Genomic DNA, 64,319 nt, shown 5'->3' with positions numbered 1-64,319 from the left:
TTGCAGTTTTACATCACGATTCACGATGTTAAAATAATATGTGATCGCCACATTATTATTGGCCATAACGATTTGCATACCCAAACGTCTATTTTGAATCATTGCCGCTTGCAGACTAAGATGAGGACGTTTTTTTGTATAAGTTTTTGTTTTTCAACTATACAATTTTTTTCCTCGATCGGTCTTAAAAATATCACCATCACGATCATTTTGTATTAGTAATTTAGTGATTAATAATTCATATTATATTGTAAGCGATTTTCTGATGTCATAAACTTTTTAAATTTATGGTATTGAATATACCTACTATACACCTACACGTCATAATTATAACGTACAAAATAAGCGAGTTAAGAAATACACGTTTTAATATAATGTCTTAGTTATTTTACACATTATTACTGCGATAGACTCACTTTCAGTTTTTAATCAGATTACATTACGCTGTATAATATGCATCACCTACGTATTTACAACCTAAACTATACAATATATTAAACCTATTCAATTAATATAATATATTGTATTATTTTTATTATTTTGTTTAAAAATTATAATGAAAAACGGTCTATACATAGTACAATAATATACACGTATTTGAACAACGTACAATAAATTACCTAAGTCGCAAAAGTCACAGTGTATGTACCTATACTGCTGCGATTGTGCGTTATAAGTGTTATAACGTTCTCGTGTGCAAGTATTATTTCTAGTTTCTATACAGTTATAATAATAACAATACGTGCGTGGATACGTAATCGTGTTATGAGTATAATTTCCAAGTCGACAAAATGTGAGCCACTGCATTACGGTACTGGTGCACCTACATCACTCTCTCACTCTCTATCTTGCTCGCTCTTTCTCCCCTCTTAAGAAGGGGGAGCCCTTCTCTCTATTTATATATAGATAATATCATATAAATTATATATTTTAGGATCAATTGCACTTTTACGACAGTATATAATATGTGCACTCTGTTTCTTCTGTGTAATATCGTTTTATGCTCGAAGCAACTGTTGACTGTTTATAACCCGTGCTGTGTAAATATAACTAAAAATGTATTTAAATAGGTACCAGTTAAAAGATAATTAACACATAAATTATCTAGATAACAGTATAACACTGTATTGACATTGAAAATAAAAATAATGATAATTTTACGTTTTTTCAATAATTTAACAATATTAAAAAAAAAAAAAATTATATTTATCAAATCAGATTAATTTATATCAAATAATAATATAATTTTTCATTAATAATTGTACATAGGTACTAGCTAGGTAGATACATTATAAACATTTCAAAATGCTTGTCATAATGGTATATTTGTTATAGACTCTTCTTTCGATTTTCGAAATATGTACCTACATGACACACGGAATATAATACTATTGTCCAGATACGTGGTGATCGTGATTTTTAGGGGTGGTTTTCTTCCGATTTCTTTATTGGGTGAGTAAGTTAATTGTTTAAGAAGTTAATTGTGTGAAACCAAATGGGTATACTTACTACTTTATCATTTCATACTAAATATATTTATTTATTCGAGAATACACCTAATTAAATAATTATTAATTTAGAGTAAAATGTTTCAAAATTGTGTAACAAATAGGTATATATTGAATGCATATACCTACGGTTAACATAGGTTTTTTTTTGCTAATTTCTCCCAAATATAAATTTAGTCTTCCAAAACATTGAACATTATATAGTTATTATGGACACGGAAACTTGCAGTTATATATTTATAATTATTTATTATGTATATTAGTTAATAGACAAACCAAAATTAATTTATATTATATAATATATACGTGTGGGAATACTACATTCAAGCAAGTTAATTCAAATTATTGTTTTAATGTAAGTTATATTTTATTCGGTTGAATATGATAAAGTTTATGAAAAAAGAGAGCCGGGGTTCAGCCCATCCAAATAAGTTTATTGTTAAGCTCAGCTTAGGTGTGGCCGACCATCGATATATGACGCCGCGGTATTGCACAACTATACGTACACAACAATCTTTTGTTTTTATTGTGTTCCTAATTTCGATTATTGTTTTGCGTTTGGTGACGATTCTCTATTTTGATAAATGATTTCACTATAGAGCCAGCGACTACGTTTTCACCAACCACGTCAGTACGTCACACAGTTACATGCGGCGCTTATCAGCATATTACATACGTAGCTTTACATCAGTATATATATATAGGTACTTACTTTGTTTTCTATTGATGTGTGTAGTTATTTATTCATTGACGTAATACGCCCTCATCCGTTTGTCCGGGCAATCGGGTATCGGTATTTTTTCGTATAAACTACGATGTACGCGTATCCTACAGTAGATTTGCGTGCCTAATCCATTGGGTCCCTTGATAAAACGCAATCGGAAAAAAATCATAGTATTGCGTGTAAATGTTTAATAACTACACGTATTAATATATATTATATTAAATATAATATTAGTGAAATTTACGTGGAAATTCATTATTTCAAATAAACATACGGTGATATATTATAATAACGAGCGTATTACCTTATTTATTATTTTTATTAACACGTTCGTTGTTATATTTTTGTAAATCACACCTTTTAATGTTTTATATGTGTACACTGTACATATATTTTATATATATTATAACAATAAGACATAAAGCACATACAATATTGTTTCAATAAAACCATCGGCAGATGTTATACTCTATTGGTTATTATCTATTATGTATTTATGCCTACTTTGGAAAATTGTCCACATATAAGCTATATTGCTGTAATATATATTTCGGATACGCAAAAACGATAACGTTATCCGTTTTATTTTTTCGCACGACATTTTACGACACAGAACATATACGCGACGTATTTTTTCATTATTTATATAATGCATTGTATTGTAGCGCATTTCCGTATCGCAGTCGACGCGTTTACAACACACACACACGCACATACATATGTATATATTATGTAATATAAAATATGATAAAAAAAATAAAGAAAAATCGCGAAGCTTCTCTTTTTTTATTTTTTTTGTCGCATTCGCATTTTTCGATGCATAAAATATCGTATTGTATTATATATTATTATTATTATTGTGTATAGTGGGATCTATTATATATAAAGTATTAGATGTGCGTTTCTCGGGGCCTGCACGCGGATCCGTTCGTATTGCCGAAAGTGTATTCGTTATAATTTCAGCGCCGAACCCGTTTTCCGTCGTGCCAATCCGCCGACCATTTCCGCTCGTATTTTTATTATATATAAACACGGCGCACATATAAATATATAACATAAATAACATATTTATTTCAATAATGTATGTTATTCGAACGTATTACGCGTAAACACACACACACACACATAATACGGTATATAGTATAACGCATATAGATACGACGAACATTGCACAACAATAGGAATCCAAGTCGCGTCGAGGATTAGGCGAATAATAATAATAATAATAATAATAATAACATCACGACGGTCTTACGATTTCAATATCGTGATACACATAATGTATAAATATACATATATATTATATTTTATGACGTGTGTTGGTTATATACACACACGTGCTACCTATTCGGTCGAGCCAATATCGATGCACGTAATATTGCATTATATTTTGGATAACAACGTAGGTACCTAATACGTTATGTCAGATACTCATATGATTTACATCAAATACATCGAGTGTAGACGAAACTAGGATTAGAATATTATGGTTTCGGTAGATTGGGCGGAGTGGTGGCGGCGTCGTTGAAGTCCCATCGAAAAATTAATACAAGCAATATAATAACAAACCGTAAATTTTATACAAAAAATACTCCACCCCAAAACTGCAAGAAATAAGGGATAAGGGGACTATTATAAATCATTATCTAAATACCTACACGTAACCCAGCACTTCTTCCCACACCACCATGGTTGAGCTAATGCGATGATATATATTATATCGTGCCCATTAAAATACTCACCGACATTGTGCACGCTGCAGCCGATGAAAATAGTCGAATGCGTGTTCCGTTTTAAAAAAACAAAAATTATTATGTTTGTATTTCTTCAACACTCATTATTATTACAGTAAAACATAGAACAAAAAGAAAAAAAAAATTTATAAATTCACCTAACTACACGAATAATGTAATAATAATTATTTAGTAGTATTTTTTTTTTTTTAATATATTAAATATAAAATACACGTTACACAAAACGGTTATACAGGGCGTATGTGGAAATATTATTATTCTATACACGATGTTATTGATTAAAATAATAATAATAAAAAAAACATGTACACATAATATAGGTATATCACTATAAATTGAACGACCCTAAAATTGTTATTGGTTTTAAAATAATTTTAGAAATACATTTATTACACAAGAACGAAAATGAAATCATGTAGGTACACAATATTTCCTTAAAAATAATAATACATTGTCACAACGGTCCTGACTTATACAAATTTACCTATTCATTATAGTCCGCATATATACACATCGGATTAATCGACAACGTTTCTATTCCAACATATTAATATTGCTATTAATTATACCGTCGTGGTTTTTAACGATCCGAAGATTCAAGTAAATTCTATGAGTTTCGCGTAAATGATAATTTTTTTTTCGATTGTTGTAGATATGAATATTACATAATGTAGTATATATTATTATAAATTATTGTTTTTCGATGTTGCGTGTGAATGATTTCTCAAAAGAAATTATGTTTTTATACTATTTTAATTTATATATTTATACTAGAAGTATCTAACTCATGGATTATCCCGACGGTCTTATGAAATAATTATAATTCTGAGATCTAGCTTTAAAATTGTGTCAAGATTTGTATAAATTTAACGTCACTTCGTACGCACAGGTACTCGATTTAGCGAACATCAAAATAAATAAATATTTTCCAGTAGCGTTGAAAAACAATTGATGCTCCGAGAGAGAGAGAGTCAACGTTTTAGCAACCGAAGCCGCGTGCACACGAATATTACAAACACGCCTCAGCCCACCAATACCGTATACGTGCGCGAGTTGGTATGTATTTTACAAAAAGAAAACATGTAATTTATCATAATATATTGGACTAGACGAATGGTTCCATTATTGCCGTAATAATATTCGTTAAATATAATAATATATAGTCGAAAACTATATTCAAATACATAATGTGGGTATATCGTATACACGCTGTACAGAATTCGCATAATGTACCGTTCGTACACGAAACAAATAATAATAATATGCCCGACGGATACATATATATATATTTATACATAATAATAATATGATAGACTTACATAATATATATAAGTTCATTTAGTTACACGATAAGTCGAGGCGCGGGATAAATTAATATATAATATTATACACATTGCAACTCGGGGAGATTTGGGAGCTGCGGAGCTTTTGCATCGGGAAGTCGAGCGAACAGATGTATATAATGTAAGCCGTTTTCCCGCGATACGCGTTTTGTGAATGTACGACGTGGGCGGCGACCCACTCTGTACGAATATGGCGATGGGTCGGCTAAAAGTCGAACGACAATTAATGTGATGGGCGCGACAAACAAAATTGGGATACCTAATACGGTATATACGGTCACGAGTTTTCGAAACGATGGGACTTGGCTCCGCAAGAGTATATTAAATAGTGTTGCATAAAAAGAAAAAAAATTGTAAAATTTGATGTTTTACGTCCAAATGTCGAAGAGGATGTTTCGATTTTCCGATAGCCCAACACGTATAAGTATACCTAATATAATATTATAATATACGCATTAATCGTTTCTATTTGACGGAGCGAAAGGGACAAGAGGCGTTTAGAGGGCGCGGGAAGGGAGGGTAAGAGGTGACGACGGCGTTATACACAACTCACACGATATAATATATGTACAAGACACGTAAATTATTTACACTTAAATACTGTACAGGGCGAAGGGATTTTCGGTTTTTTTGGGGGGAGGTGTTGATCACGCGGGAAAACGGTCGTGACACACCCTTTATACCTATATATTTTACGCTAATATAATACACAATACAAAATACATACAAAACGACGAAGATGACGACGACGAAGACGTACGCGGACTTAAAGCATGGCCACGGTGGCCGCGTGCATTTGCGTCAATTCGGCGTGTGGCTTGACGGTCCGACCACCGCCGTCCATCTGCAGCTGCTGCTGTTGCTGCGGTTGTTGTTGGTGCTGCTGCTGCTGCTGCTGGTGATGGTGGTGGTGGTGCGGTTGCTGTTGCTGCTGCTGCTGTTGCTGCTGCTGGTGATGATGATGGTGGTGGTGGTGGTGAAGTTGATCTCCGGTTAGGTTGTCAACGCCCGTGTCCACCTCTTCGTCGACGTCGTCATCGTCGTCGTCGTCGTCGTCGTCGTCGTCATCGTCACCGTCACCATCGACTTCGTCACCGCTGTCGGCACCGCCAGCGGCAGAAGTTCCGCCGTCGCCGTCGTCCATTTCCTCTTTGAAGTCCAACAGGTCTTCAACCGTGTACCGGACGCTCCCTCCGGTCCGCTCTTCACGTCAGACCGGCGTCCGGGTGCCTTCGCTGCCGGAATTTCCGCCGCCACCGCCGCCGCCGCCCGCGCCCTGTCCGCCGCCGTACTGTTGCTGGCACGACGACGACGACGACGACCGGTTGCCGCCGTTGGCCTGCGCCTGCTGCAGCGAACCCGGCGAACCCGCGGGCTGATAACCGCCGAAACCGGAAGCGTGTTGCTTGGCCTTGAGCCGGAGACTGGCGATGCTGCTGGACATGACGTTGCACGGCTCGGCCGGCCGGTGGTGGTACACCGAGTATGGCGTGGTGGGCGGGCAGTACGGTGGTCCGTTCTGCGGCGCGGGCGTCGGCAACATGGACCCGGCCGCCGAAGTGGCCGCGTTGAAACAGTTGACCGGCGCCTGGTGGTGGTGATGGTTCACGGTGCCCAGTGGGTTCACCGACCACGGGAACGTCTTCGATCCCAGCGGGCTCGGCACCTGCGCGGTAAATCCACATATTATTGCATATTGGTAGGTAATATCATATATTATTTTTAGTAGGTATACTCGTGTATAGATACCCACAAATGTTATGACAGTTATTATAACATATACTTATAATGTGTGTACGTAAACACAACCATCAAACGATGAAGGTATTCGTCTAGAAATTCCATAAAAATAGACCTGAACACAAGCTCAAAGGGACACGCTCAATGAGCTATAACGAAAATAAAACAGAGGAAGACTTGCCATCGTGGCGGAAAAATCTAAATAAATTACCTACCACTTTCAAACAAATTAAGAAGTATAAAACCTTCTATTATGATATGAAAATGTCCTCTTAGTTTAAAAAACAAGAAGCGAAATAATAATAATCACTCGAATCAGAATTGGGAAACACGAATCCAGCCCTCTCTTTCCCCATCACCAACGAACCGTCCCCTAAAACATGCCGACACGTGCAAGGAAAACGTTACAGCCAATTACATTGCGACCAAATCCCCATTATACACAGACACACGAAAAATAAATCTTTATTTTCTCAGGCTCGCTCCAATACGCACTTCACAAAGAAAACATAGAGATGATATAATTTATTTTTCGGTAATATAAATTTAAGTCAAAAACTGTGTACAATATCATTTTTTTTTTATTCGTTATCCAATAATCTAAAAGTAGGCACTAACGGATAATTAAAAATAATTATTGAGGTCTGCAGAGCGATTTACATTTAGGAACACGAGTGTAATGCGCGTTTAGACCAGTTTTTATTTACGATTATTTGGTATTTGACATGACTGTAGGAAAACTAGGAAACGTGTATCGATGATACGTAATAGGTTTCGATATCGGCATATATTACATGTAAGTATTCGAAACCATAAGACAAGACGATTTTAAAAATAAATTATACTTTTTCTTTTTTTACATTACCAATAGGTTAGGTTAGGTTAGCCAATAATCTAAAATGTATTGTGGATTACTTTTTATTATTTATTTTGATTTTAATAAAATTGCTTTAACGAAAATGAAATATTTTTCATCTAATCATACCAAATGTATATTTAATCATGCGATATTCATGGGAAGTATTATCCGTAAGTATTATGTTAAAACGAGAAGGAAAAATACATTTTAAAACTTGGCTAAAGTTATGCGCCGAAATAGGAATTTGATGATATTATATGCAACTTGCAGAAAATAAATACTTACAATTCGGTAGGTACTTACGAAATAAAAATGTTATACATAAAATATAAGAGGTAAACACAGAAGCGATTGTCACGCATACTGATGTCCATTTATTTTATACTCAGATTACCTACTGTATGATAATTTAATTAAATTTATATTCTGTATAATGTTTTATATATTTATATAAAATCTCACCTTAGTCGCCCAATTGTTGTATGACGTGTAAGCTGTACTGTACAGCGAGTCGGTGTCAGTAAATGGTTGCATGAGGCCGTTAAATTGCGTTCCAAACCCGTTTTTAAAGTCCACGGCTGCAGCCGCGGCAGCGTTCATCGCGTTCCTTTCGCGTTTCCGCCATTTTGCTCTCCGGTTTTTGAACCATACCTGTGTACAATAACAAACAATTTTTTTAATGAGTTATATAGTAGCAATTATGTAATTTAATTATTTTTTTTTAATAAGCAATATAATAATATGGGAGTCAGTAAATTTTAAGACAGTGCTTTTTTCAAGTTATTTTAATTTTCAAAAATGTTGACGACTTCCCAATATAAATATCTAATTGTACATCAAAAAGAGTATATGTGTATAAGTATTTTACTTTTTTTACACACGACTGTCGACCAGCATAAAATATAATGTACTTATAGAAATTGCAATAGTTGAACTTTGAATATAGAAAAGGGAATATTATATACATCAACGATATTTAAGTGATATATATTCATTTACGTAATTTTATTCCAAGTATAATAAAATTCTAGTCGAAAACACCTAACCAAAACTTTAATTTAGTATATTTTGACAAATCGAAACCCGGTTCAGTCCCCGCAGTGTGGCTGCTATAAAAAATTTGTAGGCGGGCCTTATTATGTTTATAATATAATATATAGTCATTAACTGACGCGCGTTTATTATTTTTATCTGTCTACCATACGGTTTCCATCTCAGACGGGGTTAAGGGATAAAATGAATTACAATAAAAACACTACGCGCTCGACTAATAATGTCTTTGATTTATTCTACCGTGTTTATAACACTTGTATATACACATTTTATGTCGGAATCGTTATTCCCATGTACACGATACGCGCGATAATCATGCACTCGAGCGCTGTAGTTTATCGTACAACGATATAATAATAATATACGATGCGTTTGATAGATATTATGCAATACCCTCGCGGCTTCGCGCACAATAAAACTCAGTAGCTAAAAGATTTCACTAAGAAAATGTGCTTATTTTATAGCCAGTTCTACAGGTGCAAATGAAAATATATGAACATCATCACGGTCGTCGTCACGTATAATATAATATTATAATAAATTAGGTACAAACGCGTCGTTGGGCGGAATATATGCCTAGGAATAGAAAGTATATCATGTCATTATAATTATATATAAAATATATAAATTTATTAAATTAAGCATTCTTTTTTTAAGCGTTTATTTCTATTTTTAGTTTTTACCTTTAATTACAGTTTCCATTTAATTCTCCTTTATATATTGTAGTTTTACGCATCATCGTCGCACTATACCATATAATATACCTATGACTTACAATTTTTAACTTTCTAATCTTAAATCAGATTCAAATAATCTCATCCTCGAGAAAGTGCGGAAAATTTTTTTTTTTTTAATTTACAAAAATCTGAATTATTTATATTTATTAGTTTTTCCGAAAATCAAAAAATATTTGAAACATTATTTTTTCTATAAGGAAGAAATAGTTTAAAGTATATAGTGAGGACAGTAATTGCAGATTATTTGTAATGTACAAAATAACCATCGACGGTGAAATTATTTTCTTGCAGGACATTGCGCAAACGAATTGAATGTGACTTCGACCTGACCCAAATCAATTTGATTTGAAACCCTCGGTTTCATCGAACTCGCCCTAATTCGAATCATTATATTATACTATATAGTATTTCTTATTTCTGTTTAGTTATGAAAATAAAAATTATAAAAATTTTTTATTCAAAACACATAATATGTATAATTATATACTGATGAACCGATTCCGAACTAAGCACTAATTAGGTAATCGCCGGTCCTAATATATATATAATATAGGATATAAAAATTATTTTTCGTGTTCTGGTGATACATATTGAGTGCTACCCAGACGCAGCAGCCGGCAACCTCTATATTATAATATGTAATGTGGTACGTAGCGGCGCGGTCTGCGTGCCCCATAAGGCATAAGGGGTCTAGGACATTTCGGCACGGGTGTTTCGGCGCGAAGATATACCCGCGCTGGAAATTTCAGCGCGGCGTATTTTTTTTTTAAATTAACTATTACTATTATGAAAAATAATCGTAATAAAATCGTCAAGAATGCAATCCTACCAAATATATAGCTGTTATCGTGTAAAGTAAAAACCGACTATATATCTATTAAGGTAAGATAATAATTATAAAATCATTAGGTATCATAATATATATTTTTTAACCATATAATCATGTATTATTAAACATATAAAACTTTATTGTTATATCATTTATTATGTATTTTTAAAATTTATTGTAATATTCAAATAATTATATAATATTATTTATTTTGTATTTTTTAAATTTTTATGGGTTAATATAACCTACACCTTTATCTTACCTATATAATCGGTTTTTTCGTTACACGATAACAGCTATATTCGTTAGGATTGCATTATTGACGATTTTATTACGATTATTTTTCCTAATAGTAATAGTTAATTTAAAAAAAAAAACGCCGCGCCGAAATTTCCAGCGCCGATATATCTTCGCGCCGTAACGGCCGTGCCGAAATGTCCGATTCCCCGGCATAAGTATTCGCCGGGTAACATCATCGCGGTGTTATTGTACGTATGTACGCGATATATACGCGCGCGATACCGCCGCGGTTTTGGAAATCTTTTAACGTGTGCTCGGCGCGGGAAAACGGGGCGCGGCGGATCCGTCGTTATACTTCCGCCTCCTGCACCGCGCGCCGCCGCGGCGACGGCGACGGCACGTCATTAATCTTGGGCCTGATGGGCCGGCCGTAACGCGCTCACGGATACCGCAGCCAACGCCGCGGAAGGATAGGACCGCAGAGCGGCGATGTTGCAGCCACAGCATCCGACGACGGTAAATAACGAGCCTCCGACGGGCGCCCGGCGTTGTCAGCATCAATCAGAAAGCTCGTTAATCTTTATTACCTCTCCGCCGCGCACTTCCGACCGCGCGTACAGCGTGTTTGTGTGTGTGTGTGTGTGTGTGTACATATATATATTTATATTTATATATAATAATGTATAGATGACGACGGCGCGATGATGGGTGGTCGCAGTGTGGTCGCGCGGGTCGGGTGCATTCCGCGCCCGCCACAGTGGTGAATACTGCCGTAGTGCGGTCCGACGCATATAGTATATATATATAATATTATGTAATATCCTTTTATATAATATTGTGCGGTTGATATATTATATTATTAGGAATAATATTTTTTTATTTTTTGTGTATATTGCGGAGTGATCGTTGTGAACGCGACAAGTTCGCGTGGTTATTTTACGTCAAAACATTTAGTGACAAATATATATATAATATGTATGTATGATCGCAATAACATAACGAAAAAAATATTATTTACCATTTATTTTTAATTATTTAAAATAGTTGTAGAGCAATAACATTCCATGTACGTTTCACGTGTCCCAGTTACGTATATTATGTAAACAAATATATGAAATAAACATATGTTATATAGATCAGTGGCGTAATCGCGAGAGGATTTCGGGTGACATATCCGCCTACTGCCTACCATGACCCCCCATAACTTTATTTTTATTTTTAATAGTCTAGCACATCACATTTTTACGTACCTATATAATAGTTACCTACCACTAAAATTAAAATATATTTTAAAGGAGCAATACGAGAAAACTGGAATTTCCTATAAATACTAGCCACACGCCCACACTATATACCTAAATATATTATATTGTATTGCGCGGTAAACAACCAAACAATATACGGCAGAACAACGGTTACCTATATACTTTCCACCTTTTGTTTTTCGTGATTATTTAGAAATTTATCATGCATTTTTACTTCGACCTCTTAAAATACCTGCAGTCCAAATTTTTTTTACCAAAAATCATCTTTAAAGCTTAATATTAAAGCATATTTACCTATAGCTTATTGCCACTAAATGTTATGTCACACGAAAAAAACGAACAGTTGTAAAATCAGTAAGGTGTAAATTCTTCGCTCCACTCAGAATCTCAAATATAGATACATGATATTATTGAATAAAGCTAAAGATGCGCTGTCCTCTGCGCCGAGTAACCATACCATTATAAAATAATATACATAATATAATAATATATTATACACAGTCCACAGTCGATCGGACTTTTCGGTTCGTTTATAGAATTTACGATCGCGTATGGCAATATAATATGACGATGCATTATTATTGTTATTATGTATATTTGCCTCCCGTCGATATGGGCAATTTTTCATTACATCGGATTACACGAGTCAATAACACATCGCGAGGAATAGTAATATCAAACGGTATTTATCGTAATGTACGAACGGCGCGGCGGGTATAATGCGTTAATTTAAACGGATTTAGCGTATTAATGCGCGCGCGGAATATAAATAATAATATACACACAATAAATATATAAATAACAATGTAACGCGCGTGTGTACACATAAATGCCGGCACGTGTACATATATAATAATAATAGTATATGGAGGGTGAGGGACGCGGAATATATAGTATTATATGGGAAATAAAATATCGGAAAAACGATTGTAATAACGTTCGGCGGATCGGTGGTTGGTATAAAATATATGCACATATTATAATATAATATATATACATACATACGGTACACGTTTTAAAATCTCGTCAGGTCATAAATTGATTCTTTTGCTGTCTCGGGGTGGTGGTGAGAGGGACCACGGCCGGAGCACATCCCTCGTGATATACAGAGTGATTCACTCGGTAAGCTTAAACCCTTTTTATATTATTGAATATATAATTTAGTCATTTAAAACCTGATTTTCGGAATTTTTAAATATACGATATTTTAAAATGTTTGATATTTTGTGTTAGATACTTAAGGAGTAAGAAAATACGAACTTATGTTTTTCAAATGAGAACTCCCGTTATCTATTGAAAATTATTTCGTGAACAATTTTTCTGTGGTTGTATCAAAATCAAAATCAAATGACTAGTTTTATATTATTTACATTTGTTTAGAAATTAGGGATAATAATATATTCAATGTAATAAAATAATTTTAGTAATTATGTAATACTAATCTATCAAAATTTATAATTTTCATAAATGGATTAACAGACCAATATATAATAAATATTAGATCCAACATCACATCATTAGGTTCTAGATATATATTATATAGATATTTGTAAAACCAATTTTAAAACTATATCTTTAGTATAAATATTTTTAAAATCGAAAAACCGTTTGTACAAATTTTAAATAAGGTTCATCAAAATTATCAAAAAATATATCCACTAAATAATTTATAGAAAAAATGGGAAGTTCTCGTTTAGAAAATAAAAGTTTGTATTATCGCAGAACCTTTAGGTAGGATTCCCTTAAGAAGTCCAAACATGTGTCTAATTTGATCTTTATATATATTAAACATAATTTAATAAATTAGCGAGCTTACTATGGGCTAATCACTGTGTATATTAAATTATTTGCCAACGGGAATACTGCACGATGGAATATAATATGTATATTCGCGTGCATATGCACACTCGTGGGTATAGTGTATTCATTATACGTTTGTTTGTTTGTGCGTGTGTGTGTAAGCCAGTGCCGCCGAGTGCTGATCGATTAACAACGGCCGAGTAATCCGCGGTGGAGCGCGCGCGCGTCCACCGAGGTGCGCGGCTCGTTTTTCGCCGACGCACTAAACCGGGGCGACGGACCGTATAATATAATAATATAATATCATTATATCCACAGTGTCATTTTAAGTTGTTATTATTATTGTCTTAAAAATGGCAATTTCAGGACTCAAGACGTAGATTTATTTAAACGGTTTAAAAAACAAAAAAATATGAAAACTGCCTTGGAAAAAATCGATTTATATTTTATAATACACTCAAATTGCATATATATTATATATGTACAACTTATTCAAACAACACAATACCCATATAATATACCTAAACGTATAATAATCTACAATAATAACAGTAATTGAATAAGTTGCTTTTTTTGATTTATAACACCTATTTTAAGATTTTAAGCAGGAGTATATAAGTATATATAATATAGTATTCCGTCTACGTCTATCTGGCATGTCAACTCTGATCAGTCATTCATTCAGTTCGAAATCCACTCTTTACTGCGTTACAGAATAATATAACAGGCATGATATAGGTGCCTACTTAAGTTTAATACAGATAGATCTTTTACCGACTTTATTTAATACGACTATTTAATGATAGCCACTACGGATTTATTTTGCAAGAATTAAATTTAAAAAAATATACTAGTAGACATACATCATTATTTCTATCAGTCAAATAGTAAAACAGTTGTATAGACATAGAAGTAAGTTTGAGTGTCATTTGTAATATTAAAGGTGGTATAAAATCATAAATTAATTTTTTTGTATAATAATATTATATTTATATAATATGCTTAAAAATGTATTATATATTTTAAAATACGTCTAAAGGTGATTGAAATGCTAAAAAAACATTTTCTCGCTATAGATTCGTATCGATAATTTATTTTGGGTTTATTTTAGTAACTTGAGGATATACTTTTTTTAAATTCTGGATTAAAAAAAGAAATTGAAAATTCATAAATAATATTGAGTTTCGTTTGATATTTTAAATTTAGAAAATAACACTCTACTTCTCCGAGAATCTTATAAATACAGCATTATTATAATATTAAACCTTAATTTTAGTTTATATATTTTATTATCGGCAACTAACTGAATTTAAATTGACAATTTGAAAATGTATTACTACTATATTATTATTTATGATAAATAAAAAGTCGAAGAAGCTTCAAAATGAAAAGATAACTTCTACTTATTCAAATAAATTATATGAAAAATTAGAAAAAAAAACATCAGTGTGTATATAGTTATAGTACCTACTCTATTCACAGCAAACAAACTATAATAGACAGAGGACGTGGAGGTACTCGTAAATATACAATATATAAAATATAAATATAATAACATGTCTGCATACTGAAATTATATTATTCAAAACAATTACAATTACTTATCCCAAGATTAGCAAAAGTTATTCACGATGACTTTAAAAATAAAAACGTTTGTTTGTTTTTACTTGGTTTTCTTTCTACTGTAAAGGGAATAGTAATAATGTTTTGATAACTGAAGAGACGATCGGGGTTCGGTCTTTGGAAATCGCAGGGTGGCGAAATCGATTTAATAATATAACGTGGATTTCTGGGCGCAATAAAACAACGGTTACTGCAGTATAGAATATAATATATACAGGGGGTTTGTCCCCGTGTTTTATTGTGTTTCGGGAACTTAAGCATATGATCCTACCAGGATGGCGGGGGGTCAATATGTAGAGAAGGGGGTGGCAGTGCTTCCGTGAATACCAATAAAATCGGCACCCCCGTGGAGGAAAGAGAGAGAGAGAGAGATTCAAAGAGATAGGGGAGAGAGAACTGAATCCGACTTAATTGAACTTGTCCGCGACCATAAGCGAAGTCATTCGTCAAAACCAAAACTTGCAGTCGAACCCCTAGGCCACGCGACCTTCGCAGCTATTCTAATCCGCGAGCTCCCTGTCCGTGTGGTAATCCCGTGTGTGCTTTGATTACTGCACATACCGCCGCGGATTCCCCTCTGTCCACTGTGTCCCTTTCGTCGCATCTCAAGTGTCTTTCCGGCGTGGGCCCTATTATATAGGTTTTCGTTTTGGTCTATTTTCCCCGGAGGATAAAATTACGTTATACAAATATATTTTATCGAAAACTGTGTACACGATGATTTCAATTGATAACGTCAACAATAAGGCTAATTTATTAATATTATATATACGTATATTATTGGGCGTAACTCTCATTTACGCCAAGCTGTATTATATTACGCGATGATGGATTATGATCAAAGGCAACTAAACGTATATACACAATGTTCTACATATGAGTATAATAATATATCAATTGTGATTATTTAACATATGTTTAGATTTGTAAGTATAGTATTATATACTAAGCGTGTATAGTATAGGTACCTATATAAATACTATTGTTCTATATTTATAAATAGGTACCTATGTTTTGTATAATTTTAAATATTAATCTACGCGTGTAATGAATGCATGATATATTATTAATATTTAATATCACGTCATAGGATAATATACTTATTTTCAAAAAGGTTTAAAATATATTATAATTTTATAAACTTTAAAAATGGATTTTTGTCAAGAAATGTTTTATAAAATATTTATCACATTTTGAGCGCAAATATCAAGTGGAAGGTATTTTACGATTTTATTTGTACCATGTATTTATTATATTAATTTAAAATTTGCATATTTTTCGATATTGAAATAGTATTACTTTTTACGTTAGTCATGATTTACCACCAGTCTTCAATGCAATTTTAAAAGTATTTTCGTAACAATACTTAAGTAATGTTAGTAAATACAAAATTAGTTTTACATCTTATACAATTTCTGAAACGATACCGTTGATTGATTAAATATTCTATTAAAAAAATTTATCGACAAAATAAAATATAAATTAAAAATGTCAGAATATCTTTATCGTATTTAGCTTTTGGACGTTCTTCTAAGAACTTATTTATAGTGTTGTTTGTGAATACTCGAAGAATTCGTGAATCTAAGAGGTTTGCTTTTATTTATATATTTTTAATTTCCATCTGAAATGGACGGTTTTGCTTTTCAAAATGGCGTTTTCGGTTATAAATCACGTCAAGTGAAGGTGGCCTGTTCTTTCTATCACATAAATCTTCTCTTTTCCCACAAACGTTTTTATTCATTTTTTATTTAACTAAACCACTCGGAAATTCTCTTCCCTCGCTCGTATTTTGTGTTTTTGTTATTTTTTTCTTCTCACTCTTGGACTAAATTACAATGAATCATAATTTAAAATATAGAATCACGCGCATTTTTAACAATATTGCCTAATATACATACATTTTTTATGATTAAATTTACAAACAATTTTATAACTTTATCAAGTACCAGTATAAACAAGATAAGTACATGAAACTGGTGTGTGTTTGTAGATAGAAAACGACGAGTGGTATACCCGAGTTAGTATTTACCAAGTTGTAAAACACGACACTAGAACACGTTTTTTTTCTCTTCATTATTTGTCATCATATCTGCCCTCTTATTTAACAGATAACAACAAACGATTACGTGTCGTCGGCGTGTTGACTTTTTTGTTGAAAACGACCGACTGATTAGAGTATTTATTGAGTAGTATTTTTGGTTCTCTCTTTTTTTTTTTGTAAAGAACGCGGTCAAAAAACGACCAATATTTGTGTTTGTTACACATACGAAAGAGTTACAAATGCATGCGACTAAATAGTTTGGTTATTCTTTTCCATTTTTTAGTATACTAAACCTTTGGTGTTATAAATAAAAAAAAATATTTAAGAACTAAACGAACAAATATACATTATACACGGAATTTGTGTTTTTAATAAATATTTAATTTAAATATTTTTAGTTGTTGTATTATCATTTAATATTGCAACTTCAAGATTCAGGTTAATACTTAAAAAAATGAGAAATTTATAAGACATGATTTCCATATAGGTACATTGTTTATATTATCTACTATATGTATAATTTAAAATATAAGATAAGTATAGGTTTATTACAGTGTATACTATATATATGTGTAATAAACGTTTTATTATGTTTTAACTGTTTAGAAGCAATAAATGATGCTGCATTATTAAATTGTTTATTTTTTATGTAAAAACATTTTAACAACTACCAAACTATTAATGTATTTATTATTATTAAAATCTTAGAAATTAATCTTTTTCTTTTAATTCATAATTACTACTACAACATTAAAAATACTACAGAAGAACAACTTCAAAGTCATAATACCTAAATATTGATGTTTTACAAAGCTTATAATAAACCCAATCAACGCACCCACACTCTTCAGACGATAGCTGACTTATAGTTTTACATGTATTCATATTAATTGGATCATCGTATAGGTGCATGTCTAGAGTACCTACTTTCGAATATAATCTTAGACCTTGGATGAAATGCGATCAACTAGGTAATTGAAACACCTAAATAGCTCGCTAAAGCTACGGATACCTATTTTATAAATCTCTTCTGCTAATTCCTTTATAAAGAAAGCGAAGATGTGTTTATTATTTATATTCAGGTTTCAGGCATTTACGAGATCATAAATCATATTAGATATGTATAGATGTATAAAATATTATATTATATCGTAAACATATAATAATAGACACCCCGTGCACGAGTCTATATATAATTATATAATGTCTATTAGAAATAATTACAATAAGCTCCCCAAAAACGTGGAACACTGGTCTCGAAAAACTACCGATCGTACAGATGATGTACGCAATGTGCGAGAAAGCTTACGTCAATGCGGTTCGGGGAAATAAAATTTAATTACCCAAACTCAGCGGCGGCGGCACTCGTTAAACGTGTTAAAAAGCCATATTTATGCGTCCCGCTCGATGGGCTTATACATAAATACGGGTCATATAAAAACAATAATCTCTGTTGAAGTCCAACCCGGTGACCGTATATCAACCGGGAACACAAAATGGCGGACAAAAATCCGGATTGTCAACCCCCCGGTCGTCCACCACTAACGTCAGAGGGATAACGCGCGCGAGCTTTACCTATAATATATATATATACGTATACTTTTTGGTGTGTGCATGTGTGTACAACAACGGCAGGTATTTTAATTCCTAATTTTTCATATATATCGATAAATTCTGAATTGCTATATTGTACGTCTGGCTCGGTTGGTCGCTTTTATCGGCAACGAGGGGAGGATGAAACGGGGGGACTGCCAGGGTTGTAAAACCTAAAAACACACGCACAAAGTCACAGACATTTTCATCATCCTCTCTCGTCAAGCTGGGATTTTCATTGTAAATACGTGTATATTATAACATTTATAATTGGACGGCCATATACGCCGTATAATACATAATGTATATAATACCTCGCCGGTGTCCATTTCCACGGTGTGCAAATAATGACTATCGACGGTATATTTTGCCGACTAATTACATCCGGTAATCTAGGATAAACCTATAGTGGCGAACACAAATTCAAACCTAAGTCCCGTGTAAAATGCCAATAATATCATCGTTATCACAGTGACCGCGAGTGCATTTAAAGATTAATTTCAGTCAGTATGTGTGTTTTATATAATATCAGTAAATCCTGATCACGGTTCAATAAACCATATATCGCATATATCAACGGTTCGGGCATTATAATTATTAGTGCTTGAAACGATCAATTATTATAATTATCTAAATGTACAAATCAACATTATATATATGTGATACATTGTTATGACAATAGTCATTCAATTTCTAAAGTGATTGACTACATAAGAAGAGAAAAACAATGTGAAATTACACTAACACATGTAACGAATTTAACTGGCAGTACCATCAACAACTGTTTGTATAACATAATATTTATAAGTTATTTACAAAAAAATAATGTGTAAATCAAATTTATATATATAATTAAAATTAAAATAATATGTTATTTTGTTTAGCTATTGCAGATATTCAATTATCAGTATTCGTCATTTAAACTATTTATTTTTAAGTAAATATCGAGTAACAATTATTGTAAATATTATAATTACATTAAAAACATATTTTTCAACTGAATATACAAGAAATATTGATACATACAATTTGTAAAACTGTTATTATAAAAACATTTTTGATATTAGTACTGTATGAGTTGGAAAATCGTTTTATTTTTTATCAATATAAATAATATTGTTTAAAAGATTGAATAATTGGAATTAATTTTTAAATAAATAAATAGTAAATCGTATACATAATATACTATTACTATTCGAAATAAATGAAATAAAATACTAAAATGACTCGTGATTTAGGGTAAAACACAAAACCGCCCTATATTGGCCCTTGTATATAAAACCAACGTTTCTCTGCGTTCTGGACATGAATACTAAAACAGGGTTCAGAACGCAGACTGAAAAACTGACAACGTTCGGACACGCCAGATTTAAACGCATAGTGTACATCAGTATTAATATAAACCAAAAAGGATTATCCCTGTAGCGATCCCCTCGCTTTCCGCCAGTAAATGGGTGACTTTGTCCGCGGGTTTTATTTTTTTTTTTTTTTTTGTCAATCGGTTACTCATTTTATTCTCCACATACCCTCGTTCCCCGCCACCAGAAAAGGGACAATCCCCGGGATTGTTAGGGATCCGAAAACGTTGACGCACTGAGCCCTGTGCAAATCCAATAACCAGTCGGATGATGATAAAAATAATCATTTATACGTTGATGTTAAAGAGAAAGTGAAAAAAACCCTCAGTGACCTTATGATGTCTAATTTATTTCTAATGATGAAAAAAAAAATGTGTTGCAAGGCATATATAATAATATAATAAACACAATGATAAGGTACTCACCCTGACTCTGGCCTCGGTGAGGTTAGTCCACATGGCTATCTCTTCCCTGGTGCTCATGTCCGGGTACCGGTTCCTGGTGAAGGTGGCCTCTAGTTCCTGGAGCTGTTGCGAAGTGAAATGCGTCCTCTGTCTCCTCTGTCTTTTCGTGTTTTTGTTATTTTTAATGTTTGCGTCTTTGCCGTCGTCGGTGACCACGCCAACTCCCGTGTCTATACCCTCGGTTTTTATACCGGTAGCACCGATCGTGTCCACCCGCCCTGTAAGCAAATTTTTATTTTAATATATTTCATATATTTTTTAAATCTCTGTCGAAACGGTTTGTATTTAGGTACGTATATATATATTATATTATTTTATTTATTTGCATCCGAAACAATATAATCTATACTTAGTGTACAAAATCATGTTTGAAATCCGTTTTAGTTTATTGGTTCGATAGCCAACTGTAATTTATTAAAACACCATGTACACAACTCACCTTTTCTGTCACGATTTCTACTCCTGGATGAACCAAAGTTAAGCTGTGACGTATGATCCGTAGAAAGGCCATGATGATTGTTATCACGGAAGTCTCCCGTTTCTGCCCACACTGGAATCATATTTTACATTATACTCTAATAACAGTTATTTAATATGTGACACAAGTTAAATAGACGTAGTTTTTCAAACGCAGTCAGCTACATCGATTACACAATCAGTAGTTTATATATATATACAATATACATGTTCCCTGCAGTATATAATAACGGTTGAAGTATTTGTTTGCGTTTCTTTGCACTCAATTTATTGATAATACAAGAAACACTACCAACACGCACATACGATAATATTTCTCGTATATTTATTTGTTGGCCCACTTCAACGTACTCTAATCTAATAGACATCAAACATCATTCATAAAAAATAAAAAAAAGATGTCAAAGGATGACATGTTTATCAATAGTAATATTTTACAAGCAGCAGGTATGCGTTTTAACAACACAATTAAATTAAACATGGCAGCTTACTGAATATACAGTTTAGTAATGTTGAACTGTGATATTTCGTAATAATATATAGGTGAGAAATATAAAAATAATAATATATACCTACTGCATGTACGTAGGTATAGTTGATTTTTATTTTATCAAATAACAAACGCCTTAAATTGTATTTACATTTTTTAAACACAGAAGTTTTACTCGTTTTTGCACGCGTCATAGTTTATAATACTTAAACAAAAAAAATAGTCAATGTAGCACATGTATACTAAGCCTAATAAAACAGATCTTATAGAAAACGAATTAACATAATTACACTGTAACACATGTATACTGTACTACACGATGTATCATCTCAAACAAAATCAATAAAAATCAGAACTGCGTATAGTAATTTCATAGATATTATAATTAAATAAAAATATCGGTGATCGATCACTAACGACAATATCATGATATCATTATCAGTATCGATGTATTCCAATACAATTATGATGACAAAATATTTTTCGTTATTGTACCTATATTTAAGTCTGAACTCGCGGAGTAAAGTATATACCAAGTATTTAGTATATATATATATATTGTGCACTCGTTTTTAACAATATTTTTATCGAGTAAAATTATCAAACGAAATGCATATTCGGTAGACGGTAGTTGGTACATTAATTATGTGCATATAACATATTATTATGTATAGTGAATAACACATTGAGCACGCACACACACACACACTCGTTCATCGCGCGTATTACTGATGTATAGACTTTATTAGACTCTTGAGTTATGTGCTCGTCTCCGGGTGAACCGGCTTAGAGTCACGTACCAAAATCCACTAGGTTCGCCAAATAACGACCGCGGCTATTTTCGTATCCGTGTAAATTACATCTTCGAATCGTTTCCTCTCTCTCACTCTCTCTCTCGCTCTTCCGACTCTCAATTCTCTCTCACACACGCTCATACATACACGCTACACGCATATATATATATATATTATATATTTATATGTGATATGCTCAACGCGCGCCACCAAAGTGCACGATATGATTTGTGACAAACTACGATCGGACATGGGTTGATGGAGGGGAAGAAACTCACACATACGTAGTACGTTGCGTTTCTCCGGTCGTTGTCGGAGTGATTTATCGGCTTACAAGTTGTAAACAGCTGTTTTAACACGTATAATCGACCGACTATTAGCGGTGTTCGTCTCGTTTTTCTCGCGCCCAACCCCCGCGACGATAAAATATATCGACGACAAGTAAGTACTATTACCGCTATATATATATATACTAGTATATGTGTGTGTGTGTGTGTGTGTGTATAGCTATACTACTTCTATACTACTATCGAAGACGCGCACGCGTATATTTTATACATACACATATATATATGTTTCTTAGGGACACAAATCCCGACGACTGGCGGCTGATGGGTCACGAGATCGGCTTACAGGAAGTTACGGAATACACCGGTTTGTGGGTCGAGGGTGCAGAGCGCGGGGAAGGGGAAAAAAACGTGACCAAATCACTCCATCCGAAACGTATACGACTTAAATACGCTTGTGTATATATATAAATATATATAGACAACGATCTGTGTTCACAGACACGTGGTTGATATTCGGTGGCAATTTGTTTTTCTTTTTTTTTCCGCTTGCTTATCTCATAAATCATGTTGAAGACATCAATGTGCGAGGTCTTATCGGTGAGAACTATACACTATACACCTAATATACCTACCTATATCCACCCCCTCCCAAAACGGTCCAAACGCTTAAACACGCGGAAACAGAATGTTTCGAAAAGGTTTTTTTTTTTTTGTAATAGACGGTCATATAATACCTTAAACGGTCTGTCTGGACACTTGCAGAGTGGGCATGAGAATTTCGATAGGTTTTAAAAAGTTTATCTGCTGACAAGAATGTTCGATTATATATATCATCACTGCGGTCAATAGGTACTTAATACACTGCATATGCCAAAGTATAATCTGTCTTAACAATTACAGAATGCGTGTAAGAACGAAATATTCTCACCAAAACTAAAACATGTGTTTCGTGAATAGTATATTATCATAATGTGTATCGTACATGTAACACATGTAACAGTGGCTATAACTTACAATTTATGTGACAATACTTTAAAGGTTTAAATATAAATCGTTAAATGTATTAAAGAATTCTACAAGTTGTACTATATTTGTGCATAATATATTAATATAATTTTTCCTTATTTAAAAATAAATTATTATGTTTATTACGCCAAAGTTTTTTCCTAATCTAGATAATATAGATATATACTATTATCAATGATAAATCTATATCTGTAGGTAGTGCATTAGTTATTATATTTAGTAGTCAAAATATTGTGTACATTGTATTAAAAACAAATTAAGTTATTTATTTATTTATGATGATTCAATATGTATTAAATATTTATACAGAATCAAATATCAATTGAATAATGGAATCAAAAATCACTGCAAACGAACTATGTACGCGATACCCATCACGATCGCACGTATTAATATATTTTGCTAATTTGTTTATTTCCAATTCGTTTTGTCTAATCCATTGCATTATGTGTGGCGATATATCAATTGTATTCGTTTATGCTAAATCATAGTTTGTATCGACACACGTGTCATATGCATTAATAATAATAGTATAATAACTAAACAGTTCAGTCGTTTAGAGGGAATTACATAGTACTCTGTAAATTGAAATGGAATGAAAAATAACTGACATTAAAATAAATAAAAATGAGCGTTCGTTAGCATGCCCGGATTTCAAGGCAAAGTACATTATTTTTTTGGGAGCTCTAGGACAATGCTTTCAAAATACATAAATTATTTTATTTTATTAATATTTCATGTAACAGATACTTCAAAAGTAAAACTTTTATTTTGCATTTTTTGATGTTATTCTATTTTTAGTATTTCAGGTCATTTTTTAAAAATTTTTATTTCACATAATATTATATATTGTATAAGTTTTTAGTATAAATTGAACATAGTATTTTCATAATATTTGCTTTAATAGTTATTTAAATATTTTTCATCCTTACCAAATGTTAATCGTTATATATATATGACTATATGAATGCAATAACATGTTTATCTATCTCCAGCGATTATCAGGTGGGGCGTCTTATTTAAATAAATAACAAATAATGTTTTGGTTTTGTATTATTGTTAGTTTAGTAAACATAAAGAAGTATTCAAGATTTCAAAAAACACATTATTGCTTTAAAAAGGCAGTCTTTGGTTATTTTTTAATTGTCGAAAGCCCATTTAAATCCGGACTCTATTTATTATTATGAAACATACATCAACTATGGTCTAGTAAAACTTTTTTATTTGAAAAAGATAACGAAGATAGATGTCATCAGATATGTGCGTGATTTGTACTTATATGTATTTAAGATAAATTTAAGAAACATATCGCTGTAACGAAACTTTATGCACATGTAACGATCATAAATTCTAAAATACCTACAAATACCACTGGACCCTATTATTATACTTACATAGTACTATTATACATAGATATAGAAAAATACAATTTATCGTGGGGGAGGGTTTTCGAGTGCAATTGAAGGCGTTCCGCCTTTTTTGAGTGTATTTGGGCTACTTCACGCATCTTCCAAAAGAACGAATTAGGTTTTATATATAATTTTGAAATCGATCTACCGGCGAGGGACGAGCGAATTAGTATCGTAATAATAATACGTTTGTCCTGAAAACCGAGTGGGCCGATCGTTTCGAGCGGAACACGACATTAAACCGTATATATACGGACGTGATATTATATAAATATACGGCGGCTGCTCCACGGCAAATCGACGAGTTACGTTATAATTATTATTATAAGGCGCACGCGCGCGAGGTTTCGGACCGTGAAAACCGATGCTTTGGAAAATCGCATCGGACGTGTTTTCACGAGTGACCGGACGTCCGTCGGTCGAATTCGTTTCACGCACAGGCCACCGGATATTGACGGGCAACAAAGCAGTCGTATATATAATAATATACGATGTATTACCGCAAAAGGGACCCGCCGAAAGGGACGCCTACTCCAGCAATAATAATAATAATTACATCGAGTTGGACCGGCGGCGGCGGCGGAAATCTCGTTTAAATGTAAATATATATATTAGAGGGACGTGGCTCGATAACCGATCGGTTTTCCGGCAGACTGTTGCAACTATAATACGGGTCGTGCGCTGGCGGAATTGATATACCACCACCAACGGACAATAATAATAATAATACAAGTTGTAGTAGCAGTAGAGCGTATGACGTATTATATATATAATACCGTATTTTCGCGTGAGTGTGTGTGTATAATGCATATATATATATAATACTATAATGCGCGTGTGCACGCGCACCAGCTGCCGTGAGGGGGTGCAGCGGTGACGTTGCGGTCAATCTACTCTTAATACGTATTATGTACATATTATTATATTGTTCAATTAAATTTTGTAACCGAGACGTCTGCGGACGACGATTCCGTCGGACACACCGATAGAGTTCTCACGCCCCCACTAGGTCACATCCGGTTTGTGGTCGATCGTCATAATCGCATTCGTCGAATGATGTAAATTAGGTTAAATCGAAGATATTATGTTTGTTTGTATTTATTATAATAAAGCAATTATAGCTATTAACAATTAAGATATAAATATGTATATTTACATATGAATATAATATAATTTAAGTAATGCATAGGCCATAGACTATAAGAAAACTAAACAGTGTATGATATTTAATTATCTTAATTCGGACGAAAAAATGAATAATAGAAATTATTAGTTCTAAAAATAGCGTATCTGAGACAAAAATGTATGCTGAACACGTTCAAGATGTAATTTTGGCCTTTAGTTCTTAACCGAGTAAGGGTGCTAACCCAATATTGAAGAATGGATCGAACAATATACAAAGATCGAAGACAGCTATCTGAAGTGAAGAGCTTGGTATACCGTTTACATAAGGTAAAAAGTCGCACGGGTATAGGACTTATGAATACGTGTTATTATTCACTTGGAAAAAGTCTAATTACGATTATGAAATGTTATCTTCATCTATATAGTAATATTATTTTTTTAAAACTGCCCTTTTAAATTTAAAAAAATATATATCTTTTGTACTTATGTAAAAAATAATGACTTCCCAAAAGTAGCAACCGGCCTAGCCAACCTATCATGTGTTACTTTTCAACTAAAAAAAAATAGTATTCAATTAATTGCTTTTTAGTAAAATTTACCTACAACAAAAGACAATTTTCGTATATTTTTGTAGCTTTTTAAACTCAAAAACTACAAGTCCGATTTCAATGAAAGTTCAGAGACTGTTCGTGTGATGTCAGGAAAGTTAGGAGAGTAGTTTGAACCGCGTCCGACAATATAACAAATGCTTTACCATATGCGATCCGCTGCAATTCACAAGGCGAACCGATCACGATTTGTCATGAACTGCAAGGTACGCTAAATTCAAGATACACCGATATAATGTAGTATTAATAATGTTTTTTTCATTATTTTCTAAGTAGGTAAAGTCGGGTTTTACAACTAGTATTATATATATTTATAAGTGCATACTATAGAACCTATATGGCTATATATTTATATTTATTTCAAATTGGTCAATATGTGTGCACTATTCTATAAATTATATAGGTAGTATATCATATAATTTATTATTACAGTCGCAGACGTGGGGCGTTATGCTGCTATAGCAATCGCTTAAAATGGCGTCATTGCACTTCTATGTACATTAAATGGTGTCATGTTTAACGATTTTCAGCATATTATTATGAAATTATGTATCTATTCTGATTTCAGCAATAGTGATAATTTATTAAAGTGCACATACATATATATATATATATATATGTATGAATAAGATTATATTCACAAACATTCATATCATAAGTGGTTTTAATTACTGCGAGTAACGAATTGATATTTTTTTATATCACCTACATTGTTTTTTATTTGATTTTAAATATTAAAAAAAAAAACTAAAAAAGCAGCTTTTAATGATCATGCAAATGATACATCCATTTTTATGTCATTCAATAATAGATTGTAGTATTACACATAATACCTAAATTATTTCATTAGGATGTAAAAATGAATTAATTTCCACCCTAATGACTAATTTATTATTTATATTAACACATTACTTATACTTGGATGTTTCATAATATGTATTTAATTGGACCTGTATTTGAATAGTATAGTATACATACACGCATCTACATTAATACATAAATATTTATACTACAAAAATATAACATTGATACAAACGATTGTTTCCGGAAGTTAGACTTGTTTAATTATTAAATAATTTATATCAATCCTTGGCGCATAGATATATGTTATTCTTCAGAAAAAATTGATTTATGTTGAAATTATAATCTTAATTTATTCATTTAATTCACGTGCTTATAAATTGATTGAAAACTTATTTTATTACATAATATTATACGATAACTATTTATTTTCTTCAATATATTTGTATGCACGACTATATATTGAAAGTTTGATAGTGTTGCGAAATTCTGCAAATGCAGACGACTTATTCGTCTCTGTCAGTGTAGACTGTGGAGTAATCAATTACGATTTTCACGTTTTGTTAAGGGATAATATGTCAACTTTATCTTTTCCATATAGGGTTATCGTGTTATATTGCCTAAAAGCTTAAGTCAATCGCTGATACACGCTGTATAGTGTATCTACATAAACAATCCACTTTCTGTACAAGTATATAGGCAAAAAAGTCATTTGTTTCCTTTATTTTAACCAATTTACAGACATTTTATTATGATTTATAATCGTAAAAGTAACTTTCAAATATTATAAAAGTTCTGCGAAGAACTGTATACTGTATCAGCATAAAGAAAAATATTTAAACATTTTCCTACGCATCACAGACATTTCTCGTTAAACACTATTCTTATGCTTATTTATTATTAGAGATACTGGCAGTTGTTCGACATTCGACTAACTTCAACGCCCAAATTACTACCATATATCTTGTCAAGGCAGCAGATCGTTTTGATTATATATACACACGCCCCCGCTGTATGTGTATACAAATTACGCGCTGTAGACCGTATAAGAATAATAATCGTGATTTTTACACGGACAGTCTGTTCGATTATACATAGAAACTGCAACCAGTAGAGGTCGAGGGTGCAATGTAAATACACAAATATCCGAAACACTCGCCGTACATAAATTATCGGATGCTACACAAAAGGGTTGTGTGCGTATATCTTGAGGGAATAATTATAAGGTTGACCGCACAGCTATTACGATGCGCGCCGTGTATATATGTGTGTACGGAAAAGGGGTAATTTGTTTTTCAAAATTACTCTTGTGCGCGCCAACCATAAGCGACCCCGCTAGCCACAGGCCTCTAGGGACTCCGAAAATCCGCAAGTGTATGTGCTTGGGGGTTGCTGGGAGTGAGGTTTCGCCCCCCCATAAATAAAACTCTCTCTAAGGGATTTCGGCGAAAAGAAATTATTTTACAAATGGTGACCTTCGCCCACCACCCTACGACAATTTACAGTTGCCTTGTTTTCGTTATTAATTTATGTTTATTAGAGGGTAAAACGTTATCCGAAAACATTAAGGTTCCAAGTACGGTCTCGATCTTTTTTTTTTATGATTTTTATTACAAAACATTTCGGTCGAATAGCTCTATTGCAAGCTGCAGAATACACCAAAGGGAGAATGGCGTGAGTTATGTTCAATTTTTATATTTATTTTTTTTTCTGAATAAAACAAAGCTACATTTGGTTTATGTTTTTTGGTTAACTTTATTCACATCCCGACATCCGTAACGCTCCCCGTTTACCGCCCTAAAGTATGTTGTTGTAGCTATTGTTTGCACAAAATGACTAACGAAAACATTAAACAAGAAAATCTTTGGTGAATTTATGTACCTATACACATTATTAAACTTTTATACGTATACCTACATATAATTTTATAATATTTTAGAGGTTGGAAATAACACACTATAGCTAATATCTAGCTTTAATACAGAGCATTTTTTTTAAAAAGAACCATACAATTTTGGATACAGAATATAGGTATAGGTACACTAGTTCGGTAGTAGGATTGACTGATTGACTATCAGGCTATAATATAGAAGTTGAATAAATTTGATTTTAAAAGTCACATCGAGTGGTAAGGCGGATTGAGGCATACAACTAACATTAGTTTATATGTATCTATAATGATATTTATTGTTTGTTCATTTTAGATCATAATAATCATTGTAATCCAGAATCATAGCCTTCTATCATAAACACATTCGTTTAATGTATAATAACTAACAAAACTTTATATATTTTCTTTAATAGTAAATTCATTAGAACACATAGCATGTTAAAAAAAGATAAATTCTGTTGATACCAACCTAAAAGATATTGTTATAATTAAGAACATCAAAATAATATAATGTATAACTATAGTAAAAACGATAAAATATCTTTTAATATAATATTTAACTTAAATGTATGTTATTAATCATGTATTGTTATGAATTAATAATATTATGTGCAAATTGGTCTTTATAAAAATAATATCCAATCATATTTAAATTAGATGTTTAAATATAGGATTAACAAGATTAATATTAGGTAGGTATACTTATTTACGATAGTATAAATGCTGAAGGATAATCGTTTTTGCAATCAGAATTTGGCACACAACGCCAGTCACATAAAGTTATAAAATTATGAAGTGAATTGTCATAATGAGACTAAAATAACATTTTTCTGACAATGTAATAACTGTCAAATTATCCAAAATTTGTTTTCTAAAAATAAATGTAAGATATGCTCATCAGTATTAAACCTATGTCATCACCAATCAGTGTTTCCAGGAAACTTATTCCATATATTTTATTCTCACCTGCGTATCTCTCAAGAATGTCAGGTACTAGTATAATACGTATAATACATTATATATATTTATGTAAAAGTAAAAAAAATCTCATCTGTTTAATTTAATTTGAATTCTTCGCAACAGTTGTATCTGCCAAGAAAATTTTATCTTACATTCTGAACTAAAATAATATATATATATATATATATATTAGATAGCCCTGTAAATAATACTCTTTTACCTAGTGAAATCTCAAAATCGGTATGTATTAGCAAATACAATTTCAATTATAATTATTTCGATAAATTTGTTTTAAGTTAATTAGTGAAATTATTATAATAGTATAGGTAATATTATAATATTATAATTATATAATAGTATGTAATAAAAATTAGACGAAACATATAATAAAAACATTGTTTAACTATACATATTTTAAAAGTAGAAAAATGTTTAAAGCATCACCAACTATACCATAATTTGATTCTTTGAGTTCGAAATTTTTTTCATGCTAAGCTCAATATGTTAAATAACATCTTTATTGACTATTGACACGATACAAAAACTTTCAACCAAAACAATTTGGATTTTGGCACCAAACGCGATACTGTTAAAACTCCAAAACTATAAAGATTGATAAATCGATTCATTATTTAAAAAGATGTCTTGTATACAAATTTGAAATGATAATTTTGTATAAAGAATATCATAAAACAAATAAACGGCTGTCAAATACATCTAAAAAGACAAACAATAATGATATGATATATACTATATAAAGGTGGTATATTGTGGAGATTTTTTAAGTGATATTTAGTAAAATTGTACATTTCTAATATAATGTTTAACATAGGTATACTACTTAACGTAGATTTGAAAATATATAAAAATGAAACGTTAGCATACTTAGCGTACGAAAACGCATTACATCAAAATAAATGATCTGAAATATATTCGTCTTTTAAAAAATGTGTTTTGAGTTCTCGATCACGGTCGGTGTCAAAGTATTCAGATATTCGATCTCAGAAAATCCGCAAACTTACTATACTCCCATATTTTTAACGATAAGATTGATTCGCGGTCAAAACGAAAATTATATTTTATTAATATAGAGAGAAAAAGTACAAACTTGAACGCCACTTTATAAAACTTTGATAGTATATATAGTTCAGTACACATATAGAACATTATACGTTTACTCGTGAATCGTGACCATTAAAGCAATATATTTATACATTTTGAACGTCTATCGTAGTAGGCGTTTTAGCAATCTAAATTTTCCGACGTGACAATCTTATGGAAAGAGAGAAGAGATAACTCCTGTCGGCGGTCGTGCAGGGCTTAAATGACCCCGCGAGGCCCGAGAAGAATAACAAAACGACAGATTATCCGGGAAAATTGGTTTATGGGCGGTGGACCTCTTTCAGGCGTCGAATAATAAATATGTGTTTTCGGTCGACTAGCCCGAGTATAGTTGTCGCGCGCGCGTGTATATATATATATAGGCAGCCACAGGGTGTTACACACACACACACATATATATATATATACAAACGAACACTAATCTATCCCTCCATCCCCCTCGATGAGCGTCTATATGTGTATACACACATATATGTATATATTGTATACAGTGTACACTTACACCGTTAGACACGTATATAATATAATGTGGGGCGAGTGTAAGAGAAATAAGTTTTTTTTTTGTCCTCGCACCCTTCGCGTCGTATCATTTTTAGGGAGCTCGTGCGCTGATTTCACGGGGCGCCGATCACGAATATGCTCGACGACTATATAATAATATAATACATATATATATATGGCGTACACGTTGTGTTACATGGGAATTCGCACTTGTTGTGTACGCCGCCCATACAACAATGATTATGCTAATGGACACCCCGATAACAATAACGCTCTAAATTATTGCCCATTAAACATCAACCGCGCCGCAGTTGTATATATATGATATGCGTATATGTATATGTTTAATATCCCCGCGACCACCGACGTCATATATTTAACAGCGAAAACACGCAGTTTCTCATATTGCGCGATTAAATATTATATTCACGATTGACGGTCGTGTTCTCGTATTTGCTGTGCGTTTTTGTAGAAATCCAGTCTTCGATGTAGTATGGATAGATATATATAGATAGGTATCTGGTATATACATAAGACAGTGTGCGCGTTCATATTTTTACGAATTTCTGATGGTATGAACGTACCTCGAGTGTAAATACCACGAAACTCCGAAATCGGCCTACGCGACATATCAATAATAGTAGATTTATACATACTACACCGATATGATATACTATATGTAGTATAAAATACACTGACTAATATTATTCTTACAACTCGGATGAATTGTCTCTATTAAAACGAAATTGAATGAACGATAATGTCGAAAACTTCTTTGTAAATAAAAACAATTTGCAATATTTTATATTTTATTCGTCAACAACAGCTACGGAAAATAAAAATCTCAAAGTTTTCCGAATAAAAGTCAGATTATTATTAGGATCAACATTTACCAATAAACAAAAAAGTCGAATGCTAATCGGGATTGTCATATTGTAAAATAATAATAAGTTATTAAAAATTTAAAAAGTATAGTTGCGTAATACTCGTGTATTGCAAGAAAATATACTTAAAACTTTAAATGTGCTCGATACATTTTTGCATAAAAACCAATTATATGAGTTTTGCGAAATAAACTTTGTCCGAACTTGTACTATGCCTTCTATGTATGTATAATGTACCTACATAGTTACCCAAAAAACATAATATGATTGCATTCAAGTATACATTTTTAAATTTTTACTTGAGTATGCAAAACGGCTCCTTCGTCCTTTTAAAATAAGGGGCTATATTGATGTGTATGTGAATATTATTCTTTGAAACTACCTATATACTATAATTATTATAGAGATACCCTAATGAATAAATGTTTAGTTATCGATAATAATTTATACAAAGCGTAAAATAATAAATATTATTTACCAAAAATCACATAAAATTGTTATTGTTTACGATATGGGAAATTTCCAAGATGAATAAACCATTTAATAATATCCAAAACAAAAATGACTTCGGTCTTAATGACCAACGATACTTCTCCCGGGTGAAGAAATACCTACTTGGTTGTTGGCTATATAAATAATGGATTATGTATTTTAGCATTATAGTTACTTAAAATTAAGAATATTTATGAAAACATTGAATATAGTAAATAAATATATAACTGTATAACTGTATTATTATAAAATCTATACAAATATGACTCTATTTTATAATAAATTTGTTACAGCGATTTTTTGATATCGTCGTACTTACCTAATTTTTAAAAAAAATTATAGTAATCTACACAAAATTATCATAATATTACGCACCTCTCTTAAGCTTTTCCAACGGTTCGTGGTGTAACAGTGACGGCGGACACGGCACCGCCGTGTGATGATGATGGTGATGACTGTCATGATGGTGCACGTGGTGGTGTCCAAGCATGCCCTGATGCAGTCCGGCACTGCCGTCGTGCACGGGATGATGGAACGATGCCGATGACGCGTGCTGTAATGCAACGTTATGGTGATCGGAACCCGTCGACGACACCAAGTCTTGAAGACACAGACTCGGGTCGGTCAGGTTTTCCAGGCGTTCCATCATTTTTCTTGTTTTTTAATTTTCAAATTTCACTTATCAAAGGCCAACGACCATCACCGGATTCAAATGCGGGAAGTGAACACTCAGTTGAATTCTGCAATTAATAACACAATTCATAAATAATATTAAAACTATAAATATCGTATGTAAGTTAAATGCGCATTGCAATATACGCCTACTTTATTACTGAAACTCGATTAATATGGTTGCAAATAACTTTGATAGTTATTATATGGGAACCTATCATTAATAATCCTACTTATAATAATTAAAATCATTTAGATCGACTCGCGATTACTAATTGCATATAATTCATGATATATAATACACGTATATAGTATTTGAGTATTATACTACGTCTGTATAACTATAACTCGTATACCATAATGAGGCTATAAAAATATAGAATCTATAATATGTAAGTGTACCGTTCTAAATAAATATTTTGTATTTTGCAATAGTTTTAATAAATATTGTAGAAGTGATCGATTTAAGACAATAAGTGTTTAAGTTTTACGTTACGTACATAAAAATACTTACAGATAAATAAATAATTGTTTTAATAGATCGGATAAATGCTAACATTTTAACTGTAATCACAAGGCTTATAAAAAAAAAAAACATATAAATAAATATTATAAACATTATTGTTTCTTTCAGCACAGGAAACTATACTTCACGAAACTGACTATTATACTAAACAATAAAAATATAAAAATCAAAATTCGTTAAACTCGTTTGATAAATATTAATTATATAACTAAAAAAATACGTATAGTTTCCTAACAGACGTAATGCAGTAATATAAGTATATGCGTACTTGTTACAATGCCAATCGTTTACGGTTTTCACAATATAATAGGTATAATCAATTTCTATAATATAATATCTTGACTGACGTCTAGTATAGTTAAACAATGAGTACCAACCCAAGTATTATATAGGAGTGGTTGTGATAAAATTTATTTTTTTTTTTACATGATAAACGCGCGAGCTGTTAATATTGCTATTCTATATATTATATATGTGTATATTTTAATTTAATAACTGAATAAAAACGCAATATACAAAACAATTACATAAATATATATTCTATATTTCTATGCAATCTTCAAGTAGATTAGATTGTTTACAATTAATAGATCGATTATTACCAACAAAATTAGTAGGTATATTAGTGCAGCTAATATGATTGATTACTAAAATACTGCGTACCTATATATTATGTATATATATATAAATTCATACACTCCAGGCAAATATTGATAAATCCAAACGATTTTTATTGTTTTATGTGTCTAAAGATTAAAATGCTTCAACAGAAAAATCATGACTAAATCCACGTACGCAAGAGAAAATCTAAGAATTATTCTTATAAAAGAAAAGGCAATCATAAAACACGCGTTTAAAGACGCCGAGGCTTTATTTTATGATTCTAAAATCTCGAGTTAATCAATAAAACTTAAGTTGTTCATAATAAATAATATTTATATCCCTAAAAATTATATTGCGCTTAAAGGTACATTTAAAAGTGCGTATTTTTATTATTTATATTTTAATGTTTATATATATTATTATTATTTTAACAAATATATATTAAATGTATAGAAAAAATTACTGTGTGCCAAATGCATCGCGTTTAAATGGTCACACGAAAAAATATAACAAAAAATAAAATATACACTTATTCGAATATTTAATAAGTACCAATTTATATCGATGACCTTTTTTTTAGAACGAATTATTAAGTCCTTGTAAATCGAATTAAGCCAATCACATAAATATAAATTATACACATACGTGCGTGTTTTAAAATGTGTGTAAAAAAGAACCATTTTATCGTAATTCCACATTGCAATTTACGTCATAAAAAAAACCTTCGTGAGCAAAGTTTATCTTTTAAAATGTTAAACACCTTTACACATATTTCTAACTTTCTAAGAGCCTATAATTTATATTATTTTAATGGGAATAGAGTTAATAATTTATGCGTATTTCTTGCAGGTTACCTACTTATATGAATAGTTTTCTCATTATTTTTTGTCAATATTATCTATTTAAAATATAAACAAGCATATCAAATACAAGAAATTAATATAGAAGTACCTATGTCATTCAATATTTTTATTATCAAACCATGATATATGACATATGTTAACCTAATTTATTTTTCTTAGCAATAAAAATCAATATTATATTTATGTAAACATTAAGCATATTCAACAAAAACATAATAATAAAGGATGCGTTGCTTAACATTTTAAAAACTAACTAATAAGTAGTAACTCTATAAATTGTACATTTCTAACATTGAAAAAAATAAAAATTAAACCTACAGCAAAATTTTACTCTTGTCAAAATAGAATAGGTTTATATAGGTTATTAACTGCAACATTATTGTAAAGATTCAGTATTTTTTTAGGATTAATTCTTATTTAAATTTAATTAACTTAATATTATTTACAACCATAATGGTGTAAATCGTAAAAATAAAGACTATTTTAAGCCACTATTTATAATTTATATTATTAATAAATAAATTATAGCACTAATAAATAATAATATTAACATACTGCGATTTTATTTTCTTTTAATGATTATTATAATGATAAGATTTACTCGAACAATTTTAAATATATAATTAGGTTAAGAATAGGCATAAGATTGAGAAGGAAATAAGAAATAAGAAATAAGTATAAAAATTATGCATTTTTTAGGTATTTTTATTATTTTTCATTAAAATATAAACTACCTTGAGTTATATGTATATAAATTATATGAATCGATATGTTTATAAATAGTATGATAGTATATTTATGTATAGTATTATGTTAATTAATTAGAAAATCAGTAAACAAGTCGGTTCATGATGTATATAGTGCAAAATAAAAAAAAAATCATCAATAATAATCATAATTATATAATTAATAGCCTTCCATTTACAACGGTTATAATAACAATAACAAACCGTAAACCGTAAGACGAACGCTTAAAAATATGTATTTTTATTTCTATTTTTAAGAATCTGCCGTTATATAATTATTAGTGACGCATACGATATTATTGTATAATATACTATTATATGTACCAGATCGGGTCGAGCACGAAGAAGACATATTATGCTTGATTTACAATATAATTGATGGAAATTAATTGGAAAACATATCGTAACTTGTAAATTGTATGCAATGTATAGTTTCCACGGTGAAAACGATTGACGCTCTAGAAAACGCACGTGAAGAATACGCGGTGACGTTCGATTCGGAGTATATTCAATTACGGTAGATAACAATATAAATTATAACTTACACTATTATACTGCAGCTTATAAATACGCATAAACTTCAACGATAAAATATTATAATAAGATGATAAAATGTGATTGATCTAATTTCAACGATCTTTTCATTGTCAAATGCCTTTGTATTTCGCATTTATCCGCTCTTTATCTTAAAATTCACTGATAGTTTGGGAAAACGATAGTATTGGATAAGTATATCTAATCAAATTAGGAAAACTAAAAATAAAGTACTCCGCGGTTCTATATGCTACAAATATAGTATATTGATAGTTCTTCACACTGGTACCAAAAACATTCTAGGAATTTAAAAAAATAATTTTTTAAAAGCGCATTGAATTCTGAATTACTGGCAACTTTTTTTCTTCAAACTATTGAATAATGAAATTATGATAACTGTTTTCTATTCAAAATTATAAGCTTTTGTCACTAAACAATAACCGCTAGCACTCGCAATATTAATCTATTTATTGCATTCATAATTTCTCCCAAAACTAAATGTTAAATCATCACATTAATATTTAATGAAAGTCGAATGGCAATAATTTTAACGTTTATAATATATTTAAATAAATTATAATACATTTTTCCTTTAAATATTTAATTTCGTTGTTGATATTATCATTTATCATATTATCATAATAATATAATACATATTATGTAAATGCGTGCAATAAACATTTTACTGATTGTCCATATAGTCATCTACCATTTTTTTTTAAGTATACCTATACCTTACATTGTTATTTTTTCTATTTTATTTGTTTTCGTATTTATATATATTGCTAATAATAAGCCATTTATTTAAACTTGTGAATTAATTATTATTTATATTTACAATATTTATTATTATTACTGCACTTAAAATTGAACAATTGTCCGTAAAATGAAAAAATAAAATATTATTTATACGAATTTACTTACTCCGAAAATTCCTGCAAAGATCGTCAGCGATTTATCGGGATCATCAGACGATATGATGTGTATACACATAAATGACAAATGTACATAATATCAATATTATTATTATCGCGCCTGTCGTACCGTACCTACTATAACTATTGTCTGCACCGCGCGCAGATGTATTATATTTGTACATTATATTTTAGATATTATTATATACATAATTGTTGACACACACACACACACGCTGAAGCATATAGAGTGATTCACCAGCACATTCACCCCCTTTTTCTTCGATAATGTTGTAATTCAAAATATGATTTTTTTGGAATTTTCATAAATACTTATATAAGGACTATACTTCCAAATTCTTGAACTTTTTTGGACTACTATTAGAGTATCTTGTCGAGATACACACTACTGTTTTTGAATATGTTTAGAAGATATTAATTTTGTTGAGAATGTTAGTGCATTAAAATAAAAATTCAAACGAGTACTTTGTAAACTATTTAATTTTTTTTTTATTATAAGAATTCGATGATAATTAGTTTGGAAAGATTTATGAATTAAGGTGATTTGAAAATTTTAGCAACTAATACTAGTCAACATATTTTATAATTTGTAAAAATTATCTTATAGTGTATAGGTATACTATATATATTAGATCCAATATTAAATCTAATTTTATTTTTTTATTAAGTTATTTTTAAAGACCATGTTATTATCTTTCATATTATAAGCATTTTAATAACTTACTATGAGTAGCCACTCACATAAAATTAAAAATTAAATTATACACTATATAATGTGCAATAAAAAAGGGAGGTTTTTCATTATAAAAACAAAAGTTTGTGTCACCACATGACTTCTTATGTATTGCAAAAAATCTCAATACTGTTAGAAAATATGGCCTATATATGCGTGTGTTTAAAAATTCAAAAAATCATTATCAAGTGAAAAAAATTAAGACGAATCGCCCTGTAGAATATTATTCCGAAATCTGTTTTTGTCATTTTTATATTATCTTATTTTGTACGTATACAAACTATATAATATTATATACATCCCTATATTGCCTAAACGTTAAGTTGATAATGACTATATACATGGCATAATAATATACCTAACGTTAGAGGTACTATCAAAATAAATAATAACGATTGCTGCAGATATATTATATGTGCACGACTTACCGGTTATCTCTTACAGATGCGTTTTTGTCCGTCATGCAATATCGTTTCGAGTGTTTCGACGACGCGTGAAATGACAAAAAAAAAAACCCGAAATCTCGTTCAACGCGAAAACTATACCGACATAATATTTTTTAATATTGTTGTGGCGCTTGTGATAATAATAATATATATTACCGTTGATCCGACTCGAATGAAATATAACAATATGCAATCGTCGCACGCACACGCACGGGAAACGTTCCTCGTCACTCTTATACGCACAATATGTTTGCCCCGTGTAAATATAATATTAATACATATTATTATGTTATATAAGTACAAAACACGCGAGTGTACGAAGTATATTATATAATAATAATATATAAATATTTAAGTGCGCGTTTTATTATATTATTATTATTATTATTGTGTACAGTATATATTCGTATATTATAATAATATAACAACAACAACAACAACAACAATAATAATAATAATAATAACACGCGAGAGCCGGCCGCGCGGAGTTTTAAAGTTAAGCTAACAAATTGACCTCAGATTAGGTCGACTATCCGCGGTTTGAGCCCCCCGGCTTTGAGATATATGGGAACCGATCGGCGACGGCGGCGGCAGTGGTGGCGGCGGCGGCCACCATCCCGAGTAATGGGCGGGCCGTCCCCGCCGCGTCTGGCCCACTCGGGCGGCGCTTGCGCTCTCTCGCCCCCGATCGCCGCCGCCGCCGCCGCCACGTACGCGCTCGACACACGAACGAACGATATTTTCCTCTTTTCTTTTGGTCCCCGCTCCCCCGCCCCTACCGACGACTCTTTCGGTCCCATCACTCGTCCTCAGCACCCGTCGCCCGCACCGCCACCGCTCTGCACCGCACCGCGCGAGTGTACACCTCCTCTATACAGTGCGCTCGGCGAACGGGTTCATTTGTTTTACGGTTTCGCGCTCGTACGCCGTCTTGTCCGCAGACGATTTTTCATACGATATTATTACCGCGCGCCCCGCCCGCACGCCGCCTCGTCACCGGTCGAACCGTCAGCCGCCGCCGCCGCCGCCGTTGTTTTTGCCGGTCTCGCGCGCGAAGGTCGTCGCGCGCCGCTTTAATAATAGTAATAGTAATAATAATAATAATAATATCACATGTCCGCCGCAGCCGCAGCTTGAAACTTTACGAAAAACGACGCGTTTTTATGTAATAATAATTATTTACGCCGCGTCAACGCGCGCAAAGGCCGGTCGCACTGTCACTGTACGCGCTGCTCAGCGGTCCGTGTGTACAGCGTGTGTGTGTGTGTGTGTGTAGGTGTTGACCCTCGTCAAGTTTCGTACGACCGTCATATTATTATATAGCACCGCCGAAACCATAATAATAATAATAATATAATGTTATTATTATTGCAATTGCGTTTTCTTTGTATTGTTATATATTCACGTGCGGCTATTTAATACATAACGATATTATTATATTATATATATATATATATGATATTAAATGTTATAAGATGATATTATTTTTGGGTGAGCATCGTGTCTGGCAAACTGCCACCATAAGCATATATAGAGCGTATAGGTGTATACGAAATCACAATACTCACAATGCTCGAGACAATTTGGTATTATCATGGCAATCTGATTATACGGAGCAGTGTTGCAAAGAAATCAAACGGATTACCAGCGAAATACTGCAAACTTTCCAATCAGTATATTATTATTATCATTATTACGTACAATACCGATTACAAAAGCGACGTTTCACGTATCGAATCTATTCCTGCTTCCACCCGGACTTGAAAATTCTAACCGTCTCAGAAATAGAGACAAACTCTATATTGATCCCACTTCGCAAACCACTAAAACCCACTCGTCTTACAACTCCGCTGACAAAAAACCCAGCCAATCATCCTTCGAGAAGGCTAAAAAGAATAGATGTAAGGACTTACTATAACGTGATCGAAAATAATAATAATATATATATCACGTCCAAACTAGTATTGCTGGATGATTCCGTTAATCATATTATAATAGCATTTATGTTAACTATATAATATCTACACAAAATTTCAACAAGCATATTTTTTTAGATTGAAAATATTTATAAATTGTTTATATTTCAATAATAAACACGATAAAAATAAAAATAAATTTACAATAATATTATGTTTTCGTTCCGTATGCGAGTTCATATATTATTATATTGTAGGATTTTAAACTGAGGGAGAGCGAATAAAATACCGTCTCTCAGCGCTCAAAATTACACGACCCAAATAAAAGTATTATTTTGTTTCTCCTAAAACCGTAAACCTGCACATATACGGTTGGAGGGTTTACCAGTACCTACTGTATGTATATATAATATATATACTATATAGGCTAGGTTGATATGTACTATATACATGTATACATAATATGTATACCAGTCGTGTAAAATAATATATGTTAAACGCGTATGTACATTATATATAGGCACAAATCACTACTCAATTTTATTTATTATTATTACAGGTACAATGTCGTGTATACATACAATGTACATTGTTCATAATATATAAACGCTAAAACGCATATACTGTAGGTATAATAATCGCACTGAACATGTTACATAAGACTAACAATATAATAATAATAATAATAATAATAATAATAATAATAATATAACCACGCGGTGGGTATACCGATAAATTCGCGGGTATGCTAGCTGCTGTATTAAATTATATATACTTGTCGTAATACGGCGGGGAATTTACAATCGTTTAAACTAACAATAATGTATAGCATATGCTTCAAGTAAACGAGAGAGTAAAACTGTATATCATTTATAGTACTTACTATGTGTAATATATCCCTCTATATTACTAGTTACCACCCATTTCCAAAATCACTACTTGTAGACTTAATTTTAATATTAAAAATATTATACACTGTATTATATATTACACACCTGTATGAAACCTTATACGCACTTTATTAACGTACATATATACTTCATACTTCGATTTTTCAACTATTTTATATGAGTGTTGAACATTTGAAAATAATTTATTAAAATTATTAAATCGATTTTTTTTACGGACTAACGCGTCACCGGAGGAAAAGCTTGGCTCAATATTATTACTTCTACACTTTAATAAAGATCTTTTTCATTTACCAACTAACATATAGTATATATAGTACCTATAATATATATTTATATGTAAGTAGGTACATGGACTTATTAAATTTTTCTCGTTTTTAATTGAAAAAAATTTTAACTACTATACTTATATATACATGTGTGTATTGTATATTAATAAAATTGAATTAATTGTATTATCATAAAATATATTTAAATTATCAAGTAACATGACATAATCTTATTATTCATTTAAATAATTTTAAAAAATAATGTAATAGACTATAATTACTTGTCAAATATTAAACAATTTTGTAATATAAAAATTAAAAAGTAACTTAAAATATCTATAATTCCTTATGAAATTAAATATTGGTAAATAAAACTACTACACAACTATAATACAATTGAATTGATATGATTTATCTTATTATAACATATTACATTTTAGGAGTATATTAAATATTTATGTATAATTACAGTATCATAAAACAATTAGGTATTTGCGGACTAGAATATGTTAGATAAATAAAAAATATTGAAATTAATAATGGTACTTGTATAATAGACCAAGTAGGTACATAGAATAAATAGGTACTAAAAATGTAATCAGAAATTAAGTACCTATACCTATATCTTTAATATGAATAATTAATGTATATATTATGTCATTTCTATAAATAATTTTACAATGAAATAATGTTTAATAGTTCAACAATCTACCATAATTTAAGTTTCAGAAAAGTTTCAGTAAAAATTACAACTTTACAATCTTACAATCTTATACATTACCTATATAGATATTACATTCTTTAAAAAAAATTATATGTTTGCAGATTGATTAATTTGTTTTTTAATTCGAAATATATTTTATTTGTACATTCAAACAATATATTATTATTATTTATAGCATTTCCATTTGGGATCATACATTATAAAAATTTAAGTTTATGATATAGATAAGTGATCAACATATTCAAGGTTACTACTCAATATGCAAGGTGAATTATGATAATATTTAGACTAGAGTAAAAGCAGGAAATAGGTACATATATTGAAAAAAAAACAGTAGGCCAAAACGAAAAATCGTTTGAGATCAACTGTGATCCGCCGGTATTAAGTCGGCTTTACAACTCGAAAGAAAAACACTAATAAATCCCACTTACTCCTCAGTACTGTGTTTTAACAGAAGAACTCGTGCGAATTTTAATTGCTGTTTATATTTTACCCCGCGGTTGTTTAAATGAAAAAACAAATTGATTCAGGCCAATTATTGAAAGTTATAACGTATTATTAGTTCTATTATTACTGAATAAATATTTGTAAGCTAAATAAAATTTCCAATAATAAGGATATTTATAATAATTAATCAATAATCGCAACATTAATCATATTGGAAGTTAATAACAGGATTTTAGCACTGTGAAGTTATGTTATATGATGATCACTACTTATAATTTGTTATAGTACCAATAATATGAAATTTAGATAATAATAAAAACAAAAATATGTTGATTATTTGAAGTTTTATTCAAATATACTACTGTGATAAATTAAATGATATTACATCATTTACAATATGTTATGATAAGTATATAGGTAATAAACGAATATAAATTACTACGTGTATTTTTGCACATAATTAGGTAATTATTTTCAACTTTATACATACAATACCAATATATAGAACATAGTATGGTAATATGTGTATTTATTTTATGAAGTGTATTTTTTTATTTATATTGTATTTTATATATACAGCTACAGTATTTAAAATTGTGATTAAAATTAATTTATCTATAACTACTATAATATAACCTTTGGTTTCTTTAAAATAAAAAATTATACTAAATTAAAATTTTTTTTTACTTCATACCTAACTATTACATAATATTTAATGCAAAACTCTATCGTTTTATAAAAAGCATAAGAGATATTTATATTATTATTTATCCTAAAATAAAATATATTCAAATTATTAGGCGTTAAATTAATTATTAAATATTTATTATTATTTAAAACTATTTATTTTATTTATAAGTATGATAACTATTTTGTCGAATTATATTTTCGTTTAATTAAAATTATAAAAATAAAATTATTGTTATTGGTGTCAAATTTTATAAATTAATATAATTGTGTGGAATGAACTATATAAAAAAAGTTCTAAAAATATACATTTATATTATAATAAGCAAAATAGAACTCAACTATAAGAGTATTTTAATGTTAACTGTTTAGCTATTATTCGATAATTTTGGAACCGTTATAATTTTACACGATGAAATAAATATTATAACTTTAAAGGCTTGAATAAAAATTATATATCACTCTAACTTATATTATGCGTAGTATACTGATATAGTATAACATATTATATAGGTTTTACTGGGTTGAGTTACCTACATATCTAATGTTTCACATATAAATTTAAATGTGTGCTTTTAATATAAAATTACGCCTATTTAATATTTAGTAAATTTTCATTGTGCATAATACGACAATACAATAATTCTAGTAGGTACCTATGACTGTATTCTGTACCTAATATTCCTATAAGTAGGTGTATATTATATTATAAAATATATGAATTTAGGTTTATATTAATTGAACGAAATTTCGTCACGCAATACATATTATAATATGCATAATGATATGATATCACATGACGAACGCGAGTTAGAATTGAGGGGTATTAGGTAGAGAAGGGGCTAAAGTGGTAGTGAATGGAGGGGGAGGACGAAAAAGAGCAAAACACTAACCTGATACTGGGTAGCCGTTCCACTAATCCAGCGGGATCAACATGCTAAGCCTGGGCTATCCGGCGGCGCACTGAGGGCGACACTCTCAGAATCCTCATCCCTTCCTTCCTGTACCGGCGTCGTCGGCGGCCCAACTCCACCCCCTTTTTTCCTCGAGCGGAGGGGTTGAATACACACGCCGCCGCTACCCCTACCAGCAACAGCAGCAGCAGCAGCATCAGTACTACCACCACCGACACTCGCCCACATCGAAACTCTCGATCCCCTCCGACCACCCCGTGCTGCAGGTGTGTGCAGTTTGTGTATAAATATATATTTGTATATAAATATATTCGCACGCTATCTCGCGTCAGTGTCTTCGTTGGTGCAGTAACTAGTTGCATTAATAATTATATCATAACGCTCTGTACATGCGCTACAATAATATGCTCATTCCGATTTAATAAAATAACATATTATATTCAAGGAATTGTAGATATATAAACGTAGACTATCATATAAAAACATTAATGAGAAAACCTGCAGATAACGCAAATGATTTTAAGCACTTAACATAAAATTTTTGCACATTTTGTACATATAGTATGATAGAGATCAACGAGTGTAAAAATGATGAAATATATAAACCGTCATATATATTTTGCATATTTATTAAACTGTATAAACAGAATAAAAGAAACTATTTCAATTTCATATAATCATATAGATATAGATTCCTAATATATTTATAACTCTTTACTAATATAGTAAAAACTAATAAGTTAACATAATAATTACAATATAATTTCCTTTCAAATTCTATTTCAAATATATATTATCTATTCAACAAACTAATTGAAAATAAATGTCTTCAAAATTATATTATTTTATTAATTCATAATTTTTCGTGTAGCAGTTAGCACCCTATAAGTTATAATATAATTTATAATTTATAATGAATAATATTGGTATTTTCTATGAAAGGAACAACATTTAGGTACATGTTTATATTATATAGGTATAGTAGGTACTCTTATTCACTATAAGTATATATAATTTATGTTCTTCGGTCTAAATACGATAAATTTAAAGACAGTTTTATCGAGGGTCGGTAAATATATAATAATCATGTCAAGCATTACCTGATGGCCATAAAGAAGGGAGTTAACACGCATTGTGATTGGTCGTTAGAATCAGCTACTATAATATATTTTTCCCCAATCAATAAATCACTCTTAGATTTCGTTCTAACTAGTGTCGAATGTCGATATACACTATGCCAAGTGCTCTTCATTTATAATGACTATAAAACATAAAATTAATAAACACTCAAGATTACAAATTATTATGATACCGTGCATTATTTGCGAAGTACCTATATTTCTTAAGAATATAAATTTAATTTTATAATATAGACTGAAATGTGACTTTTTATTTACAATTTATGGACGTAAAAAACTAATAATTACAAGTTGTATACCAATCAATTAGGTATTGACTAAAAAACTATTATCTTTTAAACCCTGTACTTACGTTTATGTATAGGCACACTACTAGACCATTATAACAAACAAAAATAATGCTATAACTAATAAAAGATATAATATTTTACATATCAAAGTTTATCAGACAAATAATTTTTTTTTTTTAATTATTATAAACTCATAATTATTGTCATCAAATTAATTTCTTTAACATTTTAAAAATGTTAATACTTAATCAAATACCTATTGACTATCAGGTACCTGTTTATACCTATGCTAGATCATAAATGTTAAAGTTTATCTAATAGATATACCTTTATTATTATTATTATTATATTATTCTAAATAATCTTAATTCCTATGAAACCAAAGCTATAAAAAGATTTTAATCAAAAACATAATTTTATCAGTTCTAAGAGACATAATAAGGTAGATTTATTATATAAATATAGTAATACTGAAAGAAAAAATAAACCAAATATGTTTATTACTGGAATTGTTTCAATATTTTCAAAAATTAACTGAATGTTTAAGGAATATATTTTAGAATAATAACCATTGCTTTTTAAAACAACATACAAATTATCATAATGCTTAAGTTTGTATAATTCTTATAAATTCAATGTATATGATTAAACCGTTTAGAAATCATAAAACCAATAATCTAGTTAAAATAAAAAAACATATTACAGTTAGAATAATATTATATATATATATATATATATATAAATAACTATTCAATTGTAAAAAAATGTATACTAACCATATAATCAATTTTCTCAATAGCTATAAGTCAAGTAATATCTACTTATACTTAAATCCTAAAACATATTTTTTACATAAACATGTTTTCGATCATTTTTAAACCCCATATTATATAAAAAGATTTCAAAGTTTTGCGGTGGATAAAAACGCAATTCCTGGTGTTCACTTTAAGTGCAAGAGCTGTTTTAGTTTGTTCGGACGTTACTGGGAAGTGGAATTAAGGTTAATCCTTAAGAAACATGTTGGCAAAGGTTCTTGTTTCTATACCTCTAAGTAGTTTTATCATCTATTTGAAAGATGGTTAAGTAAAAACAAAACTAGAGTAATTGCTCTGCTGTATAGAAGGTTTCAAGTGAACCATCATCTCATTGACTAAAACACTTATCAGGCTATCATCGATTAATAGATATATTTGAATTCAAAAATTAATCGTTGTACCACTTGTACCTAAATGAAAAACTATTCAGTTTCTATTTCAAAATAAAAACATAGATATGACATATCTATAGCGGACATTTTTAAGTCTCGATAATAATATTTTCTTTAATTACAGAAAAATAACTAAAATAAAATAAAATTGTTTGAATAAAAATCATAATTTATTGTATAAATATCAAATTTTATAAAAATTGTAGTGCCTATAGAAAACCTATGCATACAACAAATCTATGTATTTTTTATGCCTTAAAAAACTATAAAAACAACTTATAAAAAAACCTTGTAATGTATTTACAAGTAGTAGGTCGGGTGCGTCATTATTCATACCTAACTACCTACAAATTAATTTATTATTATTATTTGATGGTAATAAGCTATATAGGCATAATGGTATTTAGTACCAATAATATTCATTTTTTAATAAATATTAAATATGTTTCTTAGTAAGGCATATTGAATCTAATAATTTTTTTTAAATTTTTGTTCTTTTTTACACTGAAAATGATCTCAGTAATACTTGAAAAATTATGGTATTCAAAATAAAAATTTAAAAACCACTTTTTTAATTATTATAATTTTTTTTTTTAAATTAGTATGTTTTCTTATGTTGTATTAGTTGGAACAATTCATGTTTTCCGTTGTATTTCTTTTTTAGTCATAATTATTCAATTCTTGATAATGATTTTAAAATGGCCTGCAAAAACGTTGGCACCAACAATTAAAAACATAAATGGTGCATCTGCTTTAGGTTTGTCCACCATTTATCTATACTTTATAATTAAAAAATTTTCATGATTTGATTATGAATCTTGTGAAAATTTAAGCTTTAAATGCCTTTTAAGAAAATGTCATCATGTTTTCATATTTTCGATGTCTTTAAAATGAACCTTATAGCATATGTCTATACACTTTTTAACTGAGGACCGAGCAAAAAATACAATACTGCTTTTATCAATATTTATCCAAAATATGCGACAATAATTTCAAATGCTTATAATATAATCTTCGTTCTTTTTTCTCATTTACTTGAAAAAGTATTGATAATTTTCTATAATCTAGAAATAATTAATGTTATCTGAAATCACCCTCAGAGTTTAAAATTGCATTATTTTTCTGCTCCAATAAAAATATCTGACATATAAAAAATAATTAAATAACTGCGTAAAACCTGCAATAATCGCTCCACTCGGAGTCTTAAAGTTAAAAGTTAAATTTAAAACATGAAAAAGTATACATTATTATATTTTGATGCGTACACTATAATATCATATATAATATTTTATCTCAATCATAATATTTAAAATAATGTGTAATTGAGATCGATTCTGTAAATACTAGCTGGTATTACACGTGACATAATTATGTCATCGGTTTTTACGAGTTTATTCAAGTGGTAAAAGCACATTATTCGTTTTTCCCATCATTACACTGATCACTATATATCATTATAATCATAGTTTAGTACCACATAAATCAATAAGGTATGTGCATATTTTTATTTAGTATAAAAATATAATAATGATCACAACATTTACAATTATAGAAAAAAATATATAATACGCGTTATAATGAATATAAAATGTAAATTGGACCAATGTATTCCGCGTAATCCTATTTATTGACTTAACGCAGCTCAACAAACGTAAGTAACTTATCCATTATAGAAATCGCAGAAAAAAACATTATTTCGGATATTTTGAATAGATGTTAGAGAATATTAATTTCATATTCAAGAATATATTTATTATTGTATTGAAAAAATCTTATTTGTTTGTTTCTTGAGTCATTATTATTTCATCGTAGGGAAAACATGTTTTTAATTTAAAAATTAAAATAATATAAATCGTTCAATAACTTATTTTTAATTAAATTAGAAACTGTTTATTTATTTCAGATGTAACTGAGTTTATTCAATTTACCAAAGAAGTGGTGTGCAATAATTATTTTCAAATCTAAGCATATTATATTATTATCATTGCATGATGTGTGATTAATGAACAATAAACGTAAATATTATAAATTTATAAATATTTATGTAAACATATATATATATGTATATTATATACTTACGCATGTTTCTTATTGAACTTGTGTTCAGATTTTCAACTGTTTGAAGTAAAAAAAAACAGCCTTTTTTACCTGCAGTTTAAGGATTGTTATGAAAATATTTGAATGCTTAATTTTTTTTAAACATGTTATAGAATCTTATTTTAAAGTTTTGAAAACCTAAAAATTTGCTTTTTAATTATGTACCTGTATATACTAATATACTACAGTGTATTTATAATTTATATTAACGTATAATAATATTGATTGTCCGATTATATACATTGATATTGTTTATTGAAATTCGAAAAGTTTAAACATAATATTTGTAATTTTGTATACTTCTGTATATGTCTACGCAGCAGCAGCAGTAGCAGTATAGTATTATATAGTCTCGTCCCGTCTATATCGTTTAAAACGGAGCGCCGGATGACGACAATAATCTCGTTTTGCCAAATTATTAATATAATAAAATATATATACCGATATAATATGCACACCGGCCGATGGCTTAAAATACGCGCGCATTAAGGTTCGACCTTTTGTGACAATCGGACGGATATACAGTATACACGCGCCGACGACGAGGGACCGCGCGATCGGTGCGCCTCGTCCTGCTCGGCCGTTATACATATATACACTGTACGTATAATAATAATAATAATAATATTATAAACGTATCGCGTCGTCGTTAATCCATTTGACGGCGGCAGCGTCTGTATAAGCGGGACTTTTGGAACGAGGTATTTATATATATATATATTTATTATTGTGTCCGTGGATGAACGGGGGACTAAACGGACCGGAAATATTGTCAGATCACAATTATTTCGGACTTAGATTACCGTATATCGGGATTGAGACACGAGCCCACGAGTGCGGGAAAAATGTTCGATAATATATATATATATATATGTATACGTACAATATAATATATATTAAACGATATGTAGTGTGTGTGTGTGTGTGTGTGCATATTGTTTTGAGTGACGTTCCCGTTGTGTTATTATATAAGAGGTAAATACGTTGTCGGAGGACTGCGCGACCGTGTTTACGTATATATATATATATATTTAGTGTAAAACCCACTGAACGCGCTCTGATCACCCCAATTGCAGGCTGCTGTTGCCATACACGCGGAGAGGAGACGTCTAAAAAGCGATATGTGGAATTAATGCGACTGTCATAATATACGTTGTCGTTCGATTGTTGTTTTTTCTTTCTTTTTTTTCCCACTCCCCCGCTCCGGCGCGGGTCGTTATGTTTTAGTTATATAATATGTCCCCTATCATATTATTCACTATCGCCTCGCTCACACGCTGCACGACTCTACCACACTAAATATAATATATATTATTATTATTATTCGTGTCGGAGTGCGCGTATATGTATGTAATACGTACGTGTATACCGTTATACCATATACGGTTATGTGTGTGTGTGTGTGTGTGTGTGCGTATACCCGCGATTCTTTTGCTCTTCCGACGACGACGGCGTTGCGGGGGCGACTGCGCTACGGCGGCGGCGGTATAGCTATACAGTGGAGGCTGCAGTAACTGGGCAGGCTGGCGGGCGGGCGGGCGGTCGAGCGCGTGTTCGTCCGGGGCAATAAATTTCTGAATGGTATATAGAGTTTTTAAAAAAAAAAATGAGCAAAGGGTTTATACTCGGCGGTGCACGAGTAAAGGAGATATATTATTATCTACCGACTATATATGTATAAGACGTTCGTTTCAATTTGTTTCGTATTTGACGGTCCAGTTAACCGCCCCCACGAACCACTCCCCTGGTCATGGCTCGGTCCATTAGATGTGTGTGTGTGTAGTACTGTGTATATATGGTATAGTTGCAGAGCTTCGCTCGAAAGGGATGCTGTTGTGTATGATATACATGTATACATCACGCGGTTGTATGATGACGTGCCGCTGTGTTCCGATCGCACCGAAAACAAAATATAAATACTATACGGTATAACGTATATATAGGGAGGTTGGAAGTACATCAATATTAAATTATCATAATTCGTAATAATATGTAAAACAAGGAAAAAAATTGAACGCGCAAACTGAATTATTGTTATTATAGTAGGCTGCTGTAGGTAGCAGGGTTTTTTTTTACGTTTCGAGAGGTCGTTAGTTTCCATTAAATAAAAATTACCATTTAAAATCCAACACTGAACGAGATAAAATATTACACCGGAGCAGTCGAAAACGCGATGATCGTATTCGTGTGTATGTATATACCTATATGTAGATGCAAATATATAGATGTCTGTAATACATCTCATATATATTATTAAAAAAAAAAAAGTGATGCTTTTTTTATATCTTCTTCCGGTGTGTTAAAAACGTATTTGTCATAATTCTTCCGGGATTTTATCCGTAGGTAAATTTATATCATTTCGTTATAATGCGTTTTCATTAATTTTCTTTTATCAAGTAGTTCATCTTAATATCTCATAAATAATAGTGTATGTATTTAAACTTATATAATAGTTACGCATACACGGAACATCCCCGCCTCATTTAATACATAACTTAGTCATATTTTAAATAACTTTATAGTTTTTTCATAGAATTATTTTTTTACCGGCCAAGCCTTCCGACAGTTTCAACATATCTGTCCAATCCAAGCTTACGAAATACATATTACTTTTCGATTAATCACTGGCGCACCGTGGTACATCATTAATGCTTCCCATTACAATAAAGATCTTAACATCACAACCGTCAAATATCTAGCAACCACATACAAACGATTCCATTCCAAACTCGACTCCCCCATAAGCCCACTAATAAAAAATATGTCCTTCATACTCTACCTGAAAACCCTACACAACGTCTTAAAAGAAACTGGTTCTGTGACCTTTTATAATTAAAAAAATATTTTAAAAAACACTGCTTAAATAAAAATCTAATAGAGTGATTTTATTAATGGTCCTATTTCCTCAATCATATAACTCGTCAATTTTATATTCAGTATTCAGTCTCATATTTACTTATCATTTTCTACTAATATTTTTCTGTTTACTAATTTATATAAAAAAATAATAATTTATACGTTAATCATTGTAAATTAAATAACATTATTGTTATTCTATCATCCTTTATACAGTATCCTACGATAAATAGCTTAGTTTTCGAAATAGTAATATTTAAAAAAAATCTTTGGTGTACTATTTCTTTCAATATCACTGAAAAAAATTTTTTTTAACTAGATCATATAGTATCTCAAATGAACCTATTAATTTTGACTATCGGCGAGCAGAACTAATATTAATAATATTATAATACTATATAACTTACGTCTTGTTCTTTTAATATCATACCTAATTATTATTTTTCATGTACCTACCCGCTGAAGACTAATAATCTCGTTTGTAAATGAGTATGCGTCATCTTATTTTAAATAAGTTATTGTTTTTAACCGTTACTTATGACGACGGAGGTCCATCATCTCCCCAGCCCCCCCCCCCCATATTGGAATAAGAGATCTAAATACGTTTATATAGTTATGATAAATGACTACTTATATAAAAATATTATCATTCTATAATGAAATAATATCATAAACTATTACTCAACGGATAACGATCCAAAAAAGTAATCAGAATCACTGTAGGTAGGTACTGAAAATTTCATCACGCAGTATATATTGCAATACGCAACTAATTGAAAATTATACTTTTTGAAAGAGAGTATTAAAAACAATAGTCAACACTTTTTTTCGCATAATAATAATATACAATAAAAGGTAGATAATCGAAAAAGGTCAATGCTGTAAATCATTTTCAGGGATTTTCAAAAAGTAAGTATATACGTGTGCGTGTGTAATAAAATCACGCATACCTATAAATACGTATACATACACACGCACATATATATAGACGTGTATTGTGTTTTATAACGTATGAAAAAGAAAAACGACAACAACAACGAAACAAATGGTTCGACATTCGAAAATGGGCCATTACCGGAAGGGTTTAAATGATTTAAATTAAATTTCATCACCATTTGCGGTGTAATTTTTATAAATATCAAACCCCTAAACAACCGCGACTACATAATATATATAGGTATATACACACAACTATACCGGCGCGGTACCCGAAAATCCACCGCCGCTGCTTTCGTTATATATATATATATATATACGACCATACGCGTGTGGGTTTTATATTCACCACTGCTGGCGGCGGCGGCGTCGTCGTCGTCATATATGGAAATCATAAACCCACACACACACGTTACAATAATAATCATAAAACTATATCGTTGCAGCGGACCGGTACCCGTTGATTTATGTACAAATGAAAATGTGTGTGTGATAAATTATATCTGTATGTAGATCGTCTGAATGGGAATACGCTAAACTGGTATGTATATATATAGGTGTGATATGTATAATATTATACTGTGTGTGTGTGTGTTCAAAAGCGGTGACGGCGGCGGCGGCGGCGACGGTGGTGGCGGTGGTGGGCACGCGACCGTATTGAATTATAATAAAACGACGACGGCGCGTATATCTAAGTGCGTGTGTGTGCGGGTGTGCGTGTGAGTGTGCGTGTGAGTGTGTATTATAACGGGTGTCGTCAGAGCAAACACGCGCACGCGGCGCCCTTCCGCAGCACCCCCCCCCCCCCCAATGAGCCGCGGCTGACGTTTTTGGCGGACCACCGAGAACAAGGGGATGACGACTAATGTGTCGTGTTCAATTGGCGCGCGCAACACTAAAAATAATACTGCGCCAGTACCGCGCGATATATAATTGAAAAATCCCCGCGGCATACGTTCCGTGTTTGTTTAGAAGAATCGCAAATGGCAATGGCAAGGAAAAAAAAATCTGTTGTCCCCATACACACATATATATACGCGAATATGCGTATGTATGTGATGCTGTATAATACGAATGTGTACATAATAATATATAATATAAACCACTGCGGAAAAGAGCGAAACGACGGCGCACTTACGCGTGTACCTATATATATATACAATATACGAAGGAGGAAGTATTATTATAATATCGTCCGTGATTGTTTAATTGTTATCATTATTTTTTTATCATTTTCTTTTTTTGTTATTGTTGCTCGAGACCGTGAGAACGTCATATTTTACGATTCTGGTGCTGCAATGCAGTTTTCGTTGTGTTATATTATAATATTACGTCGTATTGAACAACTTGCTGATGCACTTCTATATATATATATATAAATAGGTACTCGATATATACAATATGATTTCGATTAGATTATATTATATCCCTTTAAAATATATATAGACATGTCGTATTAGACGTGCGAATCATCTGCAGTACGATGAATAAGTAATATACTATTGTATAATTATGTATTTAATTAATTTACAATTTTATCTTTAATCTAATTTATTTCATCTAATATTATTATACCTTGGATTAATAAAATACAGCTGTATGACGTTATCGTAATAAAATGAAATAAATCTGAATTTTTTATTCGTTGTTTAAGGTACCTACTTTTATACGTTTTACGTTTTACTTGAGTGTGATAATATTATACGTGTAAGTTAGCCTAAAGCCTGTCCGAATAACACAACTAAAAAACAAATATCATTACATGGTACTACATCACATATGTAGTATAGTTTTGACTATTGCAGGCCATTAAAAAAATATTACTTTTATATATAGGTACTTATGATAAATATTAAAAAATACAAGGTAAATTTAAGTATTCTATTAAAACATATTGCTATATCATTGAACTACTCGTACAACTGTATTTTAGGATAAGAAAATAATAATTAAATATCGATAAATAAAACTAGGTACTATCAATTTTTAAATTTAATAAATTAATAGCTATATTTTATATATTATTTATAATAATATATAGTCTATACTATTATATATAATATTAACAAATTTAAAAATGCTAACAAGCAATTATTTATCAACTTATTATTACACTGTCATCTGAACGTAATACGCTTTATAGTCTACTTTTACTGACGAATGTCGCTTAATAATCGATTTACTTTGCACATGAATTTAAAAGAAGTTTTTTACCCTCTCAAAAGAGATATTAATGGGTGTGAGGTGTTTTATTAGGGTCGTTGACGATGTAGATACAAAGAACGCTTTAGATATTTTTTACTTAAAAATAAACGAGGTCACTTCTTCGGATTAAATTAAGATTAATACAACTAATATAAATAAAAACTAGTGTTTAATTTTATTTTTATACCACCGAGGGTTTTAAAAAATCGAGGGTAATTATGGGATGGAAAAAAAAGGAAAGTTTCAGATGCTTGGTAATTACAGCCGTTTGTCAGTCGGTGGAAACTCCTGCTGCTTCACACTACCGTTTGCCGTGATAGTGGATTTATTACGAAGAGATGACTATATACGTACAAGGGTTGTTCAAAAAAAAATATATAGTAATAATAATAATAAGTCTGCTTTAAAAGTACGAGACAAAAACTTATGTTTTCCTATTGCAAGAAAAAACCATTGTTAAAAAATATTCTGTTTTTTACCTTTACCTGCGGAACTAATGCATATTATACATATTTACAAAAATAGTATAATATACTATTAACATTCTTATATAAACCATTGAAAAAAAAATGTTTATGTTTAGTAATGACTTCTAATAATTTTAGCCTATATTATATTAAGTCTTATAATTTACTTACATAAGTTCCACGCGTGTATATAAATAAAGATATTATGATGTATTATAATTTATTATACATATAATAAATAATGAATGACTTATTATGTCTATACGAAGATAAATTATTATATTTTACAATAAAAACAAATATATTCTACGAGTACTTAGAAAAAAATATAGAATACTAATTTTATATATTTAAATACATTAAAATATATATGATTATATATTTAGCAATTTATAACATATAATAATACATATTGTGACCTTATAGGATCCACTTGGAAATATAATACAGTTTATATTTAAAAATTTATATTTAAATAAGTATATGTATTTTTGTAATTTATTTGGTGTTATAGTATACTTATATATTATATAGGTATACATGTAATGATTAATTTTAATATTTAAATCGAAATTAACTCGCATTTGTCTTATGCACTATTATAACTTTAACACGCATTACTAATAATAAATATTTAATAATATTATTACACTCAGAACTACATTTATAAATGTACTCTACATTGTGGGTCATATATATTTCATTAATTTAATTTAATTTTATACACATTAGTTTTACATCGTACGGTTTTTAGATAAATTAAATATATTTTGATGTTTAAATTTTTTCAAACATTATTATCAACACTTTTGTCATTATTATATATTTGATACATTATTAAACATTACGCAGTGGCGGATTAACCACTATAGGCTCGTAAGGCTCAAGTATAGAGCGGCAAATTTGTTATTATATTTTATTTTTATTCTCAAAAAAATGAACAAAAAAAAATTGAACCATTACTATTTTTCACTCTATAGGCGGATAGACCTGATTACCCATCATTCTTCGATATTAACCCATTTAGACTGCGATCCTCGGATAATATTAAAAAAAGGGGGGCTGTAAACACATAAGCGTGCCTCAGGGCGCTGTGAAGGTTAATCCATCACTGGATAAACGTAACTCATTTGAATTATTTTTTTAAACTTTACAGGTTTATAGAGTTAGGAAAACATATTCTATAAAACTATAATTTATGTTATCGCATTCAATAATATTTTATGATTGCGACGAACTCAGAACTATTATTTATTTTATTTACCTATTATTATGCCTTAAAATTTAAAATAATAAAAATAGATTCTGCAGAATACTGCATGTTTATGTAGAGATAAATGGCAATGAGAAAAGGGCCAACACCTACAATTTCCATACATACTTTGTATTTAAATTATAATATACAATATTAAAATTATGGATTATAATTTATAATAATATAATATTATGTAAATTTACAACATTCTAGGTATACATAGGTATTTACCAAAAATGAATTAGTTATTGTTCATACTTTATATACATTTATAGATACACAATATACTTACATATAGGTAGCCAGCTGCAGGTTAGGTATAGGTTAGATATACACGCATAGATTTTATAAAGCTTTTATTTTTTTTCAATTTAAGTATTAATAAATAACGATATGAATAAATATAGGTATATAGATACTTATATATAAATTATAAAGACATGTAGGTATATGTAGTTATCATAACTATATACATTTGATAAGATAAATGTAATAAAATGTGTAAATGGATATACCTAGGTACATTTATATGTTTAAACAAATTTAAATCCGCAGTAATAAAATTCAGAAAATAAATTATCTTACCATATATGATATAACTATACACATTATTATACATCATACAATTGTATCTTTATTTTAAATAAATTATTGTTTTGTAGTGGTTCTTAAAGTTATAAAATATTTTTATAATTATTTTTAATAGGTACCAGGTAGGTACCTACTATAATAGTTAGTATACCTACATATAACATATATACTACGGTAGGTATACGACTTAATTATAATATTGTAATGTGATGCATATACATAGTTCAGTGTATATAATATATATGTATTATGTACCTATACTTACTGCAGTCTGCAGAGTAGAGGATTAAAAATAATTTAAATTCTAGATTATATATAGAATAGATGTTTTAAAATACAAAATTGAATAATAATATATAATGCAAAAATGTGCAATATAGTTGCGGGTATATTATTCATATTATAGTTTTATAAAATTATATAGGTATATAGTATGACTATTATATAGTTATTCGTTCATATACATAAAAATAGAAGTTTATTTTGACTAAACTGAAAGTATATAAATACAATAAATGTAGTCACTAATTTTTGTATGTATATATGTATATATATATCATATTATCATAATAATAGTAGTATATAACTATTACTATAATGCGAGTATAACGATATAGTCATGAAAATAATTACAAGCAGGTCCGGATCACGTAGTAGTTCCTCTCCCTACCAGATTCGGGCTTGAATCTTATACTGCAGTATATACAATAATATTATTATATACAAAGTCATAGATGCAGGAGACTTATGTGATTATATAAGTCCCTCAAAAAAAAAAAACAACTGAAGATTTTACAGCACTTATTGGAATGATGGAATATAATATATGAAAACATTTTCATCTCTAAATTAAAATCGGTAATCGAATAAATCTATCGATTTTTAATAATGAAATTAACATAATATATATTAATCACATTTTTGATGGTAGGCAGTGTTACATGTCAATAAGACAAACAGAGTGTTTAATATTTGTAATAATGTTTTTAAAATAATATTAAATATATAGGTTCCTATATGCAGGTAACTATAGAGGTATAGGAACAATGACACAAAAATAATCTGCTGCGACCGCATTTAACACCTATCTAATTATTATTATATGATTCAAAAATGAATGATATGTTATTTATTATTATTATATCGACTTATATTGTGTTATAATACTTTATTTAAAAAAAATGATTTCTGATTCAATTAATATATAGTATTATAATATTTGAATATTTATGATTGGTATAATAATAATACTCATTCGAGTGTAGCAAAAACATTTTCAAGGGATTTTGTAATACCATAAAGCCCTTACACATTTTCCCCCAAATCTTTCCAAAACTCTACTTCCGCCTATGTGATACTTATGGCGTGTAAGTAATAGTAATTTAATATACTATATAGTAATAATACTTTTCGGGCGTCGTATATGATACCCATCATTTACCTACATTATCTTTACAACGTTGTGGTATAAGTCAATAATTATACATGTATACCTATAGATTGGGTGCAGAAATATATATATATATTATATAATTGGACACTGCATGTGGAAAAATCTAAACTTGCAGTTATCTCGATTCGCAGAAATATTGTTTATTCACCATTTACATGCATACTTTTTATGAAAAAAAAATATATCTCTAAATACCGGTACCAAACCGGAACCTTAATTCTAAAATTTTAAGAACCGGAACCGTTTTTTTTTTTTTTTTTGAAGAACCGAATTGGAACCGAAACCGTAAAAATCATAAAGGTTTCAAGCCCTGGACTATAAAATACGATATATTATAATAATATAATATTATATAGCGCATGAATATGATGGTTGCTGCGACGCACACGCGCTAGCGATATATACGCTCTCTATATATTATACGCTATGCACATCACGGACGACGACGACGACGACGACGACGACGATGTCGACATCGGTGGCGGCGGCGGTGGCGGCGGCTGTGGCGGTGATGGTGGTGGCGGTGAGCCGTGCCGACTGCGTAGCTGCGGCGGCGGCGAGTGGAGTGGCGGTGGCGGACCCGCAGCACACGGCCGAGCATAAAATATTCGATAGCCGCGCCGCCGGCGGCGGTGTACCGTCGTCGTCGCCGCTCGAGGGATTCGTGACACTCCTATCGAGCTCCGCCCAGTTTTCAAAATGGCCGATACCCCCATGTGCGTGGAACGTGAGGCGGCGGTGGCGGCCGGTGCGACGGTATATGAAAAGGCCCGCGAGAACAGAGGAAAACGAAACTAAATATATATATTACATGTGTGTGTGTGTGTGTGTGTGTGTAAAGAAAAGAAGGAGAAAACACTCTCGATTCGGCAGTCTCTTTTGCGAGCGAATTTTTTTTAGCCTCCCTCTCCCCCCTCCACACCCACTACTACTGGCAATGACGTGGAAAACCCCCGAGTCCTCGACCTCCCCCCCCGCACCGCCATGCAAATATATATATATATATATATATATACGACGACGACAACGAATAGTTGATAAATTTCCCTTTTTCTTCTCGGTCCGCTATACACATATATACGCGTATATACATATATATTGCCGCCGTCCGTGTCTCTTGCGCAGCGTCCTCTGCACTCCTCCTTATCATATATATATATACCGCGGGTCTCGACCGCCCGCGCGTCACGCCAAAACGGTGCGGGCGCTCGCGGCAGCCCTGCGCAAATGGCTCGAATAATGGACTCCGCTGCCACGACGGATAGGGTAATCATGGCCGGAATTCCGACTTGTTCAGAACAAAACCACAATAACTTTTCTTCCCCATTCCGCCTTCCACACTATTTTCTCCGCGAACCAAACGCGCTGCATGCGTCTGACGAACGATCGCCCCCGCCGCCGTACTTCTTTTTCGCTGTGTGTATAAATAATATACCGCCGGGCGTCGTTCTATATATATACTTATATATATATATATATACACAAACGATGTACTACCTATATTATAATGACGTGTTCATGATATACGAGTAGGTATATATATATAAATAATATACTATATAAACACTTTATACGTAGGATAATTCACCAAGCATACTCATCATCTCCTTTTTTTTCTTCGATATTATATAATACGCTGCAGTTGTTCAAAACTTAATTTTTGGAATGCTCGAAGATCATATTATATATAGGTATATTAAAATTATTGATATGTTTTGTAATATTATAATACTATAAATATATATATATATATAGTTACTTATAAGTTATAACTTATATAAGTATGTATATTGTGATTATCGTATACTCCTATATGGAGATATAGGTGCTATAATAACTTCTGTTTTTCAAATATAAGAACACTTCTTTTTTTACTATTCTATATACTGCAGTATATAAGCAGTCATTTAGTAGATAATTTTTCTGAAAATGTTCTTGCATTATTATTATCATTGTTATTTCTTATATAATCAAAATCAAAGTTCTAATGAGTATTTTTTAAATTATTTAATTGTATATGCTAATAGGATAAACGGTTTATGATAATGAGTTTAGAATTAGGATATAAGAATTATGATGATAATATGAATAAGACTTTAAAAAAAATCTCAATAATTTGAAAATACAGACTTTATATGTTATTTAATTATTAAATGAAAAAATTGGAGAGATCATATATGCTTTTCAAATCACCTATACTTAAGTATAGCTGGTATTAGCTAGGAACATTTATAACGTATAATATACCTATATATATATAATACCACACCATATAATATACTCTTATAGCCTATACCTTGCTTTTAAGTCCTTCAAAAGTAATTGATAATTATTATTTTTGTTACATATACCTAACGATTACTGCATGATTGGAAAAATGTTTATTTTATTAATTTTATAGCTGTAGAACGATATTCAACACTACTCGGCGGCTTGAGTTAAAAAACTAATTATAATAAAATGTATTTATGTACTTATTAAATAAAACAATTAACCATATGTGTTTTTATACTTTTATAATTTAATATTTCAGTTTTCCATTTTCTATCACATATCCACAGGATAGAATGGATCAATTATTTAATAGATAGTTTAAAATAGTAAAAATAACAATTGTATTGTGTACTTGTTATATAACTTTATATACTTTTATTTACGTCCAATTTCGAAACATATTGTCGCCGCCGAATTAAACAATATATTGACATAAGTATACATTTGAAAAAATGATAAATAGAACACCGATAGTGAAGATAAATTCTATATATATACATTTTTTTTTTTTTGTTAAAAATGTGTACCTATATTAAATATTAATTAAAACGTGTAGCCACAGTAAACTTTCACAAATTAAATACGAGTAATATATACTAATAATTTAAACTACTGTAAAATATTGAAACCTATAATATTAAAAACTTAAAAACAGTAATCTTTTATGTATTTATCATTAATAACTATAACTGCCGTTAAAATAATTTAATGTTTAATAAATGTACAATTTTTCATCAATAAACTTCAGTATTTTTTATCTCACAATAATTGGGTAGCTATAATTATATTTAACAATTATGTAAACGCCATATAATTTTTGTAAAATATTGCAGTGTATTACATATTATAGGTATACAAATAAAAAATAAAATACGGTATTTTTACATCATTATGGGATATGCGCATTATAAAAATAATATAATATTTATCACAAACTGAATGTCTGGATTAAAAAAACTACTTTATATTAATAATTTCTTTCAAAACGAGTATTAAATATTAGGTATTTATATGTTAACAAAATGTATTGATATCTTTTGAATTTTATAATATTATATATACGCGAGTATTAAGCAATAATAATGACAATTTATAGAACATACATTAAGTTTTATCTGTAATTAGGTAATTTTAAATCTCCTAAAAACAACTTGTTGTAAATTCTTTAAACGTTTATATTATAGTTAAAACTTTTAAGTATTTTTTGGTTTGCCAAAACTCAAAATAACAATGTTAACTGCATTTTTGTTTTTATGTTACTTAAATTAAAAATCTGAGATAGCCAATTTATACATACCTATATAGTATATATAAATAGCAGCTATACAGGGCTAATTTATGTAAATATCTTAAAAGTTTAGATATTACATTCCGTTATAAATATTCAAATAGTTATTTAAGTTTTAAAGTATATAGGTATATATATACAGATAGTGATTCGACATGATACAGCCTTTTGATTATAGAAATAATATTCATTATAGAGAAAAATGTTTAATACGAAAGTTTTATTATTCAGAAATATCTAAAATATACTTTTTTCGCAATCATAATGTGAAGAATTTTGCGGAGTATTTCGATACATAAAATTCAAAATTCATACTATAGTAGTTTATAAGTTATAACTTAGAGACGCAGAGTAATAGACAAACATTTTGTGGAAAATCCCCGTATCATATATTCTACTCCACTCATTTAAACTTTAAATACTTATATAACATCATCTATAACTCATAGACCACTAATTCGTATTTCGATTTTTATGTATCGAAATACTCCAAAAAAAATTCTTAACATATTACAATTGCAAAAAAAAATATAGGTT

The 64,319-nt window shown here is 30.6% G+C and overlaps 1 protein-coding gene across 5 annotated transcripts; it reads right to left on the bottom strand.

The window, feature by feature from the left end:
- Window positions 1–6,539: 6,539 nt before the first annotated feature.
- LOC132930235 (pituitary homeobox homolog Ptx1-like) lies at window positions 6,540–45,831 on the bottom strand. Of its 5 annotated transcripts, none has more exons than XM_060995997.1 (6): window positions 45,704–45,831; window positions 34,177–34,541; window positions 21,371–21,481; window positions 20,893–21,149; window positions 8,391–8,579; window positions 6,540–6,995 (listed from the first exon to the last, which is right to left on the bottom strand). In XM_060995997.1, the coding sequence occupies exons 2-6, from the start codon at window positions 34,448–34,450 to the stop codon at window positions 6,540–6,542; spliced, it is 1,287 nt and encodes a 428-aa protein (XP_060851980.1). In that variant the 5' UTR covers window positions 34,451–34,541; window positions 45,704–45,831. The 5 variants fall into 5 exon arrangements, with proteins under 5 accessions (XP_060851980.1, XP_060851972.1, XP_060852004.1 ...); XM_060995989.1 differs by lacking the exon at window positions 45,704–45,831 and adding an exon at window positions 39,842–40,426; XM_060996021.1 differs by lacking the exon at window positions 45,704–45,831 and adding an exon at window positions 38,670–38,688.
- Between the last annotated feature and the right edge of the window lie 18,488 nt (window positions 45,832–64,319).

This window comes from Rhopalosiphum padi, chromosome 1, assembly GCF_020882245.1.
Source record: "Rhopalosiphum padi isolate XX-2018 chromosome 1, ASM2088224v1, whole genome shotgun sequence".
Lineage (NCBI taxonomy): Eukaryota > Metazoa > Arthropoda > Insecta > Hemiptera > Aphididae > Rhopalosiphum > Rhopalosiphum padi.
Note: the sequence above shows the minus strand (reverse complement) of the source record. Positions and strands in the feature narration are given on the sequence as shown.

Bases quoted from the DNA above. Each gene is read 5' to 3' on its own strand.
- LOC132930235 (XM_060995997.1), bottom strand. From the start codon at position 34,450: ATGATGGAACGCCTGGAAAACCTGACCGACCCGAGTCTGTGTCTTCAA. The intron at 21,482-34,176 runs GTGCGTAATATT...ATATGATTCCAG, and splicing joins GTTGGAAAAGCTTAAGAGAG to TGTGGGCAGAAACGGGAGAC. The intron at 8,580-20,892 runs GTGAGTACCTTA...TATTGTACACAG, and splicing joins TCACCGAGGCCAGAGTCAGG to GTATGGTTCAAAAACCGGAG.